We start from the raw sequence: 72,089 nt of genomic DNA, 5'->3' as shown, positions 1-72,089 counted from the left end.
CAATTGTTTCTTTCTCAATAAAAAGGTCGGCAAAACTCAGAGCAAAGCGCGAATCTCAGCCACACTTGCTGTGTCCGGGATCCGCCCTTCTGCGCAGGAGAAAACGCTAAGCCAAGAAAGACCTACAGTCTCCGAGATTGATTTCAGATAAATGTTGTCAACCCAACATTTTTGGGGGCTCGTCCGGGATTTCCTGAAAATCTGCTCGCTGATCCGAAGAGTGTTGAAGACGCCGAATCCGTGCACGGCAGAGGTCACAGGACGCCTGAAGTAAAGCCCTGGGGAACAATGTTCATCCACCAGGCCGGCGTCCGGTTCAGCACCTCTCGGCAGCGAGGATTGACGGAAACTTCAAAAGAAATCTCTCGGAGACTCGGTGAGACCTTTTTGTTGGCTGTGTGGTTGGGGTATTTTAATCCCCAGAAAAAGGGTACCTGGGTAAGGACGGCGGAGTCCTTGTTGTGAATTCCAAGTGATAGGAATTCGGTCTACAGATGGAACTTGTAGACGGAAATACACCTCGTTGTGTTAAGAAAATTCCGCGGTGTGAATGTGTGTGAATGGTAGCACGTATCACTCGCTATTGTGCTGCATGTAACATGGTGGGAAGAAATGGCAAATTTCTGTGGAATTCCTCACCAGAAAACTGGTCAAAGCAGGAATTACCACAGAAAGTTGTTATTGCACTAAAGAAACATTCCATCTTTAGAAATCCCTATGATTTAAATGTTGAACTAAATTGATTACAATGGGGGGGCCGTCAAAGTGTTACTGACAATGTATCAGGGGATGAGAAGTATACGTTAAATAAGTTACCAAACTTGAGGCTGCAAGTATGATTGTCAGACAATGAAGCTATAGTGCGTAGGCGCACTGTTAGGCGTGGCTCAAGAAGAGGAGCCTGAGGCAGAAGCTCCTTCTGCTCCTATGCAAAACATGCATCTAATTTAAAAGACCTGAACCCCCCCCCATATGATAGCAAAATATATTATGGTCAGTCAATAAGAACTCCTGTACAAACAAGAAGCATGACCAAGGCTGTTAAATTTCCCCAAAGTATAAATGACGCTGATGTATGCGAATGATACAGTTGTCAAACCTTATTGAAAGGCCAGTAATGTGAGAAAAAATAAATAAAAATAGTAAAACCAAAACATCAAATAGAGGAAGACGTTTGCGCAGCATTGTTTGTTGATGTTGTTTGTGCACTGTGTTTTGTTGTGGGCCTTTGTGTTGTCCTTGTGTTCTCTGTGTGTTTATGTGTGTCTATGTGTTAAAATTTTGAAATTGGCTAAAATAGTGTGCAAGGAAAGTTACTAGACTGGGGTCTATTCGATTTGCACTGCAAGAAAAAATAAAATAAAAAAGGAGACATTAAAACTGGAAAATGCACTTTTTGGAGAAATTGGGGTAAATACTAAATAAATATGAATATCCATAATAAAAAATGAATAAATACTTAGGAGATGCAACAGAATGATGTTCGAGCAGAATTGAATCAGTTGAAACATGTAGAACTTAGAGGTGAAATATGAATTTTGTAAAATTTTGCAGAAATTTTAATCAATCTTTTATTCGCCAAGTTTGAGCATGCCATACAAAGAAGTAATAAGTTAACGTGAAAATATGAATTTTTTAATTTTGCAATTTCGGGAATGTTTAAAAACTTTCCCAGTGTGATTTAAATGGGCTGAATGATGTGAATTTCAAACTGGGACAATGTAAAGGTGAAATGTAGAATTTGCCTTTAAGAATGAGTGGAAGGAAAATTGCCCTAAATTTGCAAATTTTGTGGAAATGAAAAGCTTATGGAATTAATTGAATGCAAGCATCTCTTGAGTGAATTTTTGGAATATGTCAAAATCGGAATGAGTGGGTTGTTTTACCAAGAACCTTGAGATAGGACAGATTCAAATGAGGACTGTGAATTAAAAATGATGTAGTATGACTGTGTGGACAGCTTGAAGAGAGCTTGAGGAGAGTGAGAACAGTGCATGCGTGCGTGCCTGTGTGTGTGTGCGCGTGTGTGAGATGCAAATGAGCAGGAATGAATGACAAGATTTGACTTAAAAAGAAAAAAAAAGATACAGCTTGACTGGTTGACGTTGTTGGAGACTACTATGTGAAAAGTAGTAGAACAACTTTGAAGAAAGAATGATTTTGAGCATATTTAATGCTAAGAAAAGAAAATAGGGCTTATTTCACAGTGGTTGACTGATTATCATGAATTGAATGGCTCGTTTTAGGCTTTCATCTAAAAGTCAAGTCAAGTTTATTTGTATAGCCCTAAATCACAAACAGTCTCAAAGGGCTCCATATAGAGAAAAATTCAAGTTTTCGTCTACAATGATGATAATTGCTTTTGAAACAAAGGAAGTGTAAGGATGAGATTCCTTTCTCCTCATGCAACATTTAGGCCAGAGAGGAAGTGAAGTCAAGTAACAGAAGTTAGGATGGGTAAAAACCAGAAGCAAACTATCTTGGTTTACTCTCAGCGAAAGGGAGAGCAGGGAACAGGTTATATTAGACACACCACGACCTGTCACGAAGAACAACTGATGTTTTTTTTTGTCATTACTGCAGAGTTTGGGCTCCATGCTATGCTGAAATTGCTAAGCCACTAACAGGAGTGGCTCATGGACAGCCGTTAGCAGTCAAAGATACATTCGCGTGGACACCAAAAGTAGAAGAAGGATTGACAAGGTTGAAAATGATATTAGTTCAAACAACAAAGGGTGTGATAATGGATAAGGTGCTATTGACGATGTCAATAACAAAACTGTTTTGCCAAAATGACTTTTAAGGCAACGCCTGTTGTGTCACTTATGTGACAACAGGGGGGAGATGAGTTATTAGTTACCTATTAGTTACCTTTGGTTTAGATTCTTAAAAAAAAAAAAAAAAAAAAATTTTAAGCATGCCCTGTTTGTGTGAAACATGATCCACACAGGAACCTAAAAGAAACTCTATATGAAAATTCGAAGATTCGAATAGTGGAGCCTAACAGGAACATGGAAAAAGTGAACAGCTGAGAAATGGCCTTCGATGTACTGGCAGTGAATTATAAATTCAGGACAGTTCAGTAATATCTGTAAAGTGAGCATAACACCATTAATACTGAGGTCAAAATAGAGATGATACTAGGCAAAATTTGGAAACTAGATCAGAAATTGAAGGCTTAAATCAGGAAAGGTGGAAAGGTAATAGAGAGAATGGCATAAAATCAAAGTTAGGAAAACAAAAGATAGATAGTAGCCTGGAAATAGGAGGAGTTTCTGGAAATTACAGTATAATTGAGAGAAATCACAGTTAAGACTTGCAATTTAAGTTTAGGGTAATCTGTCAATTTAAAATGGTTCAAATGAGGTCCATCACAATACATCCGAGCGCTCATGAAGGAAAGGCGCTGTCCTTCTCAGGTAGATTAGATTATTGATAATAGTAGAATTTGAAGTTTGATTAACAGAAGGCACTATGGAATTTATGTCAAATTGGAAGATGATAATTAAGTTTGGTACCCCAGTCTGTTTTTTCAGTATCCATCAGTGACTCTGAAACTCGATCCCGAGACTCCACCGACAGCTGAGAACATCAAGAAAAATGGTGCATGGCTCTAAGGCACCTTTGACCTTTGCAAGAGCAAAGAAGGACTAAATTTGTGCTTTGGGGGGAGCACAACGCTTCTGGAGGAGAACGACATCCTCGGCGGCGGAGTACAAAGAGTGAATGGACTCACAAGATGAGAATGGACTCAGTTGAAAATGGACTCATCCAAGAGTGAGGGATGAGTTGACTCTGAGACTACAACCAAAGATAACAACCTGACAATGAGGTGCGGCGAAAGACACACAAGACCTGAAAGATGCATCAAGACGTTATCAAACTTGGTGGAGCTTGGGTCAGAGTGGATGGAAGCTTGCTTGGGCACTGAGTTTGACACAACTGAGGAGTCTTGCTAAAAGATAAACAAATAAGGAACAAATTGTGTAGTGTTACGAAGAAAGAAGAAGTATCATAGTCAGAGGATAAATTTGGATGAAACAGATAGGCTAAAATTGTAAGAAATAAGAGTAGAATCACATTTAGCCCATCCAGCTTAACAATTAGACATTTAGTCATTAACAGTTCGGAGAAGGAAAAATAGGGCATTAGGATCTACTAGGATGCAGTCAAAAGGTGATTAGATTATTCAATGGAGGTAATTAATAAAGTAGAAGTTAATCACACCTCATAGGGAAATTCTGGTGTCAAAACAAAAAGTTTGATAAGATCAAGGAATAACAGCCATGAAAACTTTTGACAGTTAAGAATAACACTGCATGAGACTCACACCAAGTGACAGTGAACGCGATGACAAATGTGATAGGACTCGGAAAACAAATGCCTTAACATGGCAAAGTGAAAATAATGTAGTGGAGTGGACTGTTGGAGGAAGACTTTTGAGTATCTTTACCCAGGTGCTCGATCAGAACGATGGATTAGGACAAGATTATTTAAGGACCTACTGAGGCTGCTTCTTTCCCCATGCTCACCCATGAACATGCTCAGCAGTACAAATGACTGAATTTTTAGGCATTTAATTGGCAATTTTACAGTAAAGGTCCGGTACGAATGTACGAAATATTCACTTGGGAAGAACATCCAGAAATGAAGGGTTTACCGTTAATATTCGCTGATTGCCTGTTCACTTACACATACTAAATTTGTTTGTTGTTGTATGAGTGATAGATGCAAATGGATTGGCGCTTGTGTGGTTACGAATATGTGTGTGTGTGTGTTGAGGGCAGTATGAAAGGCCAAAGTATTTTGTGGTTGGTATGAAAGGGTCACAGTTGAGGGTGAGATTCCTCTCACCTGAGACGGGAACACCCAAGCGTGATGACTAACAGCCGATGGTTAATCAAAGGCACCATGAACAACAAAAATAGTTCATGGAGAAGGCCGAATTCAGCAACACGGATGGACAAGACAGGACTGATATCGAACACTAGGACGATGGACATATGACATGACGAACCTGAACTCACCCGACAAGGTGACAGACTATGTAGATGACAACCATACATATGGAACTTAAGCTTGCTTGTGGCAAGTGCGAGCTTGGCTTTGTTTCTGTGTGTCACTTGACTTATTGCAGCGTCAACCGACAGCCAAGGAGCAGATTGCTGGTTGTTTTATAACTTGTATTACTTTTGCAGGTTGTCGATTGCAGTCTTGGAAAGTTTATGTTGAATTCACGTGAAAATGTTAACCCTAACCCTTTTGATTTTTATGATGATTGATGATTTTCAGGACGGAATCCCCGTGCGCCATGATTCATGGTGTGTCTATTTTCATTCAGTAGATACTCGATGCCTGTGTAGTTTTGTGAGCACAAGTGTCCGTTGTTGGTATTGCCGAGTGTGAGGTGCACAGTCAATTTTCAGGAACTTGGGGATGACGATCCTGGATGACTGCAAGATTCGACAGGACTGGCTGCAAGACGTGATGATGTGGTAGGACGTTTGCCGGTTCCTTTTTAAAATACCTAATGACACATTGGCCGAATGTGTCAAAGGGGGGTGGAGTTACGTTTGAGTGCGTAAGTAGATACATATAAAATTTAATTGTGACATTCAATGCTTTTTTGGATTCACTTGTTTTGGAGGCTTTAACAGGACGTGCCAGAATTCAACAGGCAGCAGTCACAGGAGAAATCGTGCGAGACTGACAGCACGATGAGAAATAAGGAAGATAATTCATAACTCCTGGGGGGAGTGTTGTTGTTTGTTTGTTTGTTTTAGGTTCACGCGGGCCTCTGGATCGTAGGAGTAGATGCAGGGACGCTTGGAGGTTCTATTGAACACTCCGATGAGACAACGACCACCAATCACCCCCGTGCCCCGAACAACCACAAAGGAGAAGAATTGTTTGCTGACGACTGGTTATGGAGATGTCGATTACTAGGGAACTCCTGAACGCTGACCGGGGCCTGGGAAGAGACTCTGAGGACGGTGAAGTGGACATAAGGATCTTGGATGGACAGCAGGCCCTGGGCAGTGATCCCAGAGCAATTCATCGACAGACACATACATATGCAAGGGGGGCAAAACTAAGAGCATTTCAACTTTGCGGTATGCTGTGATATTGTGTCAATATTATGTCCTTCATTACTTTATCAAATGACCACATACGGCATTATTTTAATTAGTCACATGACTAAAAGGCTGACATCAGCATCTGCTGTCCAGAATATCATGTTGGCCCAGTGTGAACAAGATGAATGGGACCGCCTTGCATAAATCGCCTACCTGTCTATTTTTCTTGACGATCCAGAACAAAATACATTCCATTATAACGAACATAGCCAAAGCCGGATGAAGGGCTGTAGTTCTGATAAACTCTGGAATGTAAACTTTCATGCTTTTTGATGGTACTATACTATATTGTGTAAGCATATACTCATTTATACACATATGTAGTTATTAGTTGATGTTTTGTTTTCCATGAATTCCAATGTTAAACAGGGGGGAATGATGGAAATGATATACTTTTTATCATTGGATTCTATGTAACTACTTTTGTGTGCAAGAATCTGGCCTCGTGAAAATGACTTGGGGGCATATGGCCGGCTAATGACTGGAGTCATTAGCCACGCTATACAATAAGCCCCATAGTTAGCTAGACATGTTCAGATCATGAGATCGTCATGGGATGGCTGAAGCAGACAGAGGTCTCATTTAAGTTGAAGTCATGAGTACGACACCGGGATGTATTCCCAGGGCCACTAAAGACTACGTTTTTGTTAAGCTAATAGTCATGAGACGTCCAATACTGCTCCGTCCACGAGAGTATCCCCTTTGTTCTGTGGTAATGAGATATAACTTTGGAATGTATTTCCTGCCTGTGAACCTACCCGATCATGTACACTTGCCCAATTGTTTCTTTCTCAATAAAAAGGTCGGCAAAACTCAGAGCAAAGCGCGAATCTCAGCCACACTTGCTGTGTCCGGGATCCGCCCTTCTGCGCAGGAGAAAACGCTAAGCCAAGAAAGACCTACAGTCTCCGAGATTGATTTCAGATAAATGTTGTCAACCCAACAGTCTGGTTTGGATCGGCCTACAAACAAGACAAGCACAGACTGCAACGGACAATAAGGACTGCAGAAAAGATAATTGGAATCAACCTCCCATCTATCCGAGACTTGTACCTGTCCAGGACCAGGAAACGTGCAAGTAACATCTCAACAGACCCTTCGCACCCAGGTTGCAGCCTGTTTGAACTACTCCCCTCCGGATGCCGTTATAGAGCTCTGTACACTAAAACCAGCAGACACAGAGACAGCTTCTTCCCCCAGGCTGTTGCTCTGATGAACTCACACCACTCTTAGAGTCTCAGAGTCATTACTGTGCAATAACATCCCGCTTTCCACACCTTTTTGTCTACACTGTTTGTACTATGTGTCCTCTCTGCATCCATTGCAGCCTGGTCATCCTAGAAGAGGGACCCTCCCATCTGTGGTCTCTTCTCAAGGTTTCTCATTTCCCCTAGCTGGAGTTTTGAGTTTTTCCTTGCCCTCTTGGGAGTTTAAGATCAGTTTAGGATCAGGGGATGTTTGAGAATATCTTTCATTTTTCACATGTCCTGAGTGTTGTTGTTAGTCACCTAATTGTTGAACAGAGGCTGTGATTTACCGAAGTCAAATTCCTTGTTTGGCACGCTCAAACATGGCGAATAAAAAACTCTTGAATCTTGAATCTTGAAGAAGAAATTGATACCACTAAAAGGCCAAACACGGGGGGAGGACATCTGCGAGGCTGTGCTGCAGTGTTTAAATGACAGCGATACACACTGGCCATCTGATTTCAGACCCTACAGACGGCACACCAAGTTTGAGAGGGTCGCAAAAGTTTGTGACCTTACGACAGAAAGCATTGGATCGAAATTTGTTTGCATTCCATTGCATAGTGCACCAAGAGGCGCTGTGTGCGTAAACATTCCCACCAGATTGTATGGAGGTAATGAACCTTGTCATCCAAATTGTGAAGAAAACAATCGCAAAAGCATTAAACCACCACCAGTTCCGTGAATTGCTAGATGAAGTTGAGAGCGAATATGCCGATCTCCTGCTGCTCAACAAAGTCTGCTGGGTATCCAGAGGCAACGTCTTGCGTCGCTTTGTTGCTTTGTATTTGTAGCCTACTTAATAATTTTAATAGTAGGCATACAGGTCATGTATTGACAGTCTATATTGCCTTATAAAAAGTTTTTAGATTTTTGCCGCTCTAGACAGGTATGTTTTTTTTTGGGGGGGTGGGTCAACATGGCTTTTTGAACATTTTGGGTTGCCGACCACTGGCCTAACACGTGAACGATCCCCAGTTTGAGACTGGGTGGAAAAAGCTTCTTCTACTATTTCTTGTCATTGTTGGTTCCTATGCAAAGTCCATGACACATTAAAACGATTTTGCGCTGCAATTATGTTGTGGTACCTGATTTGAGACTGGGTGAAAATTGGCTTCTTTCACTAATTCAGATGGAACCATGCTGAGTCTGATACATTCCATTTGGTAGTTCTTAGCCGTGTCTAAATTCAAAGTCAAAAGTCAAAGTCTGCTTTATTGTCAATTTCTTCACATGTCAAGACACACAAAGAGATCGAAATTACGTTCCCACTATCCCACGGTGACAAGACATAGTACACAATATACATACAAGTAAACAATGAATAAATAAGAGTGATGATGTCATGCTGTCATGTGTCGTCCTGGTCACTTCCTGTTTTATTGTGTAATTTTCCTCTCGTTCCAGTCGGTGTGTCCTTCCCCTGTGCGTCCGGTCACGTGACTCCCTGATTCCAAGTGTGTGCACCTGCGCCAATGACCAACTGTCTTCACTTGTGTTCCCCTCCTGTGTCCATATAACCCGCGCCTTTCCCTGTGTCCAGTGCCAGTGCGTCTTGCCTTGCTCAGAACACTAGCGATCACGAAACCCTCGAGTTCCACGTAGAAGCCTTCTTTGAACGACTTTGATCACCTATGTTAACTTGGTTACATAGTTATCTTCGTTATAGTCTTTCCCTCGGTTCGAGGCGCTTTGATTTCCCCTTTTTCTCTCTCGGTTCGAGGCGCCTTAGTTTCCCCCTTTTTTCCCTCATATTGAGGCGCTTTTTGTTACTACTGCCATTGGAGAAAATAAACACATCTTTGGACTTTGGAAACTCTGCATTCGAGTCCTCTCCCTGCTCCGCGCCTGACAGATGAATAAATAATAAATAAGCAAATAATATAATAAATACGAGGAGCAAAATTGGAGCAAGTGTGCATACAGCAGACAGTCAGAATATAGCGCAAAAATACAGGACGCTACGCAGAAGGGGGGAGAGAGTTCAGGATCCTAACGGCCTGAAGTATGAAGCTGTTGGTGAGTCTGGTGGTGCGGGAGCGCAGGCTCCTGTACCTCTTCCCAGAGGGCAGAAGATCAAACAATGAGTGAACGGGGTGACTCACACCACTCACAATCGTGGTTGCCTTGCGGGTGAGATGGGAGGTGTAAATGTCCTTCAGGGAGGGGAATGAAGCACCATTAATCTTACCAGCCGTGTTCACTATGCGCTGCAGGGCCTTCATGTTGTATTCAGTGTAGCTACCACCCGAAACATCACGTGTCACACAAATGCAGCCTGTAAATGATGCGCATGTGACATTGGCCTGTCGAAAATGGCAGAGAACGGGAGACAGCTGTGTTTCAAAGTAGGCCTCATTCGATAGTTGAATCCGAGACCTCTCCTACCCTAAGCGAGAATCATGCCCCTCGACCAACGAGCCCTGTATCAAATTAGCTGACGCCGTTACATTCCGATTGGTAGCGAATATGACATTGACCTGAGGACTGCATTTCGGTGATTAACGAATTTTGATAAATATCATGGCGTGGGTTTTCTCCGGGCACTCCGGTTTCCTCCCACATTCCAAAAACATGCTTGGTAGGCCGATTGAAGACTCCAAATTGTCCCTAGGTGTGAGTGTGAGTGCGATTGGTTGTCTGTCTCTGTGTGCCCTGCGATTGGCTGGCAACCAGTTCAGGGTGTCCCCCGCCTACTGCCTGATGACGGCTGGGATAGGCTCCAGCACGCCCGCGACCCCCGTGGGGACTAAGCGGTTCAGAAAATGGATGGATGGATCATGGCCAGTTTGCGCGTATTCTTTCAGGGTCATAATTGTATGTCTACCGCTGCCTCGTGGCAGCCAGGCCTAAAAAAAGATGAAATAAAGTGGATATTAAAACATAGGTGGACGTAATGTCTGGAAGCTTGTGTTTAACAGAAGACTGTTTGGCAACAATGAACAATGGACAAATTCAGCAAGGTAATTTAATTAGGCCGTGACCCAGATTTGTTCCGGGGATGCTGCGGCCACAACGCTACACGATCATGCAATAGCATACAATGAGTTTAGGGTCTTTTTTTAGGATCTGCAGCCAGGACACCCAGGCATACAATGAAAGAATGTTGATGTTAAAATGTTGGTGGAACTATCAGACTTCCAAAGACTTGAGATGAGACAACATTGGAAAAACTTGACAGTGTCCTTAAGTCACTTCAATGCATAAGTTTCAAGTGCACATAGCTAATGTTGACCAAAATGTGCCATATAAGGTAGCGAGGAATTGAAACTAGAATCTTCTGTTCCGTAGTCAGATGCATTATCCATTGTGTCCATTGCCCAGGAATAGGTTGTACCTTCCAAGCTTGTGTGTAATACTTTTGCAAACATGATTCAACCGGAGTTGCTGGGGCCGCAACGCAGAGTACTTATCACTATACGATCATGGCTTATATGTGGAAGCATAAAATGAGTTCAAAACCTTTAGGATCTTCAACCAGGACACCTAGGCAGACCATGAAAGAATGTTGATGTCAAAATGTTGGTGGAATTATCCAACTGCGCAGATCCGATAATCCCAAAGATTTGGGGTGAGACAACATTGAAAAAACGTTTTTCTTTGTTGACAGTGTCACTTCTTTTGTGGCTTACCTCTTCATCATTTCACATCTAAAGTATCGTATCATATTACCTTGCGGGTTATACCACACCGTACATACCATATCATGTCGCCCATACAACTCATGCATGAGATGCAGTGGCTGAGATATTCAGGCGATGTGTTGCTACCCGATTGTGGTCTCCACTCATCATTTCATATCACATCCTCGCCGGATTTTCAATATCTTCACATCGAAAGTATCTTGGCACAACGTACATAATGTGATGTGTCAACACAAATTGTCCAAGAAGAGGCGGCCGAGAGTTTAAGGTGATGGATTGATAATCCGCTGTGCTCTGCACGCATGGATTCCCATCCTCGTCGAAGGGTGGTTTTGAATCTGGAATCTGGCTTGTATTTGACTCTACATAGTAATATTTATATGCTCTTTGGTGGCTTGGTGGTACACTGGTTAGCACGTCCACTTCACAGTTAGGAAAGTGCGGGTTCGATTCCACCAACAGCTGTTGCATGTTGTTGATGATGTCTATTGCTGGGTCAGGAAAACTAAGATGTGGAGTAACGGTTTGTTCTTTATTGGCAAGATCTTGGAATTGTTTAATGGCGGTCAATGCACACGGCACTTCAGCAGATGTAACAACATCCCCCATCTCCAGGTCAAGCTATTATACTGTCCGGAAAAGGCGGGAAAGCGTCACCTGACTATTTTGTATCTATGTTTATGAGAGTCACTGTCCTGTGTGTGTGTGTGTGTGTGTGTGTGCGCGCGTGCGTGCGCGCGCGCGCGCGCGTGCGTGCGCGCGTGTGTGTAAGTGTGAGTACGTGTGTGTGTGTCTATTCCATGGTGTAATGGTTAGCACTCTGGACTCTGAATCCAGTGATCCGAGTTTTAAGTTTCAGTGGTACCTCAAATAATTGGTCAAATAGTATTTGATAAAGTAATCACATGTTCTCCGAGTTACAATGTCAACTGGTGGAACTTACTTTAGATCTTGGATGGTTCGAAAGCTAATGCTCTTCTAGATTACCGTATAATGTTGGCATGGTGTGATTGTGAGCACTCTGAATCTAGCAATACAAGCTCAGGTCTTGGTGGAACTTACAATTTGTAGTCATTTGTCTGGAACAAAAATTTGGAAATTCCAATCCAGTACATTGTGTACAGCACTATGAGTGTGTAATCACTGCTTCCACTAATTTTGTCAGTTTAGTAAAATGAGCGCCTTAGAGAGTGCATTGTGCTTAGAAAAATGATGCCCCTCCTTCTGTCACTGCCAGGGTTCCATAGTGTAATGGTAAGTACTCTGGACACTGAATCCAGCATTCTGAGTTCAAGTCTTGGTGGGACCTCAAATATATTGTCATATAGCTGGGTAGAAATTGTGAAATGGTTGCTTGTGTGCTGCCCCATGAAAGCCTATGCTTCTATACACCTGAGGGTTCCTTGAACACTCAACTCTGAAACCAGTGATCCCAGCTCAAGTCTCGGTTGGACCTCAACCCTTTGGTCATACACGGTCATATGCAAAAGTTTCATTCGTATGCAAAATCAATTTCAAGATTTTCCTTTATAAATCATTGGCTGTTCAGATCAGCAATATCAGTTAAATATATCATATAACGGACAGAGACAAAGATATTTGAAAAGTGAAATGAAGTTCATGGGAGTTACAGATTTGTCAAGAAGAATGGTCCAATATACCTTCAACCAGAATCCACACTCACATTAGAAGCAGCTATAGAAGCTTTAGGAAGTATCTAGAGCAGTGTTTCTTAACCTTGTTGGCGGTACCAAACCCCAGCAGTTTCATATGCGCATTCACCAAACCCCTCTTTAGTGATTTTTTTTTTTTTTTCAAGACAGAGATGTTTTTACTGGTGCACAAAATGAGCCGTGCATAAACATCACCTTGTTCAAAGAATAAAACAAACACAATGCATGAATTCACAACAAATGACATACCAGCAAATCAGTGTGACTTCTGCTTTTGCCTTTGCGAGACCAGTTCAGATATGTGGATATATAAATCAAGTGTGTTCGGACCTCTGCAGTGGAGGCTCTGTCGAACCCCTGAAAACCACTCACCGAACCCCCAGGGTTTGACCGAACCCAGGTTAAGAACCACTGGTCTAGAGGCTGTTATTTCTGCAAAAGGAGGATCTACTAAATTTATGTACCTGCCTACCTTTGTTGAAATAATGATTGCACACTGTCTGCAAATCCAATAAACTTCTTTTCACTTCTCAAATATCACTGTCGCCATCCACCGTGTATGGATTCGGGCTAGCCCCCAAGATTAAATTGGGCTAGTTGATCAACAGCAATGTTTTAAAGAAGGGTTCGTCTGGGAGTTGAACCCAGGACCTCCCACACCCAAAGCGAGAATCATACCCTTAGACCAACGAACAAGAATGAGGGCTTGCGGACCATGTTACATTCCGTGTAACGTTGGCCTGTCAAACGCTCCACATAATGATAGACAACAGTGTTTGCAAGAGGAGCTTGTCCGGGAGCTAAACCCAGGCAATCATGCACCCAAAGCAAGAATCATGCAAGAATCATTCCCCTGTACCAATGAGCCCCATAGTCGACCAGCTGACCCCGTTACATTCCGATTGGTAGCCCATGTGACATGGACCTGAAGACTGAATGTCAGTGATTAATGGAATAAATGGAATCTGGTTGGCCTAATGCTCCTAATTCCCTAACTTCAAGCCCTAACGCTAACTCTAAAACCCTAATAATAACCAAACCCTAATAATTAACCCCTAACCTGCTAACTCGCTAACGGTAACCCCCTCACATTTAACCCTAACCTTCAATGCTCCCCCTAAAGGTAGTGCCCTCTAAACTTGAAGGCAGGCATATATGAACCAGACCAGCAGATTGTCCCATTTCAGTACTGTTTTAGAAACCTTTACAGATGGTTAAAATCCACATAATAGGTATATGCGCATGTGTTCCGTGAGCGTTCTCCTTTCTGTCCCCTCCCTTTCCTTTCTTCCGCCAAGCAGTGCATCTTGCCCCAACACAGGGCATGTTCCTCGTTAGTATCGTGAATAGTATCTCTGCTTGTTGCGTGAAAGACCGGGGTTCGCTTTTCAACCCAAGTGCGTTAACCTATGTTTGCAGCAGAGTTATTATATAGCTGCATTGGTTGTGCGTGCGTCTGAACTTGAGTGACCTGTAAGTTTTTCAAATTGAACTGAAACTTTCATCTGTAGCCACCTTCTACTAAATCAGTGGTCCCCAACCTCTTTTGTGCCACGGACCGGTTACGTGTCAGAAATATTTTCGTGGACCGGCCTTTATATAAATAAATAACACATTTATACACCGTATGTTTCGGACTATAAGTCGAGGTTTTTTTTCATACTTTGGGTGGGAGGGCGACTTTTACTCAGGAGCGACTTATATGTGAATTTTTTCACAAATTTTTACTTTATCATTAACACTTTACTTATTTACTAGTATAGTTGATCACTTCACATGTTATTTTCACTTTTTAACCGCATGAGGGGGCACTATGGCTGTGGAATAATTGGAGCCTCACTGACAATGAGTTCCATTTACTGACTTCCGAAGTCGGGAGATTTAGTGATTTGGAGTTATACAGATTATTCGATAAACTTGTTATTTATTTTATAGTTATTTGATATGTAGTTTATTTAGAGTAGCAACGTGTATGTTGTTAGACTTCAGTAGTTTCCGATTTTTTAGGGAGGCCGTGAAGGCAGCAGGGCGTGGGGGGGGCGGAAAGAGCGATCCTGGGCGCTTGCGTGTGTTGGCTCACATGTTGAGCTCTTGATTTGTGAAATAAAGAGCCGGCCTGTTACCAAACCCACGTCTTGCCTGGTACTTCTGTAACGCTACGATATAGTTATATATGTAGATCTGTGGAATAATTGGAGCCGCCAACTGAAAATGAGGCTGACATCAGCGCCGCACGTAGGTCCGGAATCGACAGCTGTTTATTTTGGGGTTTTTTTTACACATAGGATGAATATTCCGGTGGATTTAATGATTTGGAGTGACACGGATGGTTTGTTAAAATTGATGTTTATATTACATTTATTTGATATATCTAGTCTGACGTCCGTGGCACACGTATTCTTTCCGGCGTCAATTTTTTTTTCTTTTTTTTTTTTCTCAAGTGACACGGAAGACGAAGATTCTGATGGATTTATTGATTTGGAGTGACATGCATGGTTCGATAAAATAGTTGTTTATATTTTTGTTATTTCATACATAGTTTATATATTGTTATATGGGCCTGTAGCAAAATTTGAACTGCAACGCGCCGCTGACATCGGACTTGTTGACTTGACTTAAATCACTGACATTCAGTCTTCAGGTCCATGTCACATGGGCTACCAATCGGAATATAATGGGGTCAGCTGGTCTAGTATGGGGCTCATTGGTGCAGGGGAATGATTCTTGCCTAGGGTTCTTTGATTACCCGGGTAAAACTCCCGGACGGGCTCTTCTTTGAAACACTGTTGTCTATCGTTGTGTGGAGTGTTTGACAGGCCAATGTTACACAGAATGTAACATGGTCTGCAAGCTTTCTTTGAGGCTCGTTGGTCTAGGGCATGGGTGTCAAACTCATTTTTGTCGCGGGCCACATTGTAGTCAAAGTTTCCCTCGACGGGCCATTATGACTGTCAACCCAAATAAATAAACGCCTCATATTATATACAGTATAAGCTACAAAACAAACTGACAAATAATTGCTTTTTCAAATCAGACTCGTGGAAACTTTTCACATATTTCAAAAATAATTTTAAGAAGATTCTTAAAAGTTCCGACAATTTGCAATGTTAGTATGACATAGATTTAATGCGCAATTTGTCGTTGCGGGCCACAGAAAATGATACGGTGGGCCATAACTGGCCCCCGGGCCTCGAGTTTGACACCAGTGGTCTAGGGGTATGAATCTTGCTTTGGGTGTGAGAGGTCTGGGGTTTAACTCCCAGATGATCCCTTCGTTAAAACATTGCTGTTGATCAACTAGCCCCATTTCATCTGAGGTGCATGTCACATGGGCTGTCAATTGAAACGAAACGGGTTGTGTTCATTTACCTTGGGTCTCTTGAATCTGTTGTTTCGATTCTCATCACTTGAATCTGCCGTCATGTGTCATCCATTGCGCCACTCACCCTACAAGACTGTATCGACTGTAAACTTGTGTGGAAAACTGTCATTGTCCAAAGGAAGGCTGTTTAGCAACAGTGACCAGCAGACAAATTCAACAAGGTCATTTGATTATACCATAACCCGGATTCGAATCGAACATTAACCACTACACGATCATGGCCTGTATGCAGTAGCGTTAATAAGATGCACATGTTGGCCATGATCGTATAGTGGTTAGTACTCTGCGTTGTGGCCGCAGCAACCCCGGTTCGAATCCGGGTCATGGCACACTCCAATTACTGTGTGGAATTTGTCCCTTTCTTAATATTGCTAAACAGCCATCTTTTGGACAATGACGATTTTCCACACGTTTGCGGTCGATAGCCTTAACTTGTAGGGCGAGTGGCGCAATGGATAAAGCATCATGGCGTATTCAAATAATGTCACCCATTTTTTATTTTATTTTTTCATTTTTGCAAAAGCTTACAAGCCACATATTCCCGTGGGGCTCGTGGAGCAATGGATAACGAACGCATCTGTCTACAGATCAGAAGATTCCAGGACTCCTGGCCAGCTCACATGCCATTTTGTGGTCAACATTAGCTATGTGTAATTTCTGTGAACTATTGGGTTGAAGTAACTCACAGACACTGTCAACCAATAGTCTTTCCAATTTTGTCTCATCTCGAGATTTAGGGATCATCGGATCTGCGTAGTTATTGGATAGTTCCACCAACATTTTAACATCAACAATCTTTCATGGTCTGCTTGAGTGTCGTGGCTGAAGATCCTAGAGAAAAGACCCTAAACATGCAACTGCATGTTGGCCATAATATAGCATTGAGGCGGCTGCAACCCCAGTTTGAATCTGGTTAATAGCCGAATGAACTTGTTGCAGTTATTTTTTATTCACCCTCAACAGTCTTACGTTGGACCATGACAAATTTACATACACGCAAGCTTACAGAAAATGACAACTTCCCGTGGGGCTAGTGGCTCGTTCCTTGCTCTGAACGGACAGCCAAAACGATTCCTAACACTTACTAATCAAGTCCTAACCAATTCCTGTGTGTGTATGGGGGAGGGGGGGGGGGGGGGGCAAAGGAACCAATCAGATGGCCCGAATCCATGCATGGCCGATGACGGCAGTGATCAACACAGTGATATTTGAGAATTGAAATGAAGTTTATAGGATTTGCAGACAGTGGACAATCATTATTTAAACAAAAGTAGGCAGGCGCATACATTTGGAAACCCCAACAGAAAAATGACATCAATATTTAGTAGTTCCTCCTTTTGCAGAAATAACAGCCTCTGAACCAGTGGTTCTTAACCTGGATTCGGTCAAACTCTAGGGGTTCGGTGAGTCGGTCTCAGGGGTTTAGCAGAGCCTCCCTCCACTGCGGAGGTCCGAACACACATGATTTATAAATTCGTGATAACGCATATCTGAACTGGTCTCGCAAAGGCAACAGCAGAAGTACTACTGATTTGCTGGTATATCATTTGTCGTGAATTCATGCATTGTGTTGGTTTTATTCTTTCAACAAGGTGGTGTCCATGCACTTCTGCATAAGTTCCGCTCTAGTCTTCTGGCCCAACTCTTTCGTACATATGATGACCATGGAAAGTTCTTTGCGAATGATCAATCTTTGCCTTTCATGTTCATCGGGACTACCCTTTTAATAGGTACCTACACTGTGTATTTGGATAGAGACTGCTGAAAGGGGACACATATATGCGTCGTGAACTACATGCATTACTGCGGGTGAAGAAGAGTGAACAAATAAGTCAGCAGACAAGCTTGCCGATTTATTAGTGCCCAGAAGAGCAGCACTCTGTTCCGTACTGTAACCTGCTAGGTTTGTTCCCGGTTCTTTATCTTTAATGCTCGATATGCTAACAGCAATTACCAAGAGGCAGCCTTCACAGTTTAACTCTTTAATGTATGCCAGAATGATCGATGCACAGCTGTGGAGCCCTTTCTGCCAGATGCGAAAGAAGGTCCCTCTCTCAGCGCCAAGGTTCCTGCTCTTATACTACTCTGGGCCGCCTTCCTGCAAGGAGGCGACTCTGCCTAATCTGTATGATAACGTGTGACCTTGTCGTCTTAACTGAGAGCGAATTCTACATATGTGCAAAGGGTGTCATAGAGAAGAGAAAGCTAATAAAGCAAGAGAAGGGTTGCAGCGATATAACGGCATAGCTCAAGCTACCCAGCTAAACACATGTGCCAAAGAGGCCTATTCTAACAAACCGTTGGTGAGAATGGCTAGAGATAGACTCTTATTGTTCCTCCCCACGGAAATCTTTAGTAAAAGGCGAACGATTTATTCGATCTGAAGAGAAAAAAGAATGAGCTGATAATCTGGGTGAAAACGGGCCACCCCACTGCTGGTCTCACCAAATTCACAGGGGGTCTCACACTCAAATTGCAGCAACCATTCCTTCTAATACAAACAATAGACGTTCATAGATTTACTATACTTAGAAGGCCTCAACCTAAATAGAAGGTTTAAACGAACGAGTATTTTGTGTTCATTAATGTCTTTTTTACTTAAAACATTGTTGGCGCACAGGATTGTAGGTACCTGATCGAACACATTCTTTCAAACAGCGATTGGGCGTCTATTTTGAGTATTGAAGGTAAAAACAGTTGTATGTCTTGGTACGTGTACTTTTGATATCAGAGAATGGGAAATGATCCCATCTCTGTGTTTTATTTGAAAACATGTGATTTCATAACGACACAAATCGGGAAAGAAAATACGATCGTAATTTCTCAAATGATTTCTCAAATTTCAGAAGTGCTCTATATCTCTCGTGTCGCAAATAATTGAGGCTTTTGTCGTTGCAGTGGAGGTGAATTTGGAGTGTAATTCACCTCCACTGCGACGGTGGCGTTCGAGATTTGACATTTGAATATAAATCTGTCCGTTACATTCCGATTGGTAGCGAATATGACATGGACCTGAGGACTGCATTTTAGTGATGAACGAATTCTGAGCGACTTCTACATATGTGCAAAGGGTGTCATAGAGAAGAGAAAGCTAATAAAGCAAGAGAAGGGTTGCAGCGATATAACGGCATAGCTCAAGCTACCCAGCTAATCACATGTGCCAAAGAGGCCTATTCTAACAAACCGTTGCTGAGAATGGGTAGACGGGGAAGCCTGTAAGTGAGTCCGTCACTCGCATACTCCATCGCTTCTCGGCCTTTTGGCTAAAATCAAGTGTAGTCTCGGTTCTTGGGTTTGAGGGATTAAGAGAGCTGATCATAGAAGAGAGAATTTTAACCATAAAAGTGGTGCCAAAGAGGCCTATTCTAACAAACCGTTGGTGAGAATGGGTAGAGATAGACTCTTATTGTTCCTTCCCACGGAAATCTTTAGTAAAAGGCGAAAGATTTATTCCATCTGAAAAGAAAGAGAGATCTGATAATCTGGGTCAAAACGGGCCACGTCACTGCTGGTCTCACCAAATTCACAGGCGGTCTCACACTCAAATTGTAGCAACCAGTCCTTCTAATACAAACAATAGACGTTGATAGATTTACTATACTTACAAGGACTCAACCTAAATAGAAGGTTTAAACAAGTATTTTGTTTTCATTAATGTCTTTTTTACTTTAAACATCTTTGGCGCACAGGATTGTAGGTACCTGATCAAACCTTCTTTCAAACAGCGTCACCTATCGATTGGGCGTCTATTATGAGTATTGAAGGTAAAAACAGTTGTATGTCTTGGTACGTGTACTTTTGGTATGAGAGAATGGGAAATGATCCCATCTCTGTGTTTTATTTGAAAACGTGTGATTTCATAACTTTATTCAAATCAGGGAACAAAATACGATCGTAATTTCTCAAATGATTTCTCAAATTTCAGAAGTGCTCTATATCTCTCGTGTCGCAAATAATTGAGGCTTTTCTCGTTGCTGGCATGGTTTGGAGTGTAATTTACCTCCACTGTGATGGTGGCGTTCGATATTTGACATTTGAATATAAATCTGTCAATTTACTTTAGAAAGTAAATGTTGTTTTCTAGAAATCTATACTGAGATGTATGAGGAACAACAATCGGGCGTATTCTTAAAAAGACAGACCTACAGCCGACAAAAAGGTTTTGATACGTTCATATCATATGACGAGTCAGGAACGTGGTAATTCCATATTATTTTGCATTGACTAATTTGGTTAATACAGTTTAGCAAGCAAATGCACAGTTCCATAGTACAGTTAATAACATGCTCAAAAGCATTCAGTGTGTCACAGCACCGCAGACCTAAACTCCATGTACGTACGACTGCGTGTGATTTTTGTTTTAATCAAAAAGACCAGGGGAGAGCGCGAACGCAGTCCACGACTGTTGTGTTTATACGGAGTAGAGATGAACGCGAATGCAACTTCTTTATTCAGCAACTTTTTATTTTCTCCCCACTCATGTCTTACATAGCAGTACAATGCCCCTGGCGCACCACAGAGCCCCCAACTGTCAACATTATTTGAGACCTCCAATAACAAACTATATAATATTATAGTTTCAACATACGATAATACCACATCTCCCTTTTTCCAGGGATCATAGGGTAGACTGCCTTTGTCTCGTCAGACCTTAGAGCAGTGGTTCTTAACCTGGGTTCGATCGAACCCTAGGGGTTAGGTGAGTCGGCTTCAGGGGTTCGGCAGAGCTGGTATGTCTTTCTTTAGGTCTTCAAATGCTGCTTTTGTCCTTTTGGGGCACGACCACCATGCCGGCACACCAATCAGTTGGCTCCTTCACCCGACTAATGACGCCCAGAGCTTCCATGCGCTGGAGCTCTCTCTTGACTTCACCCACCAGTGGTAGTGGAATCCTCCTGGTTTTTTTTACTGAATATGGCACGGCACCTGGCTTGACCTTTATGGTGTATGTTTGTTGTAGCTAACCCAGACCGCTGCGCAACTTGGGGTAACTTGCCTTGAAAGTCTCCATGTCTATGCTGTCGACTCGGATAAGCAAGCCAAGAAATGTGCTCTGGTTTTGATCAATATATCAGTGTTTTTTTTTCATTTGCCGTTCTCATCCCTGATGTTTAGATCTGCTTCAAAATGAGGCTTGTCATCTTTCTGTGGCAACTGTGATTTTTTTCTGTGGCTCATCACCTGACACCTACCCACAGTTTGCGGTGTATTTGTCTCCCTAGACTCAATATATATATTTGTGTGTGTATATATAAACAGTGATCTCCAAGAACCACCATCATGTGTTTTTTTTTTTAACAACGATTACTTCTAGAACATTCCTTGAAAATAATACGTCCTCATCAGTGAGTTGTTTTAGAACAGGCCTGTCGGCTACTCATGTGGTAGTTGGGGGCTGCCTTTTGCCGATGGGCACAACTGTAGTGAATGCAAACTTCCTGTGTTGCAGAGAAGAACCAGCGGACACACATAGTCATTGCTTTTCTTTTTGTACCTTTAATCAGAAATCTGCTATTGGCTGTAATGAAGATTTGGCACACAAAACGTACCTATATTCCTGGACTTGGACTCTGACTCGGGGACTCGGACTCGGTCGGACTCTGTCATTTTTGCCGGACTCGGACTCAGACTCGGTGCTGATTTTGACCGAGTCCACCGAGTCCGACAATAAAAAAATCACGTTCAATTTTATTTTCATCATGCTGCTCAGAATGCGAGTAGGAATACTGTCCACAGCCCTGCTTACGATCAATGCGGCCACGTTGAGTTGCACTTAGGCTAATGTTTACATTATGTACCAATGTCAAGGACGATTATGTCACCCAGCTTATATCATTGATGTGTTTCGATAGTTGTGGGGTCGTCACTAATTATTTGTGTTTAGATAAATGTCTGAGCTATAATGGTGTAATTAATGATTAAAAAATATTATCTTACATGTCCCGTGTTTCAGAATGGTTATTTAATTGGGCAAGAGTGTTTTCAAGCGTTTTGCCTCATGCCAATGGCACTCAGGGCTAAGGGTGGGCTTCAATGACCATTTTTGTAAAGCCACGCATTTAATACCATGTCAAATAATATATTAGAGTGTAGGTTATGTTCCAATGTATCCACTTCTATCGGTTAAATTGTCAACCGTACATTTATGACTATGCCTCGAGTGATCTACGTTATGAACTAGCACAACTCCGGTGGGGCAGGGAAAATGTTATCGATCCGACGTCCGATTGGAACGTCGCCTCACTTTTACGTCCGCCCTCTCAGCAAGGGATCCTATATAAGCCGAACCAGCCAGTGTGAAAGCAGTTGCGTTCGTTCTGATAGATTTTGATCTAAATTAGCCTTGACTAAAGACGAAGCAGTCACATGAATTAACGGAAAAAATTGACAGCCGGACTGGGACCCGGACTCGGACTCGGTGGTCAAGAGGCCGGACTCGGTGCAAAAATCCGACCGAGTCCACAGCCCTGGCTCAAACCTCATTGAATAAAGTACATAAGCAGACAAGTATATTCACATATTAAATAAATAAAAGAAACATTTTAAACATATAATTATACCTACACACCAAATCAATAAAGAAGACATAACTAGACATTTTTGATAAGTGGTAATGAGAAAGGTTTTTATAACTTTATGATCTGATATATATATTTCTGAGCACTTTGAAATAACAAATGTTTTTTGATATATTGCCTGAATAGCTTAATGACCCTTAAGGAACTGTTCAATGCATGCCTGATGATTTTCTAAATCACGGACACTGCCAAAGTCGTCTAAAAATGTTCAGTACTTGATTGTATCTTATGTTTTGACTAATTCTAGACACCAGTTTTCGATTACTACTGAACGTTCTGGACAGAGGGAAATATTTTGCCTAACAAAGAAAAGATATGGTTGAAAGCATGATTAAACTAAGAATATGATGACGTAAGCAAGTACATGGAGATCAAAAGAACAAACAAACAAAAACATGGTAAGTGGTGAGTACAAACTTTGCATGGTCAGGGAACATTAATAAATAGGTAGATGATGTCACAGCCAAAAGCTCACATAATTCCGTACAAAATGACAAAATTGAAAGAATGATGAATGGATGAGGTGGAACAGTATATGTGCAAGAATGTTTACAGGAAGGTCACTTGGAGATAAAACCAGCAGGTGCCAGAGGGAGACAGCCAAGCCAAAGACGATCGTCAAGGCTGAAAGACGGAAATGACAACAACAGCCCCCACAAATCGAATCTCCCATAATCAGCACCCAACCCCACGGAACCAGCTCTCACCGAACCAGCACCCACTCCCATGGAATCAAACTCTCCTGTGAACTTGCCCCACCCCAAAGACTCATCACCCATCAAACTCGGCCCACACTGGCCGACTGAATATAAGCTGACCAAAGAACCTTGAAGGTGGCCTTTTCTGAATGGAGACTTTGCGCTCTTGAAAGGCCCAGCGCTGTATTGTACTTTCCTGAAGACAGAGCTTTCTGAACAAGAATTGTGATTGAACTCAACCAACCTGTGTAAGCCTAATTTCTGCTTCAGTGTCTTAGCATTTTCCTAAATCTGAAGAAATCAAACGAGCACACAGTGAGTAAATTGGATAACTGGTGATTGGCAATGATTTTTGCCGTGAGGCGCAGATAGTGCGCTCCCTAAATTGTGGACAAAATCCAACAGGTGCATGAACTCAATCTGTTCTTCAACAGATTTGATTCCGCCTCCCCCCCACCCCTTCACCTCGCTCCGCATCTTTTTCTACCACCTTCGACACTCCAGCCCCCCCGCCAGCTCACCAACCCCCTCCCCCGGAGTCACTCTTCTGTCTCCTGTCTCCACTCCATCACCCCGGTCTTCCGACATCCCCCTCTTCTTTACAGATCTTCAGGTTCACTTCAGAAAGATCAAAGCAGGGAAGACCCCGGGCCCAGACGGCATCTGGCCGAGACTGCTCAGGGATTGTGCGGACCAGCTGAGTGGTGTGGTCAGGTACCTGTTCAACCTAAGCCTGAGCCTGAACAAGGTCCCAGTACTGTGGAAGACCTCCTGCGTGGTCCCTGTATCAAAGGTGCCATGCCCCAAGGAGCCTAACCACTTCAGGCCTATTGCCTTGACTTCCCACCTGAAGAAGACTATGAAGAGGATCATCCTGGGTCACCTGCGTTCACTAGTGGGAGCGCAGCTGGACCCCCTGCAGTTTGCTTACCTGCCTGGTGTTGGGGTGGACAATGCATTGATTTATTTACTGCACAGAACACTGCTTCACCTGGAGGACAACAGGAGCACTGGGAAGATCATGTTCTTTGTTTTCTTCAGCGCTTTTAACACCATCCAGCCGTCACTGCTTAGGGTGAAGATGGAGAAGGCGGGTGTGGACCAGTGCCTGACTGCATGGACAACGGACTTCCTCACCGACCGGCCGCAGTTTGTGAGGTTACATCGCAGTGAGTCCGACGTGGTGCACTGCAGCACTGGTGTCCCCCAGGGTAGGGTGCTCCTTTCCTTTTCACCCTGTTCACGTCAGACTTTACCCACGACACCGCACACTGCCAAATCCAGAAGTTCTCCGACGACATGGCCATTGTTTGAAATGTCGCAGAGGGGAACGATCTGGAATATAGGTTGGTCATCAAGGACTTTGTCAGCTGGTGTGAGCTCAACCAGCATCAGGTGAACAACACCAGCAAGACGAAGGGGTTGATTGTGAGCTTCGGGAGGACAGCACTGTCATGTAACATGGAGATAGAGATGGTCCAAATGGTAGAATATGGATTGTTCACAGGGATAAATCGACAGAGCTGATATTTCCAAATTTGTCCAAAAGATGGCGCCAGACCAAAACATGAGACCAAAAGAGAGGCCAGAATAAGCCAGACCAGTTAAAATAGAAAAGAGGAACACGGTGTCAGAGTGTAAGTCACGCATGGAGGCACAAATGAAATTTTTATTATGTGTTTTTTATTTTTGATTTTTTTGCTTGGCTAAAAATGTACTCTGTAACCGCTTTAAGCAATATTATTTGTCAATTCGATCAAGGGACCCGTCACTGAGAATAGTGGCGTGACATAAATTGTTTGGAGAAGCACAAATGAAATGTTTATTATGTGATTTTAATTTTTTGATTTTTTTGCTTGGCTAAAAATGTATTCTGTAACCGCTTTAAGCAATATTATTTGTCAATTCGATCAAGGGACCCGTCACTGAAAATAGTGGCGTGACATAAATTGTTTGGAGAAGCACAAATGAAATGTTTATTATGTGATTTTAATTTTTTGATTTTTTTGTTTGGCTAAAAATGTACTCTGTAACCGCTTTAAAGCAATATTATTTGTCAATTCGATCAATTCATGTAACAGAAAGTAGGTCAAAGGTGAAAACAAGTCATGTAACAGAAAGTAGGTCAAAGGTGAAAACAAGTCATGTAACAGAAAGTAGGTCAAAGGTGAAAAGGGGAAGTGAAAGGTTTTACCACTAGCTGTGCATTTGGTGGAAAGTACTGCGTGGTCAGGGCGGAAACAGCTGCTAAAGGCCAGTCCCTCCATAGGCGTGGGATTTCTGGACAGTCCCTTCTATACGCGTGAGAAAACTGGGCAGTCTTACCCTATAGGGAAAGTACAGGAGAAAAGAAAGGGGAGGGGGGGAGACGGAGAGGTCTATAAAAGGTCCTGCTGGAGTAGCCTCAGGGCTTTTTTCCCCAAAAGAGCGCTTATACGTGAAGAGGCCCGGAGGAGTTTCAAGATTTTTTCCAAAGTCCCGAAGATCTTTGTGTGAGACGCAGGATCGCTGGACTGAAATTAACTTGGATTTACTCCCAAAAATTGGACTGGACAACTTTATAGAGAAATAGGTGAGAGGGATTTATATTTTTTATGTATTTTAGCGTGAGGGGGGAATAGTCATCGGGCCGCCGGATTCCTCGTGGCCAGCCTGTTTCTTTAATTTGGATTTAGAAGCAAGATCGAACTGATCACTCGACTTTGCTTTCACCAAAAATAGCACGCAGCTGGTAATCACCGCTTCCCTTTTTTATGAACTGTGTTTTGCAATCGAATTGTTCTGGGATTGAATGATTTTATTAACACGGGTATCAGTGAGTGAAATTGTTCAGTTTCTGGGGTAATTGAGATTTGTAATTTTATTCCATGTTTCTTCAATAAATGTGTTTTGTATATTACTTACTTCGTTGTACGCGGATTTGTACTGAATATGCAACCGATGGTTTGGGGCCGATTTAAATAAAATAAATCAACGGAAGTGTTTAAGTCGGATTATTATTTTGTGTAGAACGAAAAGTTGTTTGACTATTTGAAAGGCTCAGGCCCGCTTCCCCTTTTCGACGGGCCGTGTAAAAAGTAACTCTGAGCCAGTTAGAGAATTAAATAACTTTCGTAAATATTTAAAGGAGGAGTGGATTTCGTTAGAAGTGAATTGTTGGAAATTTACTTCTAAATAAATTAACGACGACGGCTGAAATAAATCAGTGGAGTTGGAGGAGAATAAAAATATTTCAGTGTCCGTCGGGCGCGGCTCAGTTCCCCTTTTTTTTTTTTTTGACGGGCCGTGTAAACAGTAACTCTGAGCCAGTTAGAGAATTAAATAACTTTCGTAAATATTTAAAGGAGGAGTGGATTTCGTTAGAAGTGAATTGTTGGAAATTTACTTCTTCTAAATAAATTAACGACGACGGCTGAAATAAATCAGTGGAGTTGGAGGAGAATAAAAATATTTCGATTGTCCGTCGGGCGCGGCCCAGTTCCCCTTTTGTCGGGCCGCGTCAAAAGTTAAATAGGACACGATCAAAAAATAGACTTGCCTTCCAAATTAATTATTGGGCAAATCTAAAGACAGCACGACAATTTTATTCGGTAAGAAAGTCGCTATTCTCTTCGAAGCAATTAAGTGGGGTGAAGAACTCCGACGGTCAAGTGCTAGATCTACGTATACGAAGTTAGAATTAATAATATAAAGGGCATTAATTTTCTTCTTAAATGCTATAATTGTCACACTTTTATTAATTCGATTCTCTTTCGAATAAAAAAGTTGGTCGGCTCGCTGCATGAGCGACCAAGTGGAACGGACCCGTATGAACATTTACTTCGGCAAAACTAGTGCTTGGGTGCGCTATACAAACGAATCCCTGAGGTCTTAACAAAGACATCTAAAAAATATCCGTAACGAATAAGAACTTCAAACATTAGCGGGGAGCCATCAATACGATGCGGTCACTTCGAAGTCCTGCCTCGAATTGAGTTACTCGGCACGCGCTTCGGGTGACTTGAGAGGGATTGGCGTCGTACAGAAATTAGATTGATTCCGGAGGAGTTAATTTAACTCGGGTGGTTAGATTACGGACGAATCTCCGAACCCGGCTAAAACGAACCCGTTACTGGGAAGCCGGGGGCACCTGATTGCAAGAGGTGCGTTTGACATTTTGGCGCCCAACGAGTAGGAGGGGGGTTGTGAGTAAAAGTTTAGAAAAAAAATAAAAATGAGACAATAGAAGAACATTTGTTTTTTTGTTTTGCTCACAGCTCCAAAACGAACCTGTGTGGAGTTTTTCAGTTTTTTCTTCCCAGAAACTGTCTTAATTCCGCTCACTGATACAAATAAATGTCAGAACGGCCTTGAGTGACATAAGTACAGTCTCTTTAAGGAATAGAGTTTCCTAGAAAAGAACCTTATTAGCACGGGAGGATTAGAACTGTATTGTGTCATAGTAAACGGTGACCGATGCCCCTCAGCACATTACTTTAAGCATGAGTAAGGAGGAGTTCCTTCACAGCTTGTACTTGTATGGGGTGCTGAAAGTAATGTTTGTAGTATACGCAGAGTATGCAGCAGAACTTGCAAAAGCCAGAGGGGCCGGTACATGGGCACGGATATTGGGTATAAATACAGAAAATGAACCAGTCGACGAGGAGCCTGCAAATGTTTTAGATTTCATGCCAAAACCAAAGCCGAGGAGGAGGCAGATAGTTAGGAGACCGACAGAAGAGAGGGCTTTTTATTTTGAAAGATAAAAAAGAAAGAAAAGTAGGCTTTTCTCCTCTCTTCTTTTTCCCTTTTTCCTTCTTAATTTCATTTTATAATATATACTAATTTCCCCCTTACAAGATTTTTGTTGCTGAACACCTGTGTGGATTACAAGATTTTCTTGTTTCCGGACACTTGTGTGGATTACAAATTTCTTGTTTCCGGACACTTGTGTGGATTACGAATTTTTTTTTTGTTCCCGGACACTTGTGTGGATTACAAAGATTTTTGTTCCCGGACACCTGTGTGGATTACAAGATTTTCTTGTTTCCGGACACCTGTGTGGATTACAAATTTCTTGTTTCCGGACACCTGTGTGGATTACAAATTTTTTTATTTCCGGACACCTGTGTGGATTACAAGATTTTCTTGTTTCCGGACACCTGTGTGGATTACAAATTTCTTGTTTCCGGACACCTGTGTGGATTACAAATTTTTTTATTTCCGGACACTTGTGTGGATTACAAAGATTTTTGTTCCCGGACACCTGTGTGGATTACAAGATTTTCTTGTTTCCGGACACCTGTGTGGATTACAAATTTCTTGTTTCCGGACACCTGTGTGGATTACAAATTTTTTTGTTCCCGGACGCATCAGAGGATTACAGATTTTTGTCCGCTGAACTCACAAAAGGATTTTTTTTTTTTTTTTTTCTTTTTCTCCCCTTCTTTCCGCCCTTTCCCTTTTTCCGCTTGTTGAGGACGACAATTGAAGCTCACCAGGAGTAGTAAACGTACATACTCTCCAGACAGTCAAAAATCGGCCACAACGATTCTTCTGAGGCTTATATGGTTCATGACCCTTAACTGTTGGCGACCTGCTGTGACTTACAGGTTCCCAAGAATTGAAGGGCTGAGGGGCTTCGGGCTGATGATTAGTCGTCATTTCCTGTTCGCTACAATAACATTTGAATTAGAATTTGCTGTTGAATGTACCCTTGTTAGGATTTCCTGTCAGTAGAAAAACCTGGTGGGAAAAAAGAAAAAAAAAAAAAACGTGCATCCCGCCGTTGAGAGCATCAATAAGTGAGGCAAGAGTTCTCATATTGGTGTTCTGAGTAGAGGCGACGCAAAAGGCGCCGCTGAGTAACTAAGAGCTGTATCGTCCCTGTCCCGAGTGCACACGGAAAGGCTTCGAAAGAACACAGCTCGACCCTACAACTGAAAAAAAAAAACTGCTATTCATTAAAGAGATGGCTAGCGGTGGAAGAGGACTGGACCTCGAACCTGGTAATCCTATGGAAGGAACCAGAAAGGAGGGGTCTAATCCAGACCCTCTGAGACGACATGAGGAACCAGCATGTGTAATATTGTATGGAGGAGGCTTGGAGAAGTGGCCTCAGAAATGGACTGAGTACATAGTGGGATCTAACCCGTCGATAGAGCCGGAATGCCTCTCAACGCGAATGGAAGAAGCCATCGAGAAAGATGGAAGATTTTTTGCCGAGCAGCCAGGAGAAGATGGACTAACAATAATAGTGTCAGCCCACCCTGAAAGGGGCTACACTCGAAGAGAAGCGCCTGACTGGTGTGAATGGGGGGCAAAAATGGTGGAGGAATGTAATATGAGAAAAATAATAAGTACAAGTACAGACTTGGACTCAATAGTGAAAATGCTGACCAACGAATCTGGCATCCAGAGCGAGCTTGCAACTCCATTACCGGGAGAAGTGCAGGCAGTGCCTCGCTATTACGAGTGCATGCAGCACCTGGCGAGGATGAGAAGTATTTTGGAGAAAAGAACTGATCAGCCGGTATTCTCCAGTGAAGACGAAGAGGAAGTGCCTAAAGAGGAAGAAGGGTTGGGCACGAGCAAGGACACAGAGGAGCTATGGGAGACCAAGGACACCAGGCGCGAAGGCGCCTTTGCACCAAAGCTCAATCCCCTTATTAGAAAAGACCCCCTACCGTCTTTACCGGAAGAATCAACCAAGAAAGTGATTGTGGGCAACGGAGTACTGATGTGCCAGTTTGTCGGAGATATTTGGTCACTGACAGGAGACGCCCTCATTGTTTTCACCAACGACAAATTCCGTGCCTGGAACCAGACCTTTGATTCACGGATGAGGTTGATGGCCGGTGAAAAATATATTGAGGACCTACAAGATGCAAGACGGCAGATGGAACATGTCCCGGAGGATCTTACCTTCATCTTCACAAGTGGGGGAAGATCAAAATATCACATGATAATACATGCCGTCGTGCAGAAGTGGAGTGCGGACCTGGACCAGCAGGATTACCTGAAGATGATGACAAAAATTCTGGAGAGAGCGGTGGATGCTGCCATCGAGAGGGGGGCCAGAAGAATAGTTACGGAAGTAAATGGCGTTAGATCTGGACGGATGTCATGGAAAATTGCGGAAACAGCAATTGCAGGAGCTTATAAACTGCAGATATCCACCCCGATCACAGCAGTGGAAGGGCTGGAGTTGGTGTTGGCAATATCAGCCTCTCAAAGAAGAGAAAGGGAATTGGTAGCCCTGGAAGCCACATATGACCAAGCGCTACAGGTGGCTCGTAAAGAGCAGAAGATGGAACAGCAAACAAAACGTAAGGTGACAGTCTTGCCTCATCCATCAGCCAAAACAATTCGAACAGAAGAAGAAAAAGGGGCAGCCGCAAGTGCTACCCCAGAATTGCAAAAGAGGACCGTACGGTCCAGGACACCATCCCCAACTACAGGGGATGAGGACGAAACCGTGACCCACAAAATCAACCCAGAGATAACTAAACCGGGGGGGCCGGATCCGGCACCAACTGAGGTCCCGGCTCCCGAGAAACCACCTCAGGAAAGAGGGAGAAGAATTGAAAGAGAGAGGAGAGTGGTTTTAAGATCAAACCGAGAAGTGGCTGGTACCTCTTACCGAGCACGCCTGACGTCTACTCCCAAAAACAGACCCTCCACGGTTCAGGGCCCACGTCAACAAATAGAATCAAGGAACACCGGAGTTGGGGCCACTGAACATGCTCATACATCCCACGAGGAAGAGGGTAATAATGATGGAGAGGGAGAAGACAGGGAGGCGGCCACCTCGAGTGATGACGTGGTCTCCGAAGAGGAAAATCAGGCTTCGGTGATGTCGGCAGTGGGCCCTCCTGATCCTAATGACCCCCCACCGAGAGTTGTGCTAGGAGCAACCCGGAAAGGATTCAAGAAGCAACAGCCGGTGTTAAGCATCTTCCAGGCTTCGGAAAGGCTGGCAAGGGAGGTTCAATTAGGATGGGTGGAAACCAAGGATGGAAGGAAAACCTATATCCCAGAAGTTAGGCAGAAAGAATACCCCTTCCCACCAGCCTGGTGGGAAAAAATAGAAGGAAATATAGACGTCCTGGTGAAGCTAACTTACAGGGAGGCGATGAATGTGTTAAACACACCAGCCTACCACACCCTAGTAAGTTACACAGATTTGACAAAAAATTTTAGGGAAGGCTTTGTGACCGTAATGTATGACGTATTGTTGCGGAGGATGAAGCAGGGTGTATATGATGCCGCTCAAGCAGAACTAAGAGCGTGTGAAGAGTTGGACACACACGCTGTTAATCCCGCAATGTCCACACAAACCAACATAATTGGAAACTTCACCCAACAAGCTCAGCCGAGCACCACACAACTGGGAGCGACTTATCTGGAAAATACAGGGATGCCCGGAAATGACCTGGAAAGAGAGACACGAGCCTTTAAAACTTTAAAAGGAATGGTACGCGTAAAGTACCAAAAAGAAAGCGTCAAAGAATATTTATTGGCAACTTGGCCAGTAATCAAAGACGGTCCGGGCGGAGAGTTGTCAAAGAAGTTGTGGCTGCAATATATTACAGCCGAGCCCATTGGAAGGGATGAGACAGCCCAGGAAGCCTACCAGAGGTGGGTGGATGATGAAGAAGATGACGAAGATGCACATATAACCAGAGCTAAAGAAGCATTAAAACAGGGTCTCACCTTGCTGAATGTGTGGCATAAGTTGAAACAAGTGATAAGCCCAAACAGATACGTGCGAGTATTGAGAGCAGTTACCGAGGACAAGGACACCACTTTTGTGAAGCTGGGTGCGGAGGCAACTCTGGCACGAATCGAAGAATCCATAAAGAAATGGGACAGAGTAACAAAACACTACATGGAGAGACAAAAGCCGAATCCATCGGGCAGCACTCGCACTCGCACAGAAGATACACAAGCAAGTCGGAAACCACCACCACAGCCAACTTATGGGAAGGGGCAAAAATTTAATGATAATCAGAGACAAAACACCCGAGAGAATCCCAAACCCCCTTATGGTAAAGTGAATTCAACTGGTTATGTGGCAAAAGATGTGTATGACAAAATGTCACCAGAAGAAAGAAAGGCCCTGGCAGAGGCTCGCAAGGCTGCGGCCCCTGCTGGGCCCAGAAAATAAGTGAAAAAGAGGCGCGGGTCACCCTGTCAGGCGTGTACAGAGAGGGAGACAATCTCTACACTGAAATTGATGGAACTCCATATTTGGTAGATACCGGAGCTGAGGTGTCGATGACCCGCAAAGCCTTGAAAGTGATAGGACACCTAACTGTTATGATGGCAGATGGATCAGTGACCAGCATGCCAATTGGAGTCTGGAAAAGAATCGTTTGGGTGAAAGGGCCCCACAATTTACTGACATTAAGAGACGCCGAAGATCTGAAAAAACCAGCACATCAGCGTCAGCCAGTAAAAGCAAGGTTGGAAAATATTAAAGCAAAAACAGTCCGAGTGGGTCCAACTAAAACCATGCCACTGAATGAGTGGTACAAACCTGTGGATGTGGACTCCGTCCGGATCCAATTGGTCCAAAACAGCGACCTGTCTCCAGATGGGAAGCAGAAACTGACCGCCATATTGGAAAGGGCAGCTGTGGCGTATTTCAAGAACGACTGTGGTGACCTTGGATCAAAATACATCCACACAATTGAAGGAGGAGTGCATCCACCGGTGAGACAATATCCCTTGAATCCCGAAGCAGTGGCTGAAATGGAAACAATCGTGAAGGAACTTCTACAGCTTGGCATCATTCGGGAAGAATCAAATCCAGTGACCAACAGCCCGATTCAGGCAGTGAAAAAACCAGAGGCGTCCGGGGGAGGATGGAGGCCAGTTATCAACTTTAAAGCTCTTAACCGCCGGACGGTGGCTAATCGAGCTAGCCTCATAAATCCCCAGGCATCCCTAAAGACGCTAAGAGTGAAGAAATACAAATCATGCATTGATTTAGCAAACGGGTTCTTTTCACTACGACTGGCCAAAACATCACAAGGAAAAACAGCATTCACGCATAAAGGGAAATCATACGTGTGGCAAAGATTGCCACAAGGATACAAAAACTCCCCAAATGTGTTTCAATCAGCGGTTTTACAAGTTTTGAGTGGTTTGGATGTTACGGTGTACATCGATGATGTGTTTGTTTCAAATGACGAAGAGGAAGAACATTTGGACTTGCTGCAGAAAGTGGTGGAACGAGTCTCCGCTGCCGGCCTCAAGCTGAATCTCAAGAAATGCCAACTAGCTCGATTCCAAGTGGATTACTTGGGATTCCAAGTGACTGAGAACCTAGGAATCTCAGAAGGATTTCGACAGAAAATTGAACAGATTTCGCCCCCGAGATCAGAAACAGAGTTGCAGCGAATACTTGGACTGTGCAATTATGTGCGGGATCATATTCCTCACTATCAGAAACATGCAAGGCCGCTGTACGGCCGCTTGAAGAAAACACCGGAGGGCCAGAAACCAACAAAGTGGCAGTGGTCAGACAAAGACAATGAGAACTTGAATAATTTGAAACAGGCCGTCCGAGAAGCCGTGCGGCTTGAGCCACGAAGTTTGACAGGAAGACTGGTCGCAAAGGTGCAGTGCGAAGAAAATGATGCAATGGTGTCGGTCAGCAACGAAGGTGCCGGTTTGGTGGCCTTGTGGACGTACACCCTGTCCAGCGTCGAGAAAAAATTCCCCCAGGAGGAGAAAGAACTTGCAGTGTTGGCAAGGTACTGGAGTAATTTAAAAGACCTGGCCCAGGGACAAGGTATCAAAGTCCAGACCGGAAGTAACGTGCATCGTTTTCTAAGAAAGACTACAATCGAGAGCACTAAAGCGACCAACATCCGATGGGGCAGATGGGAAGACATCCTACTAGACCCCGACTTAGAAATAGGACCAAATACAACCTCCACAAGGAAGCCGATACCCAAAAAGAATATGGATGAAGAGAAGCCCTATGAATGGACTCTTTACACCGATGGGTCAAAAAAGGAAGGAGAGCAGAATGCCCACTGGGGGTTTATTCTGAAGCAGAATGGAGTGGAGCGTTGCCGCCGCAAAGGAAAGACACCCGGCAGCGCGCAAGCAGGAGAGGCCACGGCAGTGCTGGAAGGACTGTTAGAAGCAGAAAAAAATCACGCTGGACGCGTAAGACTTATAACTGACAGTCATTATTGCGCGCAAGCTCTCAAGTTCGATCTAGCCATTTGGGAAGAGAATGGCTTTGAGGGCGCGAAAGGAAAACTAGTGGCCCACTATGAAGTGTGGAAAAAAATAGCTGAGTTACGGCTAAATTTGAGTCTGGATGTGGTTCACCAGAAATCTCATGTAAAAGAAGGAGCTCATTGGAGAGGGAATAACGAAGTTGATCGATACGTCCAGGAAAGAAGGATAATAGTTGTAGGAGCAGAAAAATGGGACAAGACCCCTCGCGGAAAAGTGGTCCCAGACAAGAGCGTGAGGCAAGTCGTGTCGGCAGTGCATGAAGCACTAGGCCACGCGGGTCCACTGCCTACGCGGAAAGAGTTAGAGAAGCTGGAACTCTGGGTCCCTGACCGAATGATTCGTGCGGTTCTGCGGGATTGTAATCCGTGCAACAAATACAACGCAGGGCGAAGAGGACGACGCACGGACGGATTGACGATCAGGAGTACTGTGCCGTGGGGCTCGGTTTGTATGGACGTAGCTGGCCCCATGGGAATAAGTGGCGCAAAGGGTGAAAAATACCTGGTTGTGCTGGTAGACTCGATGTCAGGACACGTCGGGCTGAAAGCAGTGAGAAAAGCCAATGCAAACAGTGTGATCAAGACACTAGAAGATGGGTGCATGTGGCTAGGAATCCCAAAAGAGTTGAGAACAGACAATGGAACTCATTTCAAAAACGCCCAGGTAGACGAATGGTGTCGTAGGTGGGGAATAGTCAGAGTCTATTCGCCTCCCTATACACCACAGGCAAATGGAGTGGCAGAAAGAAGTATTGGCCTAGTCAAAACCTGGTTGGGAAAAAATGCAAACGGGAAAGAGTGGAGTACTAAACTACTTGATTTGGTTGCAGACCTGAACGGGAGGAGTAGGAGCAGCCGGCCCTCCCCGTCCGAAGAACTCAATCAACGACTCTTTGTGTCCCAGGAAGTGGGCAGAACCCAAGACAGCCCGTCCCAGGATAAAGAGAAGTGTCGGTTCAGCGTTGGACAGAAGGTGTGGATCAAGTCAAGGGACCTGAACAGCAACACGGCAGTGAAGGCCAAGTACGACTGCTCGGACATCGTTAGTGAAGTCTTGGACAGGAACACAGTACGACTAAAGAAGAAAGGTATCCAAGGAGTTGAACAGCTGAAGCCGTTATCGGCTGACCCGATTCAAGCCAAGAAGTAATTTAAATAACATATGGCAACGGACTACAGAATAATCCCGGCCTTCGTGCGCATGGCCGCACACAAAGGTGCGGTCATCGTAAGAAGAACGCCAAATGGGATCCAAACCGGGAGAGCCCTAAATCTGGTGAGATTGGCCAAGCGGGGTAGCACACCCGGTGGACCAGAACATTTTCACTGGACATGGGTCGACGAAGCGTGTGTCATTTGTTTGACACCCAACCTGTTGCCTACTATGTGGTCGGGAGTAGGCTTCATGATGCCACCGGTACTGACCACCGATGTAAGAGAACTGGAATTTGCCCAGAGGAATGAGGACAAGCTTCCAGTCAAAGTGTTAGATGCCATGATATGCCACCAGTGTCGAATTACCATTTTGACACGAATGGTGTTCTTTTCACAGTGGGAGATCGGACCAACTACGGATGTACGGGCTCGACAAATTAGCTCGTGCACGTGTATTTGGGACGGCGATGAGCTGGAATATTGCCCCATGTGTTTAGAGCACATGGCAAGAGGAAAATTATTGAAAGTCGGAGAAGCAGAGGGATGGCAAATCACCAGGGCAATGACCCCCCTGGCGACCCTCTATCCAGTGTTGGGAGGAGCATCTTGGCCGGCATATGATAATAATCAGGCCATGAAGAACCTTTATCTGGCCTTGGGCCATTGTTGGCCTTGGCCAAGGCCAGTCGGCCGGCCTGCCCCCGACAGTTATACAGAAGAGGCCGACGAAATGGCCTTGTTTGCTCGTGAGTCGGTTCTTTCCGCAGGAGGAACCGCAGTCCTTGGGGACCTGCTTGAGGGACCCTGGAGGCCCATGACTTGGGCTCGGGCTGTAGCCCAGTTGTTGGCGTGCAAGGACGCACCATTGGTCAAAGTGGAGGCAGCCCCTGCGGAAACAAGCCCGACTGTGAGCAACATGTACTGCTATCGAAGTATTTTGGACATGTGTAACAAGGACTTCCAGTATGTGACAAAAAAAGGAATATACTGTTTTGCCCCTGGGAATAAAGTTGGATCAGTCCTTATAGTGAATGAGGGTGAAGCAGCACTGGTAAGGATTACAGTGAAAATGGCCATCATTCCTTACGAAGGAATATATTCACTGGGAATCAAATTGGAGGCCAAAAGGCTTAGCCAAGTTGTAGCCATAAGAAACGCCGGGTCCCAGATGCGGAATGTTCTTAGTGAACAAATACAAACAAGAAAGGAGCACGGCACGGTAGCGGCGATAGAACCTCAAAGAAAGGCCAAGGAGACAGATGACCTTGACCGGTCGGAAGCAAGAGAATGGGATAAAGGTCCCAGCCAGGAGTGGACACAGGGATGTCCAGCTGGAGGAAGCATGTTCCAATCGTTGGTGACGGAGGAAAATCCAACCACTTCTCTCCCGCCAGAAGTAGGAGTCCAAGTGGAAAATCCAACCACTTCTCTCCCGCCAGAAGTAGGAGTCCAAGTGGAAAATCCAACCACTTCTCTCCCGCTAGAAGTAGGAATCCAAGTGGAAAAGCCAACAACTTCTCTCCCGCCAGAGACAGGAGTCCAGAAGGAAAACCTGTTTCCAAAGGCGGAAGGTGGTGGCGTAAGTGACCGACCCGGGAAGATTCTACAGGACTGGACCCCTTTTGATTGGACGAAATTGTATCCGGCAAATTGCTCTACTCCTGGCTGCGACGGAAGCGGTAGCACACGACCAGGGGCAACTTACCACCGCTCATTTAGAGCTTGTCCGATCTATGTGGGGAGCCTCGAGGTGTGTCCCACGCCGGGATGTGATGGAAAAGGAAACACCAGATGGGGTCCGGAGCGTCACCGCACCCTTAAGACATGTCCAGTGCTGGCAGAAATGAAGCGCAAAGCCTCCGAAACCAGAAAACAATCCGGTGGCCAAGAGAGCAACATGGCAGAAGATGCGGTAGACACCAGGCCGGGGGAACCAGGGCCGTCCACCTCTGATAGGCCGCTAGGAACGTTGGCTCAAGCGGCCTCCTACTATACACTGCGGTCTAAAGAGACAGACCCTCAAAAGAAAAAAAGGGGTCGAGCCGCAGTGGAGGGGTTGGTTAAGCTGTGGAGGCGGCCAGATTCCCAGGGGGGAGACAACTGAAAAAAAAAAAGAGAAGAATGTGTACATACGTGTATATGTAAATGAATAGACATGTAATTGTGTATGTATACATGTGTATATAAAAGTATGATAACAATGTATCATTAATGGACTGTACATAATCAATAATAGAAAGAAAACCAGACGGGGACAGCGGAAGGAGTGACCACCTTGGCCAAGGAGGTGGACGTTTTCCTTGGCACAAGGGAGGAGCCAGGGAAGGAGGAGGGGCTGGAAGATCCCCTATAAAGCCGGGAGAGAAGAACCAGATCTTCATTCAGCCCTGAGAAGTGACCAACCATGAACTTCCCGCGCGGAGTCAAGAGGAAGAGAACAATGAGCCTGGAGAGTGGGGAGTGCAACCCGGTGGAACCAGCGGGTAGGCTGAGCCCCGGGACCGGGGCTTCCACAGACAACGATGGGAAAAACGGGAGGAATCCGTTTTTTGCGCAAGAGGAACAAGAGATTTATGCAAACCGGGAATGGATAGCTCTGGAGCCACTCTACGCGAATTCAGTTCCCGTGAGCAGGAATCCAGAGCCAAATTTTGAAAGGCGAAGAATAACTTTATGTGCAGACGGCGGGTATGAGATTCCCAGCACTTCGCCTTTTTGCGACGAACCACCGGATTTACCAGACAACCCTCCAATGGATTGGAACACAATTGAATGGAGACCATCTATTTTTCCTCAGCCAGCGATATCATGGAAGAAGACCCTGATGACGGATTGGCTGACAGCTATAATACTGTCAGTCATTTTGACAGGCATCCTACTCAGCTTCACACTTTGGAAGAGCGCGGCCCGCTATGATCCGATGGAGATGATCAATATCGAGTACGATGGAACGAGGCTCTTCAATCAAACCTGTTGGGCAGTGGACTTTGGAAGCGTCACCGTGAAATGGAATACATCCATAGCACCAGACATCGCTACCAGACAATATTGGACATCGGTGCTGCGACGACGAGAGAAGATGATAGCCTTGCCACTGGAACCAGGAGCAATTCCGCGCGCAGGAGACGAGGAGGAAAGACGATATAAGACAAAAAGGGAAATAGTGAGTGAAGTAACTCACTTTCCCGATCATTTGGGTCTCGTGAATTGGACAGGGCAAAAAATAAGTAACATCAGTGCTTGTGATATGAGGTACTTCAAAGCGCCAGAAAACTTTGCTAATCTAACGATAAGCTTGATTTGCAAGAACAAACGTGAAGAGAAAATTGTTAAAAGAAATTGGATTTTAAAAGTGGGCGAGGAGCATGCGGAATGGTATAGCAATGCCTCGTGTGTCCCGTTGCCCGAATCAAAAGGAGGGTATTGGGAAAAGAGTGGGAAAAGGCCGGATGAATTTTCATTCCCGGCCCCAATGAAAAACTCCACGTGCCGTGGCACTTATCCCGGATGGGAGCCGTGCTGGAGTTGTTTAGATTTGGTTTGTGAAAAAACTCAGGATTATTCAAGTAAGCGTCGCCTTAACCGGGTGCCGAGAAGCCTGTCCGACAGCCAGAAGCCAGTATTTTGGGACTGTCAGAGAGTTTTTAGTAGGTTAAATGCGTGTTACTTTAATGTGGGACAATTTTGTGAGAATAATTATCATGTGATAATGTGGGCCTATAAATTCCAAAAGATGAAGTCCCCTGTCGCAGTGTCAACAAGGGGAGGGAGGAAGTTCAACCCAAATAAGGAACCAGTGGATTTTGAATTTTGGCTAAATAGTTCATTTCCCTGGTTATGGCAGGAACAGAGACAGATCGCTGTGCCCAGCAGTGACCAGGGCAGACACCGGTTGTACCCATCGGCAAGGCACTTATGGGTTCAACGGTTACCCACTCCTGCCGATTTGTTGACGGTAACTCCGGGAGAATTTGATAAAATTGACCAATGTGTAGTGGGCAAAATTTATGCTGGATTGCATGGGAGGGAGTGGACAGTTGGGAGGTCACCAAGATGTGACCTGGATGAGATCAAGCGATCCGTCTTGGGCACCAGGTGGGTTCACAACTGTGCCAGTCTCTTAGTAAACAAAACAGTGAAAGGAATTTTACAGGCATGGTCTGAGATAAACGTTCGGGACCCCGCCAAAACATGGTGGGGATTTAACGGGTACGAGATGAAGCAATGGGTTATACCCTGTTTAAACGTAACAACAAATTACTGGGTTCAATACCAATATATGTCAACAGTATATTCAAAAGAGACTGATATCAAGCCCACGGGAATATATTCCCCATATATCTATGTGAATCCTCGGCCCTGGGCGATGACTTGTAACACTGAGAAAACAAAATGTTTGATTGCCTTAGCTCGTGAACAATGTGTTACACTGCCTAATTGGAAAGAATATTGTTTAGATAAATATCAAGATGAGAGATACAGAAGTGTGGAAGGGGCTTTGTGGGAGTACGTCTCGCCACAAAACAGGTGGAGGCGGCAGCCCGCTAGAGACCGGGTGCCTTGTAGTACCTGGGTACAAAATGAAGGATTGCTAAATTTAGGCAAGCCAGTGTCTATCCCCTATCGGCTGCCTGCGCTGATGCAGATTGCTGAGGGGCGTGCGTTCCGAAAGAGTCTGTGTGAGGGGCGGCAGTTTATAGGTTTTGATTGGGTTGGCCCCAATAGAATTTTCAATAATGGAACATGTTTCTCCCCGTCAGAGCATTGGATAAAATGTGGTCATGGAGACAATATTCATGATTGCACTTGGTATGAGAAGATAGGGGCGGCGCTGCAGTCAGCAACAAGTGCCGCGGTTGAGGCCTTTGGGGACGTGATCACTGGTGCGTTGGAAATGGTACTGGGGCCAATCTGGGCGTGGGTGCTAGTAGGGTTTGCATTGATAGGGATAGCAACGACTCTGTGCATTGCCATAAAAGGAAGCATTAAGAAGATCTTATTCGACCCCCGCGAAAGAGGGGCGTCTCTAGTTAGGCAAATGACGGCCCGCAAGAGGGGTGGTCGGAACGTCGTATTAAAAGGAGAAGTCGGGCAGCCGTCGGGCATTCGAGCCTGACAGCTCAGAGACAGGGACTACGACAGAGAGAGAAAAAAAAAAAAAAGGGAACTAAAACTAATAATGGCAACAAACAGCTCAAGTGGGTATTTAGATCCGAGGGGAAGGCCAGGAGCAATGAGAGTGAGTAACGAAGTTCAATATTGGGTTTTATTCAGTATCTGGACAGCCTACTGCTGTTCTGGGTCTTGGGATTTGCAACAACTCACTCGCCCTGTAATTTTGGTCATATCAATATTCAAGGTTTTGATTTTGAGATTTTTATACACAAGACACACGATGGGTTTGGGTCTTTTTGTAGTCTACATGCATGGCCGAATGTATGTTGACCCTGATACACCCAGAGGTATTGCCGAAATTGTATTGCTTATTTTGTGGAGTGTTTTGGAAGTGGTGTCAATTTTTGTTTACTATGTCGTGTTTGGGGTTGTCATATTGGAAGCGATATTGGTAATAGGAATGGCCATGTATGTTATAAAGATGGTAGCCGGACTTGACCAGCATGCACGCACCTCTGTCGCGTGGAGATGGCGTACGGCCAAGCTCGTACTCTGGTGCGTGATATGGGGGTCATTGTCTGTGTTACTTTGGGTCGAAGTGGTGGACCAATTGGTAATGATAACCTGGTTTTTTACATACTCTGTTTTTTTCCCCCTCCCGCCCCGAGAGGCGGGAGGACGGCCGCAGAGAAGCCCCCCTATTGTATACCAAGGGGCTGGCAGAGGGGTGATTGTTTGATGAAAAATGTTAAAATTTGTGCTTCCATGTTTTACAGACTGTACACTGGTTTGGGGATGCACCTAAATGCATCCTGTGCGGAATGAGCCATATGAAATTGGCCTGGGTGATCGGGAGATCTTATGTGGGAAGCTGTTGTTATCAGGCCGGCTTTAGTTTGACTTGGCTGGTCCCTGACGGTCTGTATGTAAAAGAGGGAGAGCAGTCCAGCTTGGACCATCTCGGATGGGAAGGATGTGCGGAGTTGATGATCACCGCGACTCTGCTAGAGACAACTCGAGGGCCCCTAACAGCATGTACGGTTCTCACGCAAGGAGCAGGAAGAACCCACGGCACCATCTGGCCTTTGATTCACCTGACCTGGCGTCAACGGAACGGCACTCGATGCATCACTTCGCATTGGCAATGTGGGCGCTGTCTGGCGGTGAGCGCTCCTCATCGCTTTCTCCCGGCTGACTTTTACACCCACCCGAACGCGGAATATGGAGCACACCGACCTGTGGTGATACCCAGCGAGGCCCCTGTGGGGCTTGTCCGGCCTGCGCGTCGGGGAGGAGGACGGTACAGAGAGCCAGGCGAGGATTCCATGAGGCGTCGGGATTCGGACGACAGCCGTATGTATGGAGGGCCTGGCTACGGTGGTGGTCCTCCCCTCGACTCGCCCACCAGCCCCGTACGGCTGATAAGCCCGCTGGATGTGGATGCAGCTCCTTCTGGGTCTGAGGACGACGATGAGGCTCAAGACAGAGAACGCGAGAGCGACCTCGGGGCTGAGGATGAGGAAGCAGATGTCGAGAGTGTGGCCACAGGGAATTCAACGCCACCGGTGCTGAGAGCCCTCGCGGTGGAGGACCACGCTGACGACGACAACGCTGCTGGTCGGTTGTCGCGCCTGATCAACGCCCTCGCGGAGATCGCCAGACAAGGTGATATGGCGGCCTGCCCTACTTCAACAACCGCTGAGGTCGTGAGTATCTCAGACGGAGACGACGACATGACTGCCTAGCTCGTAACGGGGGAGGGAGTGAGCAGAGAAAATTTATACCTGTTTTTCAATCCAAGGAGGGGGTGTCATGTAACATGGAGATAGAGATGGTCCAAATGGTAGAATATGGATTGTTCACAGGGATAAATTGACAGAGCTGATATTTCCAAATTTGTCCAAAAGATGGCGCCAGACCAAAACATGAGACCAAAAGAGAGGCCAGAATAAGCCAGACCAGTTAAAATAGAAAAGAGGAACACGGTGTCAGAGTGTAAGTCACGCATGGAGGCACAAATGAAATTTTTATTATGTGTTTTTTATTTTTGATTTTTTTGCTTGGCTAAAAATGTACTCTGTAACCGCTTTAAGCAATATTATTTGTCAATTCGATCAAGGGACCCGTCACTGAGAATAGTGGCGTGACATAAATTGTTTGGAGAAGCACAAATGAAATGTTTATTATGTGATTTTAATTTTTTGATTTTTTTGCTTGGCTAAAAATGTATTCTGTAACCGCTTTAAGCAATATTATTTGTCAATTCGATCAAGGGACCCGTCACTGAAAATAGTGGCGTGACATAAATTGTTTGGAGAAGCACAAATGAAATGTTTATTATGTGATTTTAATTTTTTGATTTTTTTGTTTGGCTAAAAATGTACTCTGTAACCGCTTTAAAGCAATATTATTTGTCAATTCGATCAATTCATGTAACAGAAAGTAGGTCAAAGGTGAAAACAAGTCATGTAACAGAAAGTAGGTCAAAGGTGAAAACAAGTCATGTAACAGAAAGTAGGTCAAAGGTGAAAAGGGGAAGTGAAAGGTTTTACCACTAGCTGTGCATTTGGTGGAAAGTACTGCGTGGTCAGGGCGGAAACAGCTGCTAAAGGCCAGTCCCTCCATAGGCGTGGGATTTCTGGACAGTCCCTTCTATACGCGTGAGAAAACTGGGCAGTCTTACCCTATAGGGAAAGTACAGGAGAAAAGAAAGGGGAGGGGGGAGACGGAGAGGTCTATAAAAGGTCCTGCTGGAGTAGCCTCAGGGCTTTTTTCCCCAAAAGAGCGCTTATACGTGAAGAGGCCCGGAGGAGTTTCAAGATTTTTTCCAAAGTCCCGAAGATCTTTGTGTGAGACGCAGGATCGCTGGACTGAAATTAACTTGGATTTACTCCCAAAAATTGGACTGGACAACTTTATAGAGAAATAGGTGAGAGGGATTTATATTTTTTATGTATTTTAGCGTGAGGGGGGAATAGTCATCGGGCCGCCGGATTCCTCGTGGCCAGCCTGTTTCTTTAATTTGGATTTAGAAGCAAGATCGAACTGATCACTCGACTTTGCTTTCACCAAAAATAGCACGCAGCTGGTAATCACCGCTTCCCTTTTTTATGAACTGTGTTTTGCAATCGAATTGTTCTGGGATTGAATGATTTTATTAACACGGGTATCAGTGAGTGAAATTGTTCAGTTTCTGGGGTAATTGAGATTTGTAATTTTATTCCATGTTTCTTCAATAAATGTGTTTTGTATATTACTTACTTCGTTGTACGCGGATTTGTACTGAATATGCAACCGATGGTTTGGGGCCGATTTAAATAAAATAAATCAACGGAAGTGTTTAAGTCGGATTATTATTTTGTGTAGAACGAAAAGTTGTTTGACTATTTGAAAGGCTCAGGCCCGCTTCCCCTTTTCGACGGGCCGTGTAAAAAGTAACTCTGAGCCAGTTAGAGAATTAAATAACTTTCGTAAATATTTAAAGGAGGAGTGGATTTCGTTAGAAGTGAATTGTTGGAAATTTACTTCTTCTAAATAAATTAACGACGACGGCTGAAATAAATCAGTGGAGTTGGAGGAGAATAAAAATATTTCAGTGTCCGTCGGGCGCGGCTCAGTTCCCCTTTTTTTTTTTTTTGACGGGCCGTGTAAACAGTAACTCTGAGCCAGTTAGAGAATTAAATAACTTTCGTAAATATTTAAAGGAGGAGTGGATTTCGTTAGAAGTGAATTGTTGGAAATTTACTTCTTCTAAATAAATTAACGACGACGGCTGAAATAAATCAGTGGAGTTGGAGGAGAATAAAAATATTTCGATTGTCCGTCGGGCGCGGCCCAGTTCCCCTTTTGTCGGGCCGCGTCAAAAGTTAAATAGGACACGATCAAAAAATAGACTTGCCTTCCAAATTAATTATTGGGCAAATCTAAAGACAGCACGACAATTTTATTCGGTAAGAAAGTCGCTATTCTCTTCGAAGCAATTAAGTGGGGTGAAGAACTCCGACGGTCAAGTGCTAGATCTACGTATACGAAGTTAGAATTAATAATATAAAGGGCATTAATTTTCTTCTTAAATGCTATAATTGTCACACTTTTATTAATTCGATTCTCTTTCGAATAAAAAAGTTGGTCGGCTCGCTGCATGAGCGACCAAGTGGAACGGACCCGTATGAACATTTACTTCGGCAAAACTAGTGCTTGGGTGCGCTATACAAACGAATCCCTGAGGTCTTAACAAAGACATCTAAAAAATATCCGTAACGAATAAGAACTTCAAACATTAGCGGGGAGCCATCAATACGATGCGGTCACTTCGAAGTCCTGCCTCGAATTGAGTTACTCGGCACGCGCTTCGGGTGACTTGAGAGGGATTGGCGTCGTACAGAAATTAGATTGATTCCGGAGGAGTTAATTTAACTCGGGTGGTTAGATTACGGACGAATCTCCGAACCCGGCTAAAACGAACCCGTTACTGGGAAGCCGGGGGCACCTGATTGCAAGAGGTGCGTTTGACAGCACCCATCTTCACTCCAATGAACATCCAGGGATCGGACAGTGAGGTAGTGGAGAACTACAAATTCCTGGGTGTTCGCCTTAACAACAAACTGGACTGGACTGGACTGATCACACCCATATCCTGTACAAAAAGGGCCAGAGTCGCCTCCATCTGCTGAGGAGACTGAGGTCCTTCGGTGTGTGCAGGGCTCTCCTCCGGACCTTCTATGACTCTATGGTGGCCTCGGCCATCATCTACGCTGTGGTCTGCTGGGGTGGGGGCAGTAGTGACCGGGACAGGGGGGGACTGAATAAGATGCTCAGAAGAGCGAGCTCTGTTCTGGGCTGTCCCCTGGACTCCATTGAGGTTGTGGGTGAGAGGAGGACGTTGATTAAGCTTAAATCCATCATGGACAACACCTCTCACCACCTCCATGAGAGTGTGCGGTTCCTGAGCAGCTCCTTTAGCGGCAGACTTTTGCACCCTCGGTGTAGGAAGGAACGGTTCCTCAGGTCCTTCATTCCCTCTGCTGTCAGACTTTACAACATGCATGCCGCCTGATAAAATGAATGTGTTTCGTCTCTACTAGCAGCACTTGTGTTTATCCTTGTCTGTTATTTACCCTTTTTTGTAATTCTGGCACTTGTTTTATTCTTGCACTCGTATTATTATTGCACTGATATGCGCTGCTGTGACAAGTGAATTTCCCTGCTGTGGGATGAATAAAGTTCAATCAATCAGTCAAGAGTTGGTTCAGACTGAAGTCAAGTTTTTGATTTCAAAGCATGACACGTTAAATTGACTATGAAAGGGATCGTCTGATCCGAAGTCAGGTGCCTTATCCATTAGGCCACATCGCCATGTGAAATACTCCATGTTTTCAGTGTGGCCTTGATAAGACTGTTTAACGGTTCCCAACAAGCAAGGATGCCCAATGTGGGAACCGAACCCACGGCCCTGAGTTTAAGAGTCGCATGTTCTCCCCACTGAGCTAACCAGGCTTTTCGACCTTGGAATTGTTTCATTTTTTCATTTTTTTTGAATGGGTTAGGGGAAATAGAGAAATGTTTTAAGTGTGGCCTCTGAAACACATCTATTGATAAGACTAAAGAATCAAAGGTTCCCGACAAGTGTGGGCTGCCCAATATGGGGATAGAACCCACAACCCTGAGATTAAGACTTGCATGCTCTACCACCTGAGCTAACCAGGCTTCTCCTAATAAGAACTGTTTCATTCTTTCACTTTTTTTAATGGGTTTGGTTCATGAAAACCAGAAGCCACGTTTTAAATCTGGCCTCTGAAACACATTCGTTGATAAGACTAAACATTTAAAGGTTCCCAACAAGTGGCAGCTGTCCAATGTTGTCTCTAGTTGGAAACCCCAGCCCGAGTTGGAAACCCTAATTGGAAACCCTTGCCCCAGTTGGAATTCCTAGTTTGAAACCCTACCCGGAGTTGGAACCCTAGTTGGAAACCCTAGCCCTAGTTGGAAATGCTGGCTCTAGTGTGCAATAGAGAAAGCATTTTTTCTTTTGGTTTTTGTCACTTTGTTGCACTGAAAATGGAGATTGGGGGGAGTCAGCACAACAAAAAAGAAATCAGAAACCAAAACCTTTCTGACAGTATAGAAAAGAATAATAAATAATACATAGAATAAGGGGCGGCTCGGTGGCGCACTGGGTAGCACGTCCGCCTCACAGTTAGGAGGGTGCGGGTTCGATTCCACCTCCGGCCCTCCCTGTGTGGAGTTTGCATGTTCTCCCCGGGCCCGCGTGGGTTTTCTCCGGGCACTCCGGTTTCCTCCCACATTCCAAAAACATGCTTGGTAGGCCGATTGAAGACTCCAAATTGTCCCTAGGTGTGAGTGTGAGTGCGATTGGTTGTCTGTCTCTGTGTGCCCTGCGATTGGCTGGCAACCAGTTCAGGGTGTCCCCCGCCTACTGCCCGATGACGGCTGGGATAGGCTCCAGCACGCCCGCGACCCCCGTGGGGACTAAGCGGTTCAGAAAATGGATGGATGGACATAGAATAAGGTTTACTGTCTGTGAAGTTGAGTTTAATTGAAATGGCCAGTGGTTGAATCAATTTTACAGTAAAATAGCTCTGTAAAACCAACTATTCATGGCCTCGGTAGCGCAGGCGGTAGCGCGTCAGTCTAGTAAACTGAAAGTCGTGAGTTCAACCCTCACACGGGGCTATGTCTTATTTAGTCCTAACCCTAACTCGAGCCCTTGTTGGAAACCCTAGCCCCAGTTGGAAACCCAACTTTGAGAATGGTCAGACAGAAGTACCTTTTTCTTTTGATGAAGTTCAGTTTGATGGAAATGGCCGGTGGTTGAATCAATTTTACAGTAAAATAGAATTTTAAGACAGGTGCCACAAATTCTCGTTGGCGCAGGCGGTAGCGCGTCAGTGTCGTAATCTGAAAGTCGAGAGTTTGATCCTCACACGGTGCATGATTTATATATATTCCAACCCTAAATCTAGCCCTACCTGTAAACCCTAGTCCTAGTTGGAAATCCTAGCCCTAGCCTAGTTAAGTTTGATCAAAATGGGCGGTGGTTGAATCAATTTTACAGTAAAAAACAATTGCACAAATTGCAAATGCATAGCCTCGTTCGCGGAAGTGGTAGTGTGTCAGTCTCATAATCTGGAGGTCGTAAATTCGACCCTCACACAGGGCACACTTTTATATAGTCCTAACTCTAGCCCGAATTGGAAACCCTCATCCTCGTTGGAAGCCCCAGTTGGAAACCCTGGCCACAATTTGAAACCTTAGTTGGCTTCCCTAACCCGAGTTGGAAACCCTAGTTTCAGAATGCTCAGACTAAAAGTCACTTTATCTTTCTGTGAAGTTCAGTTTGATTGAAATGGCCGGTGGTTGGATCAATTTTACAGTAAAAAAGAATTGTAAAACTGTAAATGCACAGCCTCATTAATGCAGGTGCTAGCATGCCAGTCTCACAATCTAAAGGTCAAGAGTTCGGTCCTCAGGTGGGGCAGACTTTTTATATACCTAGTCCAAACTAGCCCTAACCCTAACTCTAGCCCTAGTTGGAAACCCTAGTCCTAGTTGGAAACCTTAGTTGAAAACCCTATTTTCAGTAGGGAGCAGGTTGCTCAGACTAAAATAACTTTTTCTTCTTTTAAGGGGTAGGGCAGCAAAGTAAGCAGGGATTGTGAATATCAGCAAGCACAGGTTGCTCAACTGGAGTCAAGAGAAACAAATTAAAAATTGTACATCAGATGAAAAATGTGCCTCTTTCTTTTGGCTTTTGTCACTGACATTTGGGGTCACCACAACAAAGATCAAAACAGCACAAAAACAGTTTACCTATATTTTGTCACGTCTCGCCCCCAACTGCTCCACTATGTGTCTGTCTTGGTTTCTGTCTGTGTGCTCGCCCCTCCCCTCCTGTGTGCCCATGATCAGTGTGATTGTTCCCACCTGCCTCTCGTTACCTGTCGTGTATAAAAGTCCTGTCTGCCCCTCTCTCCCTGTCGGATCATTGGTTTTGGTTTTGGTTGCTGTCGTTCGGTGTTGGCGTGCTGTCTTGGTGCCGTCGTGTCCTGCTGTCTTCTTGTTTCACGTCCTGGTCAGTCAAGTTATTGTTTAGGTCATGTCAGTTTACCGAGTCTGTATTTTGAGTTGCTTCGGTGGACCCTGGTCCGGGCTGCACTTGGTCGTCCTGCTCCATGCTCCACACCCGACCGTGACATATTTTCCTCTTTCAATTTGATGATACACTAGACATGAATACCTGTTTAGATTTGAAATCTTATCCATTAGGCCAGATAGCCATACAGGAAATTCTGACAAGTGATAGCAGTGCAATGATTTTTGAGCATATACAGTAAATCTACAGCCTAGATTCAAGTGGAGTTAACTGACTGGATCAGAAGATTAAGGGGTTCAAGTCCCTTCGTTGTCAATTTAATGAATGTCAAGAGGAAAGTAGTGGATAATGTGTCTAACATTAAATAATAGTTTTTATTTTGTTTCTGCATTACCCAATACATCTCCTTCACATTGTGACACATTCTCCCATTATCTGTCTGTGTTAGGTAGAGAAAAAGATTTTAAAGGAAAGGTAAGTATTGTTGTGTTGTGTTTTGTTGTATTGTGTGTTGTCATTACCGTATTTTCTGGACTATAAGTCACGTTTCTTTTCATAGTTTGGGTGGGGGGGCGACTTATACTGAGGAGCAACTTATACGTGATTTTTTGTCACAAATTTTCAAAATAAAAAAAAAACGAAAAATGGATAAACGAACCGTGATGTAGCAAGGGATTACTGTAGTTTGAACTGCAAGTGACATCAGCGGCGCGGCGGTTGTTTACTTAAAGGACAAAGGATTCGATCACGGGATGACGAAGATGACGAAGGGCCCCATGTACTACCGGCATCTTTAGTGGCTTTGCTTGTAAGTGACACAGAGGACGGAGAGTTTTTTTTTCCCAATGATCATCACACACACATCTGGGTGTGGTGAGATTTGTCCTCTGCATTCAACCCATCCCCGTGTGATTTTGATCCATCCCCTGGGGGAGAGGGGAGCAGTGAGCAGCAGCGGTGCCGCGCTCGGGAATCATTTGGTGATCTAACACCCAATTCCACCCCTTAATGTTGAGTGCCAAGCAGGGAGGCAATTGGTCCCATTTTTATAGGTATGACCCGGCCGGGGTTTGAACCCACAACCTTCCAGTCTCAGGGCGGACACTCTACCACTAGTTTGAAGGATTTAATGATTTGGAGTGACACAGAAGGTTTGAAAAACTATTATATGTTTCACGCACACCCGGTCCTATTCTATGGAGCTCTCTTCGACCTCTGTGGCTGGAAGTGCCACCTCCAGGGATGGAAGTCCACGCTGCCACACGCCTGGAAGTCGATGCCGGTGCTTGGGGCTGTGTGGCGGTGAACTGTTTATGTTATTGTTATTTGATATATTTGTCATTTTCAAAACTTGTTCAGGAAAAAAAATATTATTCAGTGGTAATGTTGGACGTTTTCAATAAATACAAATTCATACAGTTTTAGGGTTCTCAGGTTAAAAAAGGCAATGCATGCACGGGGGCCCCCAGGGCTGCGTGCTTAGTCCATTGCTCTTCACCCTGCTGACGCATGACTGCACTGCGACCTACAGCGACAACCGCATAGTGAAGTTTGCTGACGACACGACTCTGGTGGGTCTCATCACGAAGGGCGACGAGACTCGGTACAGGTCGGAAGTTGACCTTCTGACCATGTGGTGCAGGGACAACAACCTCCTGCTGAACGTCAATAAGACCAAGGAAATCGTTGTTGACTTCCGGAAGGGTCACACAACACACCTGCCGCTGATCATCGACGGTGCTGTGGTGGAGTGGGTGAGCTGCACCAAGTTCCTGGGGGTGCACATCAGTGAGGACCTCTCCTGGTCCGCAAACACCTCGTCACTGGCAAAGAAAGCTCAGCGCCGCCTGTACTTCCTGCGGAAGCTCAGGCGTGCATGTGCTCCTCAGGCAGTCCTGTCTACATTCTACCGTGGCACCATTGAGAGCGTCCTCACCAGTTGCATCGCTGTCTGGGGTGGTAACTGCACTGAACAGAACTTGAAGGCCCTGCAGCGCATAGTGAATACGGCTGGTAAGATTATTGGTGCTTCGCTCCCCTCCCTGAAGGACATTTACACCTCCCATCTCGCCCGCAAGGCAACCTCGATTGCCAGAGATGTGAGTCACCCGGCTCACTCTTTGTTTGACCTTCTGCCCTCTGGGAAGAGGTATAGGAGCCTGCGCTCCCGCACCACCAGACTCGCCAACAGCTTCTTTCTCCAGGCTGTTAGGGCCCTGAACTCGCTACCCCCTTCTGCGTAGCGTGCGGCACTGTTGCGCTATTTTCTGGAATGTCTGCTGTACGCACACTTGCTCCTTTTTTTGCTCCTCTTATTTATTTATTTATTTGTTGTGTTATTTATTCATTATTTATTCAGCACGCTTTTGTTATACTTGTTTACTTGTTTGTCTGTTGTGGGCCATGTCTTGTCACCATGGGATAGGGGGGAACGAAATTTCGGTTTCTTTGTATGTCTTCGGCATGTGGACAAATTGACAATAAAGCTGACTTTGACTTTGACTTTGACTTAAACAGTTCTACGAATCCTGTTTCATCCACTGAGTGTGTATGTGTGCCACACGTTTTTAGCAATTAAGCCCGTGACTGAAAATGCCGTGTGCGGTAAAGACGTCGGCCCATGATCAAGAAGGTGGTTCACCCCATGTGAGGCTCAGCCATTGCACTACGGTTGTGCTGACCTCTGCAAATTCCCCTACTGTGTGAATCTTGACTCTATTATTTCTGGTAGTGGGGGACTGTGTTCGCGCTCTCCTCTGGTCTTTCTGATGAAAACAAAAATTAAGCGCAGTAGTATGCACATGGAGTTTAAGTCTGCGATGCTGTGACACACTGAACGCTTTTGATTATGTAATTAACTGTACTCTGGAACTGTGTGTCAGGGTTCTCCAGATTATTCTTATCGTATGATTATGTTGGAATGCAGCCTGTAATAAATAACCTAGCTAGATTAGTTTTATGCTTATGTTGGAATGCAACCTGTGATAAATCACCTAGCGTGTCCCATCCTACACAAAGTCGTAAAACACCCCTTGCTATGTTTTGACTAGAGGTCAAGGGCTTTCTCTATTCAGTCCACTCTTACCCCCACCCTGTTTCTCTTAATAAAAATGCTCTTGCAGGAGGCGAGAGTCAGACCTCCATTCGAACATCGCTGTACGCACAGCGACGAATGGACTCTCCACCTGCAGGTGTCTAAAGGGACTTACTCGTCTCCCGTGTGGTTCTTGCAAAATAAGTTGGACTGAGCGAATCTCTAACACTGTGCATTTGCTCGTTAAACTGTATTCACCAAATTAGCAAATGCAAAATAATATGTAATTACCACGTTCCTGACTCGTCATATGATATGAACGTATCAAAACCTTTTTGTCGGCTGTAGGTCTGTCTTTTTAAGAATGCGCCCGATTGTTGTTCCTCATACATCACAAGTATGGATTTCTAGAAAACAACTTTTACTTTCTAAAGTAAAATGACAGAAATATTTTCTAATGTCAAATATCAAACGCCACCAACGCAGTGGAGGTGAATTACACTCCAAACCATGCCAGCAACGTCAAAAGCCTCAATTATTTGCGACACAAGGGAGACATAGAGCATTTCCGAAGTTTGAAAAATCATTTGAGAAATTACGATCGTATTTTGTTTCCCGATTTGTGTTGAATAAAGTTATGAAATTACAAATTTTCAAATAAAACACAGGGATGGGATCATTTCCCGTTCTCTCAGACCAAAAGTACACGTACCAAGACATACAACTGTTTTTACCATCAATAATCAAAATAGACGCCCAATATAATTGAAAGAACGAGCGCCATCAGTGTTCGATCAGATACCTACAATCCTGTGCGCCAACAATGTTTAAAGTAAGTGAGACATTAATGAACACAAAATACTCGTTTAAACATTCTATTTTGCTTGAGTCCTTGTAAGTATAGTAAATCCATCAACTTCTATTGTTTGTATTAGAAGGAATGGTTGCTGCAATTTGAGTGTGAGACCGCCTGTGAATTTAGTGAGACCAGCAGTGGGGTGGCCCGTTTTGACTCAGATTTTCAGATCACTCGTTTCTCTTCAGATCGAATAAATCTTTCGCCTTTTACTAAAGATTTCTGTGGAGAGGAACAATAAAGAGTATACCATTTCCGTGGAGAGGAACAATAAGAGTATATCTCAATTTGTTGATGCTCTGCGAAAGAATATCAATATTGCAACGGATAGCCGCCTATATCATACTCCGTGCAACAATCATACGTTCACATAATTTATACCGGCACGTGTGAACATGTTCACATAAACAGAGAAATTATGCCGAGTGCAGACAGACAATCACGTTTAAAACCTCGTTTATCATCCATCCATTTATCCATCCTATTCCGCTTATCCGGGTTGGGTCGAGGGGGAGACAGCTTTAGGAGGGACTCCCAGGCTTCCCTCTCACTTCATCCAACTCAACCCGGGGAATCCCAAGGCGTTCCCAGGCCAGCCGAGAGACATAGTCTTTCCAGCACGTCCTGGATCGCCCGCGAGGTCTCCTACCGGTGGGACATGTCCGGAACACTTCCAAAGGGAGGCGTCCAGGAGGCATCCTGATGAGATGCCTGAGCCACCTCATCTGGCTCCTCTCACCGTAGAAGAGCAGCGGCTCTACTCCGAGTCCCTCCCGGATGACCAAGCTTCTCAAGGGAGAGCCCGGACACCCTGCAGAGGAAACTCATTTCGGCCGCTTGTATTCTGGATCTCGTTCTTTCGGTCACGACCCAAAGCTCGTGACCATAGTTGAGGGTAGGAGCGTAGATCGACCGGTAAATTGAGAGCTTTGCCTTTTTTCTCAGCTCTCTCTTCACCACGACGGATTAGTACAGAGTTCGCATTACTGCCGACGCTGCACCAAACCGCCTGTTGATCTCGCGCTCCATCCTGCTCTCACTCGTGAACAAGACCCAAAGATACTTGAACTCCTCCACTTGGGGCAGGATGTCATCCCCGATTCGGAGAGGGCATCCCACCCTTTTCCGACCGAGGACCATGGCCTCGGATTTGGAGGTGCTGACCCTCATCCCGACCGCTTCACACTCGGCTGCGAACCACCCCAGTGAGAGCTGGAGATCACGGCTTGAAGAAGCCAACAGCACCACATCATCTGCAAAAAGCAGAGACGCAATGCTGAGGTCCCAGAACCGGACCCCCTCAATGCCTCGGCTGCGCCTAGAAATTCTGTCCATAAAAATTATGAACAGAATCGGTGACAAAGGGCAGCCTTGGCAGAGTCCAGCCCTCACTGGGAAATAATCTGACTTACTGCCAGAAATGCGGACCAAACTCTGGTATTGGTGATACAGGGACCAAACCGCCCTTATCAGTTGGCTCAGCACCCCGTACTCCCGAAGCACCCTCCACAAAACTTCCCGAAGGACACGATTGAACCCCTTCTCCAAGTCCACAAAACACATGTGGACAGGTTGGGCGAACTCCCATGCCCCCTCGAGGATCCTGCCCAGGGTGTAGAGCTGGTCCACTGTTCCATGGCCAGGACAAAAGCCACACTGCTCCTCCTTAATCCGAGGTTCGACCTCCCGACAGACCATCATCTCCAGCACCCCTGAATAGACCTTACCAGGGAGGCTGAGGAGTGTGATTCCCCTATAGTTGGAACACAACCTCCGGTCTCCCGTCTTAAAGAGGGGAACCACCACCCCAGTCTGCCAATCCAGAGGCACCGTCCCCGATGTCCACGCAATGCTGTAGAGGCGTGTCAGCCATGATAGTCCCACAACATCCAGAGCCTTTAAAAACTCTGGGCGGATCTCATCCACCCCCGGGGCCATGCCCCAGAGGACTTTTTTGATTACCTCAGTGAGTTCGACCCCAGAGATTGGAGAGTCCACCTCAGAGTCTCCAGGCCCTGTTTCCACAATGGAAGGCGTGTCGGTGGAATTGAGGAGGTCTTCAAAGTACTCTCCCCACCGACTCACGACGTCCCGTGTCGAGGTCAGCAGCACGTCATCTCCAGTGTAAACAGTGTTGACGGTGCACTGGTTCCCCCTCCTGAGACGCCGGATGGTGGACCAGAATTTCCTCGAAGCCATCCGGAAGTCATTCTCCATGGCCTCGCCAAACTCCTCCCACGCCCAGCTCGGGCTCCTTTTCAGTCAGAGAGGCGATATTCCATGTCCCAAGAGTCAGTTTCTGCAGCCAGGGATCGGTCCGCCAAGGTCCCTGCCTTTTTCCGCCGCCCATTTTGCACTGCACCCGACCCCTTTGGCCCCTCCGGCAGGTGGTGAGCCCATGGGAAGGGGGACCCATGTTTCCTTTTCGGGCTGTGCCCAGCCGGGCCCCGTGGGCGAAGGCCTGGCCACCAGACGCTCGCCTTCGAGCCCCACCTCCACGCCTGGCTCCAGATGTGGGGCCCGGTGACCCGCGTCCGGGCGAGGGAAAACAAAATCCATTTATGTTTTTCTTCATAAGGGGCTTGTGAGAGCCGTGCTTTGTCTGGCCCTTCACCTAGGATCCGTTTGCCATGGATGACCCTACCAGGGGCATGAAGCCCCAGACAAGATGGCTGCTAGGATCATTGGGGCGTGCAAACCCCTCCTCCACGGTAAAGTGATGACTAACGAAGGGGCTTCGTTTATCAATGCAGTTTAACTTCTGGTGGGACCCATTTGAATTGGCACATGCCAGTCTATTGTAATTTGGCAAAAAATATTGTTTTTAAATAAAAAACAATAACCAACCCTGTCAATTGCACAAGCACTCCTCTTTACTGTTCACAAGCACAATCACAAGTACAAGTCGTCTTCATCCATAAGCACATGAGTCTTTCCTTGTTAAAACACAGCAGCCCTACAAAAAATGTTCCATCAACCTTTAGTGTCTTAATAGACAATGATGGTATTTATTTAAATATTGAAACAAAATATCTACCTCCTTCAATGTTACACGTGAATGCACATACAGAGAGAAGTTTTATTCATTTTGATAAGGCTACATGAAGCAAAATATAAAGGTGAATACACACTGTTTTCGTGCACCATTTTAGCCCAATTCCATCATTTCCTTGTCTGTCTGTGCCTCCTTACCAGCAAATTTCTGGAAGTCCACATGGCGTCTTTGATGGCAGCAAAAGTGAGCCACTGCTTTGTAAAGTCTTCTTGCTTGATTTTCAACGGGCTCACCCCATAGAGTACAAGGTTCAAGATTCAAGATTCAAGAGTTTTTTATTCGCCATGTTTGAGCGTGCCAAACAAGGAATTTGACTTCGGTAAATCACAGCCTCTGTTCAACATTTAGGTGACTAACAACAACATGTGAAAAATGAAAGATATTCTCAAACATCCCCTGATCTTAAACTGATCTTAAACTCCCAAGAGGGCAAGGAAAAACTCATAACTCCAGCTAGGGGAAATGAGAAACCTTGAGAAGAGACCACAGATGGGAGGGTCCCTCTTCGAGGATGACCAGGCTGCAATGGATGCAGAGAGGACACATAGTACAAACAGTGTAAACAAAAAAGGTGTGGAAAGCGGGATGTTATTGCACAGTAATGACTCTGAGACTCTAAGAGTGGTGTGAGTTCATCAGAGCGACAGCCTGGGGGAAGAAGCTGTCTCTGTGTCTGCTGGTTTTAGTGTACAGAGCTCTATAACGGCGTCCGGAGGGGAGTAGTTCAAACAGGCTGCAACCTGGGTGCGAAGGGTCTGTTGAGATGTTGATGTCTGCATTCAACACTTCCCTTGCCGGGAACTGCAGGTCGCCCACAGGTATACGGCAGCCATGAACTACCTGAGCAGGTGCCACACTGACTCCTGGGCGCCACAGCCAGGTCGGGGGCACGTTGAGAGCGCTGATATGCCCCGGGAGTGCATAACGGACCTGACTGGGAGGCCATCATGGGCCACCATCCACGACAGGTCCCAACAAGTTTGTTTCGAGAGGGCGGGGTGGTTGACGTTGTGCCAAACTGTTGTGGGCTCGCCGAATGCGGGTCCGAGCACTGGACAAACCACTTCCCGCTGTACGACAGAGATCATAGATCTGTGACTTGTTAAAATGTCACTATTTTCTTGCTCTAATTTAAAGTTCTTCAAAAACTTTTTGGTGAAGAAATAAGAAGGTGGCGCGTTAAAAGACACAGGAATTCATTGGTCGATGGGTATTAGCTTTAGTTTCCGGAGGTATGTGTCACGTCTCGCCCTGCTCCACTATGTGTCTGTCTTGGTTTCTGTCTGTGTGCTCGCCCCTCCCCTCCTGTGTGCCCATGATCAGTGTGATTGTTCCCACCTGCCTCTCGTTACCTGTCGTGTATAAAAGTCCTGTCTGCCCCTCTCTCCCTGTCGGATCATTGGTTTTGGTCATTGGTTTTGGTCATTGGTTTTGGTTCCTGTCGTTCGGTGTGTCGTCCTGTCTTGGTGCCGTCATGTCCTGCTGTCTTCTTGTTCCACGTCCCGGTCAGTCAGTCAAGTTATTGTTTAAGTCATGTCAGTTTACCGAGTCTGTATTTTGAGTTGCTTCAATAAACCCTGGTCCGAGCTGCACTTGGTCGTCCTGCTCCATGCTCCACCACCCGACCGTGACAGTATGAGCCCATCCAGAATCGTGTCATTGCTTGGCTTTTCGATGCATTTGGTGTAACGAGCGCGCTTCGCAGGTGCAGGGCAACATATCTGCTTCCGAGGAAGAGTTTTAAGTTCGGGACTCCTTCTCCTCTGTTTTTTTTTCTTTTTCTTCATGGTGTCCCTCTTCAGTCCCTCTGACTTGGATTTCCAGGTGAAGTAAAAAATGGCTCGGTCCAATTCTAAAAGCAACTTACTTGCTGGGATGAAAACAGAACTGATTAGTAAAAGCAAGGGTAAAATCACCACTTTTATGGTTAAAATTCTCTCTTCTACGGTCAGCTCTCTTAATCCCCCAAACCCAAGAACAGATACTACACTTTATCTTAGCCAAAAGGCAGAGAAGCGATGGAGTATGCGAGTGAGGGACTCGCTTACAGGCTTCCCCGTCTACCCATTCTCACCAACGGTTTGTTAGAATAGGCCTCTTTGGCACATGTGATTAGCTAGGGAGCTTGAGCTATGCCATTATATCGCTGTAACACTTCTCTTGCTTTATTAGCTTTCTCTACTCTATGAAACCCTTTGCACATATGTAGAAGTCGCTCTCGGTTAAGATGACAAGGTCACACATTATCACACAGGCTAGGCAGTCGCCTCCTTGCAGGAAGGCGGCCAGAGTAGTATAAGAGCAGGAACCTTGGCGCTGGGAGAGGAACCTTCTTCTGCATCTCGCAGAAAGGGCTCCACAGCTGTGCATCAATCATTTTGGCATACATTAAATAGTTAAACTGTGAAGGCTTTCTCTTGGTAATTACTGTTAGCATATCGAGCATTAAAGATAAAGAACTGGGAACAAACCTAACAGGTTACAGTACGGAACAGAGTGCTGCTCTAATGGGCACTAAAAAATCGGCAAACTTGTCTGATGACTTATTTGTTCACTCTTCTTCATCCGCAGTAATGCATGTAGTAGTTCACGAGGCATATATGTGTCCCCTTTGACCAGTCTCTATCCAAATACACAGTGTAGATACCTATTAAAATGGTAGACCCGATGAACATGAAAGGCAAATGAGAATTTGCCAAGAACTTTCCAGGGTCATCATATGTACAACGGCTGCGCCAAAAGGAGTCAGGCCAGAAGAATAGAGCGGAACTAACACAAGATTTGAACGCACGCCTTAGTAGAGACTGAGAGCCTAAATCCAGCGCTTCAGCGACACTACCTACCAACTGCAGTTTCAACATTGAATTTTGTTGACATTTCTAATAAAATGTGAAAGTGGATAAAAAGTTGGTTTCTCCACCAGCATCCAGGTTAGTGCTGCCCGACTGAGCTTTGTTCATAATGTAATGAGTGACAGTCAGAATCCAGTTACGAGTTGGAACCGAATGCTTGTTAGCCGATTAGAGGACTTGATGAATTGCTAGCACTGAGCAGCAGAGTGGCGCAGCGGGAGCGTGCTGGGCCCATAACCCAGAGGTGGATAGATCAAAACCATCCTCTGCTGTTTGTCTGGTTTGGACCTTCTTTCAAGTCATGCTTTTGAGAAAAAATGTCGTGCGCATTATCTTTTCCACACGTTGGTTGTGCTGCACCTGGAGGCAGGGCTCGAAGGCGAGCGTCTGGTGGCCGGGCCTTCGCCCATGGGGCCCGGCCGGGCACAACCCGAAAAGGAAACTTTGGTCCCCCTTCCCATGGGCTCACCACCTGTGCGAGGGGCCAAAGGGGTCGAGTGCAGTGTGAGCTGGGCGGTGGCCAAAGGCAGGGACCTTGGCGGTCTGATCCCCGGCTGCAGAAGCTAGCTCTTGGGACATGGAATATCACCTCTCTGGCTGGAAAGGAGCCCGAGCTGGTGTGCGAGGCAGAACAATTCTGACTAGATATAGTCGGACTAGCCTCCACGCACAGTTTGGGTTCCGGTAGAAGCCCTCTCGAGAGGGGCTAGACTCTCTTCCACTCTGGAGTTGCCCACGGTGAGATGTGTCGAGCAGATGTGGTGGGTATACTTATTGCCCCCCCGGCTGGGCGTCTGCACATTGGGGTTCACCCCGGTGAACGAGAGGGTAGCTTCCCTCCGCCTTCAGGTGGGGGGACGGGTCCTGACTGTTGTTTGTGTCTATGCCCACCCTTCTTGGAGTCCCTGGAGGAAGTGCTGGAGAGCGCTCCTTCTGGGGACTCCATCGTTCTACTGGGTGACTTCAATGCTCACGTGGGCAATGGCACCAGGACTTTGTAGTTGTGTCATCAGATTTGCGGCCGCATGTTTTGGACACTCGGGAGAAAAGAGGGGCGGAGCTGTCAACTGATCACCACCTGTTGGTGGGTTGGCTCCGATGGTGGGGGAAGATGCTGGTCCGACCTGGAAGACCCAAACACTCTGTGAGGGTCTGCTGGGAACGTCTGGCAGAATCTCCTGTCAGGAAGAGCTTCAACTCCCACCTCCGGCAGAGCTTTTCCCACGTCCCGGGGGAGGCGGGGGTCATTGAATTTATATAACTCGACCTCTACGTTTTAAGCTTGATGAGCCAAAATATCAGATCTTGCTCTTGTTTCCTACCGTTTTAGCCTATTTGTTTTATCCAAATCTGTTCAATCTCTGATTATAATCTGTAGCCCTACGTATTTTTCAAATTTTTATTTATTTATTTATCAAATCTCCTCAGTTCTGTCAAACTCAGTGCACAATGAACCTCCCTTCCACTTTGAACCAAGCTTCACCAAATTTGGGAACGCCGTAGCAAGGAGTGCGATTTGGTTGTCGGACACTCCAAGTCCATATCTTTTTGCCGCACTTCACCCTCTCAAGTTGGTGTTCTTTTGTTGTTGCTTCAGAGCGACCCCATCCATCACTCTTGAATGAGTCCATTGTTCAAATGAGTCAATTTTCATCATTGTGAGTTCCTCCGCTTTTCACTGTCTTTTCTCGTCCCCGAGGATGTTGTCTGTCCTCCGGAGTGTACTTGTCCTCCTCCAAGCACAACAGCAGTCTTTTCTTGTCCTTCGCCAAAGGTCAAAGGTGCTTCAGAGCCAGGCACCATTTTGTAGTTGTTCACGGCTGCAGGCGAAGTCTCGGATTGGGTTTCATGGACTCTGACACTGAGAATGACAGGCTGGGACATCAAACTTGTAAGACTATTTCCAAATGTAGCTGCTTCCATCAATTTGCTGGTAACGTTTATTTACCAAACTTCAAATTCTCCTAATAACAGCGGTCTCGGTTTTATATCGTAAATCCTGCAACTCATCCTATTTTTGAGCTACATTTTATCTATAGTTCCAATTTAATCGGACAGTATGTTGTCTTCAGTATCATTATTGAAAATCAACTCATCGAGGTCTGCTTTCCACATCAAGCCCTGATCTGTATGTCTTGACCTCTCACATGTTATTGTCATGCTTGCTCAAAAATGTTACTTAGAGTATGGTGCTGTGAATTCTCAATCTCCCCAATGAAATTGGATCCCACCTCGTAGTTCTTATCGTTCTCATGTTCCTGTTAGCCTGCAATTATCCAAATCAAAAATGTTTTCTTTTAACTGTCTTTCTTTTGAACCTCTAAATCTCTCGTGTTGCTAACCTATCTACACCAGAACAAAAAAATTACCACAATATAACACCAAATGTATTCGAAAATTCATTGTCATAACGTGTTGTATTATTACTATCTTCCACTATCTGTCCTACTCACTCCCCCCTTTTTGAGGCTTGGCAACGCCCATGCCTCACACCTTGACAAACTTTTTGGGAGAATGCGTTCTTTACTACATACGATTCCATCATCATTTAAGTTGACTTTCTTTCCAAAACGCTTCTCAATTTCTCAGTTCACACATCTTCTGCATGTGTTACTGGTTCTCCAGTTTTTTTTTCTTCTAGTTAATTATCAATCCAAAAGCTATGTGTTTCTTTCTAACATTCAACCTGCTCAAAATCACTCTTTCATCGAAGTCGCTCTACTAATTTTCTATAGTAGTCGCCAACGACTTCAACCATTCAACCTGTAATTTCTTTTCATTCAGGCTATCATTCATCAATGTTCATTTGCATCTCACACGCAGTCTCCAAAAAGGAGTCTTTCTATCACATTGGTCCCAATTCATCCAAGCTCACCACACAACATTCATATATCATTTTCAACTCAGGTTTCCTGGTAGAACAATCCACCAATTCAAAAAAACTTAACTAAAACAAACAATTGGCAAATTAATCTGAATTTCTTTTCTTTGTTTTTAAATTTGAAGAACTCAATCTCTCAGATTTAGCTTGCATTTAAAAGTTTGCATAATCTTATAACACAACCAATCAATTATTCCTATTAAATGTAGCATTGCAAAATCTTAAATTCACAATTTAGCTTCTCCCAATTCCTGAAAGCATGTTCTGTTGTTTTGTTAACTCCGAATTTCTCATGAGGGCTTGACACTAACATGCACTAGTGTGGATTAGTTTCTGTTCGCAAACAGATTTCTCTCTTTTTCTTTCATATTTATCTGTAAGGGAACGGACAGTACAGCCAAGTGCGTAGCGACGGGCTTTATTGGAGAAGGGGATGATGGGAACAGCGGGCGCTGGAGCGGCGATCGGGCTGGAGAGGACAAACGATTCTGCGGGGGTTCCAAGTAGTCAAGCGAGTCCGTAGCTTCGGGACTGATGAGCAAGGCAGCATCAAGGGACAGACTGACACTCAGGTCTGCGCTGGCGGCGCTGATATAGTGCTGTCCATGAGCCCGTGGCAGGTGACGGCGATTCCATTGACAGGGGGGCGTGGTCCTGTCGCCGGTGGCACCAGCACGTGACAGAACCCCCCCCACAAGGGACGGCTCCCGACGTCCCCAGGAACCAAAAACAAAACAACAAAAAAAAACAAAAAAGGAAGGCAATTCCCCGGGCGACCAGGTGGGGGGGTCAGCACACCGCCGAAACGTCCGACACCTCGCCAGACGCAGGATCGACGGACGCGGGAGCAGAAGACCCCGGTACCGGCGGGCAAGACCTCCCCTCGTCCCTCCTCGGACGCCCGCGCCGAGGACCCGGTTGGTCCGGATGGCAGCGATGGAACTCCGTGATGAGCGAACGGTCGAGTATCCAGCGGCTCGGAACCCAGGAGCGGTGCGCGTCGTCATAACCCTCCCAGTCCACGAGGTATTGGAGACCACGACCGCGCCGCCGCGATCGGAGCAGGGAGCGGACAGCGTAAGCCGGGCCCCCCTCAACGAGCTGGGGCGGCGGCGGCGGAACGGGCGCCGGCGCCAACGCGCTCTCATGGATGGGCCGCACACGGGACACGTGGAACGTGGGGTGAACCTTCATGGACTCTGGAAGGAGAAGACGGACTGCGGCCGGGCCAATCACCTTCTGAATAGGGAACGGTCCAACAAAGCGGGGCGCCAGTTTGCGGGATCCTGCTCGCAGCGGCAAATCCCGCGTCGAGAGCCACACACGCTGCCCCACTCTGTACTCCGGAGCCGGTGTCCGGTGCTTGTTCGCCTGGCGGGCGTAGCCTGAAACAGAGCGGAGAAGAGTGACCCGGGCCCTCGCCCAGGCGCGATGACAACGGCGGACACAAGCCTGGGCCGACGGGCACGCCGCACCACGCTCCTGGTGGGCGAACAAGGGTGGCTGGTACCCGAAGACGCAGTGGAAAGGCGAAAGTCCAGTAGCCGAGCTGGGGAGGGAATTGTGAGCGTACTCTACCCAGGGAAGCTGTTGGACCCACCCGCGCTGGTCCCCGGCGGCCATGCATCGGAGAGACCTGCCCAGTTCCTGGTTCAGGCGCTCCGCTTGACCGTTGGACTGAGGGTGAAACCCCGAGGAGAGGCTGGCCGTGGCGCCGAGGAGTCGGCAGAACTCCGTCCAGAAGGTGGAAGCGAATTGAGGTCCTCGGTCTGACACGATGTCTTGTGGGAGACCGTGGTGGCGAAACACCTCCCGCACCATGATGGACGCCGTCTGCTTCGCAGATGGGAGCTTAGGCAGAGGGATGAAATGCGTCATTTTGCTAAAACGGTCCACCACCGTGAGGACCACCGTGTTTCCCTCAGAGGGGGGGAGGCCCGTGACAAAGTCGATCGACAGGTGAGACCAGGGACGCTGGGGGACCGGCAAGGGTTGAAGCAGCCCGGCCGGAGGACGAGTAGACGTCTTGTAGCGGTTACAAATTGAGCAGGCTCTGACGTAATCGCTGGTGTCCACTTGCCAGGTGGGCCACCAGAAACGCTGTGCTACCACGTACCTCGTGCGTGCCGCGCCGGGATGACAGGCCAGGCGTGAGTCGTGCGCCCATTGCAGCACGGACGACCGCAGACCTTCAGGGACGAACAGGCGACCCTCCGGGCAGTTGCTGGGGCCGGGTTGATCGCGTGATGCGGCTTCCACTTGGTGTTCGATCTCCCATGTAAGAGCCGCCACCCGAACTGAGCTCGGGAGGATAGTGGGAGGCGGACCCTGTCCCTCCTCCCCCCCAGGAAACAAACGCGACAGGGCGTCCGCCTTCGCGTTACGGGAACCCGGTCTATAGGAAAGAGAGAACTCAAACCGGTCAAAGAACAGAGCCCACCGTGCTTGTCTTGCGTTCAGCCTCTTGGCCGATCGCAGATACTCCAAGTTGCGGTGGTCGGTCCAGACGATGAACGGAGTGGTGGCGCCCTCCAGCCAATGCCGCCACTCCTCCAAGGCCAACTTGACGGCGAGGAGCTCCCGATTCCCGATGTCATAGTTTCGTTCCGAGGCCGACAGACGGCGAGAAAAGAAGGCGCACGGGTGGAGGCGATCGTCTTGGCGGCTACGTTGAGACAGCACCGCCCCGACACCCACGTTCGAGGCGTCCACCTCTACCACGAACTGTCTGTCGGGATCGGGAACCCTGAGGATGGGAGCGGATGTGAACCTCCTCTTAAGCTCCTGAAATGCCCGTTCTGCCCGTTCCGTCCATTTGTACGGGGAGGCGGGGCTGGTAAGGGAGGTGAGGGGCGCGGCCACTGTGCTGTATCCACGGATAAAACGGCGATAAAAGTTCGCGAACCCTAAGAACTGTTGCAGTCGCTTGCGTGTTTCGGGAACAGGCCATGACGTGACCGCTTGCACCTTCCCAGGGTCCATCTCGATGGATCCCTCACGCACCACATAGCCGAGGAATTTGACAGAGGAGGCGTGGAACTCGCACTTCTCCGCCTTCACGTAGAGCGAATTCTCAAGGAGACGGCGCAGCACCGCCCGTACATGCTTGATGTGCTCAGGGAGCGAGCGGGAGAAAATGAGGATGTCGTCTAAATAAACGAACACAAATTTGTCCAGCATGTCTCGTAGCACGTCGTTAATCAGTGACTGGAAAACCGCTGGGGCGTTGGTGAGCCCAAACGGAACCACCAAGTACTCGTAGTGTCCGCTCGGGGTGTTGAAAGCCGTCTTCCACTCGTCTCCCTCCCGGATGCGGATCAGGTGGTAGGCGTTGCGAAGATCCAGCTTGGTGAAAATGGTGGCTCCCTGAAGGCTCTCGAAGGCGGAAGACAGAAGAGGCAGAGGGTATCGGTTCTTCACAGTGATCTCGTTTAGTCCCCGGTAGTCGATACACGGGCGTAGCGTGCCCTCCTTCTTCTTCACGAAGAAGAACCCCGCTCCCGCAGGTGAAGAGGACGGTCGTATGATACCGGCTGCCAGGGACTCCCGGATGTATTCCTCCATAGCCCGGCGCTCAGGAGCGGACAGGGAGTAGACGCGTCCTTTGGGAGGGAAGGTGCCGGGTAACAGCTCGATAGCGCAGTCGTAGGACCGGTGTGGAGGAAGAGAAGTGGCCCTGGCTTTACTAAAAACCTCCTTGAGCTCGTGATAAAACGCTGGGACATTGGGGATGTCGGGACTGTACCTCGGCGGGGCTCTGCTGAGTGGGCTGGTGGCCGCCTTCAGGCACGCCTGATGGCAGCGTTCGCTCCACTGCCGAACAACCCCCACCTCCCAGTCCAGCACCGGGTTGTGCTGCCGCAACCAAGGGTGCCCCAGTATGAGCTGCTGTCCTGGGAGGGAGAGAAGAAAAAACTGGATGGTCTCGTGGTGATTGCCCGAGAGCAGTAACTTAATTGGTTCCGTCACGAAAGCCACCTCGCCGATCAGACGGCCATCAATGGCACGTGCGGGAATAGACGGGCTCAGAGGGAGGAAGCCGACACCCCACTTGCGTGCCAGGCTAATGTCCATGATGTTCCCCTCCGCGCCGGAATCCACCAAGGCCGCCACGTTCTGGTCGCCCGCCGCGAGCTGGACGCGTGCCTGTAGCGTGAGCGTGCTGGGGCTGGGAGAGCCGGTGCTGGTCGAGCTCACGCGGATCCCCCGACGCCGCGTGAGCTCCGGCCTCTTTAACGGGCACCCCTCTACCCGATGGCCCCCCTCCCCACAGTAAAAACACAAGCCCAGTGAGGGGCGTCGACGGTGCTCCTCCGAGGGAACCCGAGCCCCTCCCAGATCCATGGGCTCGGCGGGTGGTGTGGTTGGCGGGTCCCCAGCAGACGGAGGAATGTGACCACACGGGTTTCGCGGGGACCTCCTCTCCCGATCGCGCCGCCGCGTCTGGATCCGCCGGTCTACTCGGGCCGCCAAGTCCATCGCGCCCCTCAGGGTTCGCGGGCGATCGTACGCAACCAGTCCATCTTTCATGTACTCGGCGAGTCCGTTTAGGAAGGTGCTAACGAGCGCCGGCGTGTTCCATCCGCTGCTGCCGGCCAACGTCTGGAACTTAAGGGCGTACTCTGCGACCGATCGGCTACCTTGACGCAGCGTCGCCAGTTCCTCGGCGGCGTCCTCGGCGGCGGATCCCAGGTCGAACAGGCGGAGCAATTCCTCCGCGAAGGCGTCGAAGGAATCGCAAGCCGGGGCCATCCTTTCATATTCGGCCAGGCCCCACAGCCGCGCCTCGCCCGTGAGGTGGGTTAGGACGAACCCGACCTTGGCTGATTCCGACGAAAACGTGATCGGCTGGAGGCTGAACATTATGCGGCAGTTCGTCACGAATGCCCTCACGTGCTTGGGATCGCCGTTAAACTTCTCGATGTTGCCAAGGCGGGGCTCCGGGACGTCCACGAGCGTCCTGGCCTCGGCAGACGAGCGGTGCGGGGGTACCGTGACAGCCGGGGACGCAGCCACCGACAGTCTCTGGAGGGCTTGGGCCATCTCCTGCTGCTGTAGCTGTTGCTGCTGACCAACCTTGATCAGGTGCCGGATGTCGGCAGACAGGCTGCTGACGGCGGTCTCGGCTCGCTCCAGTCGACTGAATGCCGTCTCGTCGTTCGCTGGCTGCATAGCGTTGGTCAGTCTGTACTGTAAGGGAACGGACAGTACAGCCAAGTGCGTAGCGACGGGCTTTATTGGAGAAGGGGATGATGGGAACAGCGGGCGCTGGAGCGGCGATCGGGCTGGAGAGGACAAACGATTCTGCGGGGGTTCCAAGTAGTCAAGCGAGTCCGTAGCTTCGGGACTGATGAGCAAGGCAGCATCAAGGGACAGACTGACACTCAGGTCTGCGCTGGCGGCGCTGATATAGTGCTGTCCATGAGCCCGTGGCAGGTGACGGCGATTCCATTGACAGGGGGGCGTGGTCCTGTCGCCGGTGGCACCAGCACGTGACATTATCTGTCAAAATTGTTTCTGTTCTGCCGTGTAAATTGAATAGACCACAGTCTAGCAAATTTTTTTATACTAAAACTTTAGCCAATGTTCATCATTTTAACATATACGCACACACATGCACAGCTCTCGCATGTAAAAGGTAGTTCCCAGCACCAATGATTCGTCACAGGCTGGCCATTTCCTGTGGTCGATCATGAGCTGGTCCCTCCCATGCACACGAGGACAGCACATTCTACTTTTATTTATTTATCTTCTAGAAGCAAGTTGCATTTCTTTACCACTTGATTTGCATATTTTAACTTCAGTGTAACACAATTTGATCCCTATTCATTTGTAATTGGGCCTACAAACAGCATTGTCATACTTCTTGTGTGGACAGGGGCTCTAACAATCTAAAACGATTTTTGATAACCTGACAATGACATGTTTTGCTGTCATATGGGAGAGGTTTCAGATCTTTTAAATTTCGATACATGATTTGCATAGGACCGGAAACTCCTCTTGCCCCTTGCTTGAGCCGCGGCTTGAGCTGCGGCCTTGCACCTGCTCACAGGGGCCTTATTGTCTCCTGGTCTGACAAACACTTGTGACCGCATCAGTTTTCATCTTTCTAGCTTTTGTCTCTTGAATTCGTTCTCATCTCTTTGTGAAGATTTCAACCACACTCTAGCACTTCTACCACTTCAGCATGTATTCCATACAATTAAGAAATCTACTTGCCATGAACTTCTCGTTTTAAAGAAGAGCAGAGCAAGAGATTTACCGTTCTTTTTTCCCATCTTAATTTCAGTAGTTTAAGGTTTTACATTTTTTTTTCAATTTTTTTTCTTTGAGGATCCTCAATGCAGGTTTAAATTGACCTTTCGACAGATTACTAGCCTGTTTTATTGCCGTGGATCAACGCTAGAACTGCTTCTTAGTCAATTTATCCTACCAGTCACACACTCAATCACGCAAGTTATCCCTGCCTACGCGAAGTCCTCCTTTTTAAAAAAAAAGGAGCTGCTTCATCCAGTGAGGGGACTCTACAACACCCCCCACCTTCCCTGGGAACTAAAGACAAAAGTCCTTGTCCCCAGCCCTGCCAACGCGAAGTCCTCCTTTTTTTTTAAAAAAAAGGAGCTGCTTCATCCAGTGAGGGGACTCTACAACACCCCCCACCTTCCCTGGGAACTAAAGACAAAAGTCCTTGTCCCCAGCCCTGCCAACGCGAGGTTGTACTCCCTAGAACAGTGGTCGTCAAATAATGATTCACGGAGGTACTGAGATTTTAAAACAGTTTGAGAACCACTGCTCCAAAAGAGACACCTCATCCAGAGGGGGACTCTACAACACCCCCTCCTTCCACAAAACTTATTCCTGTGCACTTCTTCCTTTTTACGCGTTTCACAAGCAACAACACAATCACACAACTTCAGGCCTTTAACTTACTTGTCCCCTGGTTCGTTGCACTGCCGGGTCCCGTCAATCCACCTCTGTCAGACAAAGGCAGACCTAAGATGCTGGCCCAGCAAAGAATTCTCTTCCCAGGACTTTCTCTTCCAGGTCCTCCTAATGGACGCTGGCTTGTCGACAATGCAGCACGTCCTCCTTCGCCGGTCAGATGGTGGGTATGAGGATCCCGGGTTTCGGCACCAAAATGTTAGAGATTTGCTCACTCCAACTTATTTTGCAAGAACCACACAGGAGACAAGGCAAGTTCTTTTAGACACCTGCAGGTGGAGAGATCACTCGCTTCAGGAATGAAATCTGCCCTCCTTCCTGCACGTGGATATTTATTAAGAGAAACAGAGTGGGGGTATGGGTAGGCTGGCTAAAGCCCTTGTCCTCTAGTCTAAACATGTCAGGGGATGTTTTACGACCTTGAGATAAGGAGGACAAGGTAAGGTATTTATTACCTGTTGCATTCCAACATAATCCTACGATAAAGATAACCTGGAAAACCCTAACACTAGTGCTGTGTTGCATTGGTGTGTGCATGAGGAGGCGGAGCTTCGCTACCGCCAGCTGACGCAAGAATATCAAGCGCTGCAACGAGCCTACGCGCTTCTCGCCCAGACCAGCGGAGGGGACTACGACGCCGAGAAGGAGATCAAGGTGGCGCCCCTTCCCGCAACCCCCGGCCGGGTCGCAGCCTCCCCGTTCTCACCCAGCCTCGGGTGTTCTCTGGTCTGAAAGGAGGAGGAGGAGCCTCCCTCCTCCTCCTTTCAGACCAGAGAAAAGCTGATGGTAGAAATGGGTCACTATCAAAGCAGAGTAGCAGATCTGGAGTCAGCGCTGAAGCAACAAGGACAGGTAAGCTCATCAATGAGCACACCTTTTTCTCAGACAAAATAGCTACATTCTTCAGTCACTCATTCGTCTGGCATTACTGGACCAACCCCCCCCTGAACGTGGCTGGGAAAATGCGGAGAAAAGCAAATGTCATTTTCCAGTCAAACAAAGAATTTGTGGATGAAAATGACACAACATTCCAAAGCTGTCCACGCGTTTGTCTCTTCTAGAATGTCAAGTGGGTGGAGGAGAAGCAGCTGCTGCGTCAGAGCAATCAGCAGTTGGCCGAAAAGGTGACGGAAAGAAAGGCGCTGGGCGGAGTCGCTTGGCGTCACACCCGTCGGGAAGCCCCGCAGATGAGGTCTGACTGTCTTTTCAGGTCAGGCGGATGGAGGCGGAAGAAGCGCGTCTGAAAGAGCACATCCAGGATATCCGAGACCAAAACGAACTGCTTGAGTTCCGCATCCTGGAGCTGGAGGTGGGAAGACTCGCACAAGCGTGTTGAGGCCAGAGATGTGACAGACGGACGGACGGACGGATGCATGCCTCTGCCTTTCAGGAGAGGGAATGGCGCTCCCCCGTCTTGAAGTTTCTGCAAGTCCGTTTCCCAGACAGCCTCAGCCCTTTGCAGATCTACTGCGAGGCCGAGGGCGTGAGCGTACGTAAGGCGTCCCTCGCAACCCTAACCTTAACCCGAGGTCCCAGAACACCTTACATTGCTCCTTGCGCCTTTCCCCCGGACATCGTCATCAGTGATCTGATGAAGAAGCTGGACATCCTGGGCGATAACGCCGTAAGTGTATGTCGAACTCCTTATGTTCGCACTCCACGAGACTCGGCGGCTCAAATGTGACTTTTGGAAGGCTTTGCGCTGAAAGAAGCTTGTTGACGCTGTGCCTTTGGGCTCTTGCAGAATCTCACCAACGAGGAGCAGGTGGTCGTGATTCACGCCAGGACCCTTCTCACCCTAGCCGAGAAGGTAACGGGCACGTCCACGCACGCTCTCGCATTCTGCTTATGTGACAGCAGCCTTTCCTCAGTGGTTAGAATACATCAAAGTGACCAAGTCAGCACTTCAACAGTAGATGTTGGACATTGAAAGTGAGAAGGTAGACAGACACGCGACATCAGCCAAGGGGAACTCCGGCAATGTGCCCCAACAATTCTGACCTTGAGCTGTGCTAGGATATGTTCTGTAAGCAGAAGGGCTACCTGGATGAAGAGTTGGACTTCAGGAAGCGTTCCATGGACCAGGCTCATAAGGTAAGCCGCCCTCAAATCTCCCGCCGGACCACTGATGGACGAGGATTGCGGCCCAGAGGATCCTGGAGCTGGAGGCCATATTGTACGAGGCGCTACCGCAGCGGGACTGGCCCGCCACGGACGGCGAAAAAGCCAGCCACGCTGGCGTGAATGAAGTGCTGACGGCGGATCAGAGAGAAGAGCTTAGAAGCGCGGTGGACCAATGGAAGCGAGCCCTGATGTGCGAGTTAAGGGAGCGCGACGCTTGCATCCTCCAAGAGAGAATGGATCTGCTGCACAGCGCGCAACAGGTAAGGGCCCAAAGCCAGCCCGGCACTTACTTGCACGCTTACTGGCTTTTGAAGGCCGCTTTCCATTTCTCCGTCCTAGAGGAACAAAGAGCTGAAAGAATTCATCGAAGCTCAGAAGAGACAAATCAAACAATTGGAGGAGAAGTTTCTGTTTCTCTTTCTATTCTTCCCCTTGGCCTTCATTCTGTGGCCCTAACACCAGCTGGTGAGTGAGCTCCAGCGGCACCGCACTCGACACTTCCGATACACCGCCAGCCGGTCTCAGACGTTGGCAGACGCTCCGATGCCGACGTATACCCCCCGCCACAGTGACAGAGGCACCGCGTCACACCGGCGCTCATCCAATCAGAAGGCAGGAAAGGCAAATTCACATGCAGGGCACTCTTGAACCAGAAGAGAGCACCACAAAAAACGGTTGTTGGCCCAAACGCGCACTAAAAAGGGTCAGAATAACAAGAGTCCCACCGGCCAGCCGGGGCCACCCGTCCATCCATTTCTTCAGGGGGGAAAAAAATTGGAGTCACCGGTGAGTACATTTTGCATTTAGCTCTGCTTTTCTGCTTCTGTCTTCAAGTGTGTGGCATCCTGCGACCAAAGATTCAGCCAACCCCAAAGCGGTTGACCTCAACGTCCCACCACCATGCCGACCAGAGCAGGTGACGTGATGCTTTGGACATCCTTCCGTCTCAGATGCCCAAAAGTACTCTTTGCCACATCTGCGGCAATACGGTGTCTTTTCAAAGGTGCAAATAAATCCAGCGTGGGCGGAACACGCACGTCTTCGTTTTTTCCCGCTTTGTTTGTGTGTGTGTGGGGGGGGGGTTGTGCGTGTTGGCTTCACTTGAGTTCAATTTGGTATTTTGGTCAAAAGCGCATGTGGTGAAATTCCACAAAGTAGGATGGGCAAACACATTCCAGTAAACTATTAGTGTCAATTGGGCTCTCGAAATGGCAGGGAAAAGATGCACAGCAAAACGGAAATATGTAGATGAACACAGGACGTTTTTATCAGAGTGGGAAAGTTTCTATTTTTTGTTGAACGTGATGGCAAACCATTCTGCCTGATATGTCAGACCTCAGCGCATTTCAAAGATTCAAATCTT

General features: G+C 46.5%; 4 non-coding genes and 3 pseudogenes across 4 annotated transcripts; 4 read left to right on the top strand and 3 right to left on the bottom strand.

The window, feature by feature from the left end:
• The first annotated feature begins 16,340 nt into the window (after positions 1-16,340).
• Positions 16,341-16,412, top strand: trnah-gug (transfer RNA histidin (anticodon GUG)). The gene has a single exon. It is a non-coding gene; the product is annotated as a tRNA-His (tRNA).
• A 1,959-nt stretch (positions 16,413-18,371) lies between these two features.
• Positions 18,372-18,483, bottom strand: LOC125982854 (U5 spliceosomal RNA). The gene has a single exon (XR_007486509.1). It is a non-coding gene; the product is annotated as a U5 spliceosomal RNA (small nuclear RNA).
• Positions 18,484-19,447: 964 nt separating this feature from the next.
• Positions 19,448-19,557, bottom strand: LOC125982852 (U5 spliceosomal RNA). The gene has a single exon (XR_007486507.1). It is a non-coding gene; the product is annotated as a U5 spliceosomal RNA (small nuclear RNA).
• Positions 19,558-47,489: 27,932 nt separating this feature from the next.
• On the top strand, positions 47,490-47,562 carry trnat-agu (transfer RNA threonine (anticodon AGU)). Its single transcript has one exon. It is a non-coding gene; the product is annotated as a tRNA-Thr (tRNA).
• A 4,026-nt stretch (positions 47,563-51,588) lies between these two features.
• Positions 51,589-51,740, top strand: LOC125982835 (U1 spliceosomal RNA; annotated as a pseudogene).
• Positions 51,741-53,042: 1,302 nt separating this feature from the next.
• LOC125982846 (U5 spliceosomal RNA) lies at positions 53,043-53,127 on the top strand (annotated as a pseudogene).
• A 4,612-nt stretch (positions 53,128-57,739) lies between these two features.
• LOC125982842 (U2 spliceosomal RNA) lies at positions 57,740-57,947 on the bottom strand (annotated as a pseudogene).
• Between the last annotated feature and the right edge of the window lie 14,142 nt (positions 57,948-72,089).

The sequence above is a fragment of the Syngnathus scovelli genome, chromosome 15, assembly GCF_024217435.2.
Source record: "Syngnathus scovelli strain Florida chromosome 15, RoL_Ssco_1.2, whole genome shotgun sequence".
NCBI lineage: Eukaryota > Metazoa > Chordata > Actinopteri > Syngnathiformes > Syngnathidae > Syngnathus > Syngnathus scovelli.
The sequence above is the reverse complement of the archived record's forward strand: the minus strand, read 5'-3'. Positions and strand labels throughout refer to the sequence as shown.